This window comes from Lissotriton vulgaris, chromosome 4_1 (assembly GCF_964263255.1).
Source record: "Lissotriton vulgaris chromosome 4_1, aLisVul1.2, whole genome shotgun sequence".
NCBI classification, from domain to species: Eukaryota; Metazoa; Chordata; class Amphibia; order Caudata; family Salamandridae; genus Lissotriton; species Lissotriton vulgaris.
Genome location: NC_141691.1, coordinates 4,698,601 through 4,770,689, shown reverse-complemented (window position 1 = coordinate 4,770,689; position 72,089 = coordinate 4,698,601).

Below are 72,089 nucleotides of genomic sequence, written 5' to 3'. Positions count from 1 at the left end.
TTCTGATAAATTTGGGAATGCATCCAAATCCAAGGATGTTTCGTAGGAACAGCAATGCAACACCATTGAAATGCATCCCTGGGGCCGAGTAATGCAATGTTGTGATTTGCGCTGCGTTGCTTTTCTCCAGATTTCTGAAGCCACCCAGTTAGAAATGGGTAGCGTGGTGCAGAGCGGGGGGGCAAACTCCGGAGGAAATGTGTAAAGCATCAGCGCAGCACACACAGGCGACACACCAGGCACACTACAAAAAGAGACTCCACACCAGGTTTCATGAAAAATACCTTGTGTATGAAACCAAACATAGTAGGATGTAATCACAGTTGAGAACACGATGCCGACTGGCACCCGGTATACAGGGGACAATTGATAAGGCAAGGCCAATCGGGCCGCTGCTAGAATCATCAAGAGACATAGGCATGGAAAATGAAAGTCAGTAGTAATATAGGTGTACCATATTAGAATGGCTCATCAAACATGACCTTAGACACGGGACACCTTAGTATGAGGCATAAACTTAGACCCTCCTATACCGATATTAGGCGCAACCGAAAATATCCTATTAGGTATCTTATTAGCAAATTGCACGAGGCATTAAAGCATTATTGTTAGACATGAACCTGCGGGTCTACACCTTGTTAGTATGGATTACAGTATATAGTAACATGTGAGAATAGAGGTATTGTTTTATTAGCCTGAGGCAGAAATCAGAGTAGGCAGAACACCAACCGTAAACCTGTAATCACCAGCAGTCGCTTGTGAGGCCATGCTCTTAGCATAAATCAGGTAGGCATAGACATGCAGCATGTACCTCATTAGCATAAACCCAAAGCAGCAATGTAATAAACATAAAAGAGTTAGCATTGACACATTAGCATACATCCACTAGGATCACCACACTTCCATAAAGGCACCTAGGCATGAATACCTGGTGCACCCTCCTGTTAGAATGGGGCATAAATCATGAGCATAAAGGCTCCGTCTTGAGACGCAGAAACACAATATGCATACCATTGGCATTGCAGTGCACACAGAGTAACCCCCTAGAATAAATGCCCAACGTTGGAACTGCCCACAGTCTGGCTGGGCAGTTGTGGGAACTGTAGACAGCACTGTTCCGTTGGAGCCCCTCCTTGCCGGGGGCTCTGGAATCCAAGAGGCCCAACGTTGCCGCAGCCCGCAACTGCGGTGCCGCTGGGTAGCCCAGATGAGTCTACACGAGGGAGTCCCCCTCCGGAACTCAGAAGGTACAAATGCCCCAAAAAAAATGACTGGCCCCACAAAGTACTGGCCCATTGGATTCCCTCTTCTGGGACTCTAAAATCAACAAGACGTGACTCATGTGGCAGCTGTCCACTACGACGGTACAGTTGGGCTGACCAACACTACCCACTTGAGCCCCACTCACCGGTTCTTCTCTTGTGGCCTCCGCTATTCACCGGACTCCTTCTAGCAGGGGACAGGCACCGGTATTTATTTATTTATTGGCATTTATAAAGCGCAGCATATACCCTAGGGTGTCTTGGCGCTGTGTGCCTTGACAGTCCCCTGCTCTGCCAGGACCTCTCCGGAGGTCTTCCTCTTTTCTCATTTGATGGTTGCAGGGCTCTCTCACCACACAGAGCCCTGCATGTGTTGTGCTGCTTCTTCCCTCGGGCTTCAGGCAGCAGCTACCACACCTGCGGGGCTCTCCTCTACTCATGAGAGCCCTGCCAACACCGGTGCCCCTCCCATCTTCACCCGGGCCCCCTCCTGGGAACCAGGACTTCGGCGCGGAGCCCGCGAGGTTCGGACATCATCCAAGACCTGACTCCTCCGGGCAAAGCTGCCTACCTTCGGCGTGGGGTCGGTGCCCGCGGTGGTGATTCCTGGCAATTTGAAAGTGCGGGGTAGGCTCCCGCTTTTGAAACAAGCCTACAGGAGACTCCACTTTGGGTGGCAATGTGGGGTCGGCACACGCTTGATGAAATTTGCATGAAGCGGGGTAGGCACCCGCTGTGTTTTAAAACGTTCAGAGGCAGCACACATGCAGGGTGGGCTCCTGTTTACTGTAAATAAGCCCAGTGTGGTGCAAACGTGGGGAGGGCACCCGCTCTCCATTGCAACATGGGGCACTCCATGATACACATGGGATCCGCTTGGATTATGGATTCTCCTCCTGGGGGCACGAATGCAGGGTGGGATCCTGCTCTTTTTAAATAAGCAGCCCTTCCAGGCCTCACACTCTCCTCAACTCCTTCTTCTTCTTCTTCTTCGGGGGTTAAGATACAGTGCTCACAATGCACTGGATGGCACCACAGCTCTAGGGACAAAAATAGCTCTCTCCAGGCGCTAGGTCCCACCAGGGGCTTCAGGGACACAAGGGCTATTGGAAAGGGCCATATAGAGCTTCTCTTCTGGTAATCAAGCAAATAGTCCCCCTAGGCACTAGAGTGCAGGCAGAGTAGCGCAGGTACTTCAACTATGGTGCTCATGAGCCTCATGAGCACCATAGTTGAAGTGCCTGCGCTACTCTGCCTGCACTATGGTGGGAGAGTAGGCAGGCAATACTGGGCAAGTTCTGCAGGCAGGGGGCACTCATCAAGACAGGACAGCAGCTCCTGGGCATGGTCATCCTCCATCCCGTGGCACTCCTCCTGGCAACGCAGTCTTCAGTCCAGTAAAGGGCTCTCACTAGCCCTGTGGACAGCAGAGGGGTACAGTTGGGCACAGGGGCCAGCACACAGGCCCATGTGGCTGTACTTCCTGGCAGAATGTCCCCTCTCATTCAGGTCCACACTCAGCCTGCGCACATGGCATACAAGCTACGCTACGCTATTTACGCTATTTATACATCCCTCACTCCACCTACCAAAAAGGAATGGAATTTTCTGGAAGGGTCCCTGCGGAACCAGTCCCAACTTTTTTAGCGGGAGGTATAGAGCACCCTAGGTGCCAGGCTTCCCTTCAAAATCTGGGGGTGCTGGGAGACAAATGACTAGACTGGTAACCCTCCTCAGACAGGCAGGCACCAGCACACAGCATTGGCGTCCATTTTAAAATGTACATTTTACACAATGGCCAACATAAACATGCGTACACCATTGTGCAGTATTTATTATTTCCCATCTTACACATCAAACAAACATATTTATCATGTTTCCTTGAAACCACCAATTCCAAGTTAGCAAAAAAAGTAGGGGGAAAGGCCAACAATTTCAGGATGACCCTGCTAGCAGGGCCATGTCCAACACACCCACATTACATTTAGTGGTGCAAGAGTGACATAACATCATGTATAAATGTTCCCCTAGATCTTCAGTGAGGTCCTTTTTGTATTGTGTGCCAGGATGTGGCATACACTTGATTTCATGTGGTCATGTGTGGCCGGGCCTAACATGAAGCCTTTTTAGGAGCTCACGTCTAAGGTCGTATCACATGAGATGAGCATAGTTTTTGGGCTGATTATTGTCCTAAAATTTGTTGTGGCAGCACTATTTTAGCACCCAAAGCACTACAGGTGAATGTTGGGTTGCCCAAAGTCAAGGCTGCCTCCTATTTTTTTCTCTTTTTTCTCTTTAGCCCTCTTACATTCATCTTGCTCTTCTTGCCACTCTTTCATGACCCAGTAAGTTCCTGCTCATCACTGCTACCTTGCTTTGCCACTGTGTCTCAGACTTTTACACTAGTGCCTTTTTCCTGTGTTGGGTCAAACTCATTAAAAATAACCTTCAGCCCATAAAAGACACAGTTGTTGGGCCCCACCTGTAAGCACCCGCCCAGATTAAGCACAGTACAAGGAATTGCTCCCTTTACATAGCAATGTAACAGAATGTGTTCAGCAACAGAACATTCAGAACAGAATGCTGCACATCAACTAAGGTAGAGTAACTAGGGATAGATAGCTACCTTCAAATCCCAGGCGGAGTTCGCTGAGTTTGACCCCATCAGTTTGGAAAGGGTTACAGGCGCCCATCGCAAATAAAAAGATGTTGCACATCATCATGCTCTGTCAACAGCGGAGTTCAGGTGGACTCCCCATTGCAGAGTATACTAGATGTTTATTAGGTGAACACATGTACCCATAATGCTGTGGTATGGTTTAACCCTTGTGATAGACTGAGCACACCAATGATAGCATAGGCTTGACTCTTCTGTAAGCCAGACTTAGTTTGCAGTGGTAGTGTGGCGTTGTGTGCAGCCGAAAGCCACCCTGCCTGCATTGCATCACACGTTGCTTAGGGCTGAAGTCCCCCTACCAAGCTTTAGTCTGTGGCAGCTTTCAGATATGTGGTACGCTTTGCATAGTTACCTAGCAGGAGCATCTCTCCATGGGTTTAGGACCTAACTAGCCATTCATGTTCCCATTTGCAGCCCAGAGCATCTTTTCTGTGACCGTGCCGACTGCCAGTGGAGTTGTGGCAGTTAAGCAGCACTGGTGATGTCCTAAATCACACCTGGCTTATTCCACAGCATTGTCCAGAATTCTGGGATGTGTGCTTCCAAATGTTTCATGAGATCTATACTCATCAAAGCCCTGGACTTGTTAGAGACCTGCTTCCCATTGCTAAGTACACAGTTAAGAAGAAGAACAATTTTACCATTATCATGTGATTCATCCCCTGCGGCTGGTGTCACCAAATTAAAGTCAAGCAGTTTGCAGATGGCTCTGGGCCTACCCCTTGTGATTCCCAAGCCCCTCTAGTTGTCAGCAAAATACTCAACTCATTTTTGAATGCTCAGATACAAGGGCTGATCAATTCATAATGTGTTTCTTTACAGTGCACTTGCCTTTTTCTGCTGAAGGATGTGGTCATAGGGAGACGACACCCGAAGCCACACAGAAGGGAGGAGCCGCCACTGCCGCCGGCTGGTGTGGGGTGCAGCCGGGACGTGGTGGACGCAGGCGGCTGGAGTTGACCCGCTGACCTGAAGGCAGCACTACCGGTTGCAGGAAAAGAGCAGAGAGGGAGTAATATGCAGCCGCTGCTGGACTGCTGCTGAAGGCGCTGTTCTCAGGAGTTGTCAGAACTCTTTTTCACTTAGGCTTACCGGTTCTCGCACAGGAACAGAGATGCTAGTACCCAAATCCCTCTCAGCAATGTCAGCAGGTCTTTTATCAGAACCTGCCTACATTACCTCGGGGGAAGGGGGAATTGGATAAAATAACAAAAGAGAAGAGTAGAGACCTGTCCTGTAAGGGTCCTTCGTTCTGCTACCTTCTGTCCCGGTCTTGCGCTAAGAAACCTGGAAACAAATACACATTATCACAATTCTGGCCCCTTCTAATCTATTTCTGTTCTACGCTGTTATCTTTCTTACCCACCTTTATGCTTCAGGACTTAGCTCCTCTTCTGTTATCAGATTGTGATTCTATTCTCCTCTAGTTAGTCGTCACTAAGTATATAAAGATAAAAGAATAACCATTTTAGTTTATTTCCTTAACTTGACCTTGGCTATGCTTATTGTCTTGCTAAAGAGTAAGTGCACTTACTTCACTAATTAGTGGAGTTCTTCTATATCGGGGGTCTGTTATCCTTGTAACCTGCTTGCACCTTTTCAACTTATTAAACCCAGTTAATTATGTCTTTGCAGGTCGACTGGATAACCTCTTTCCTCAACTTCTGCTGAGTAATCCCAGTATTTACATTTCATAAATTCCTTCACTCAGTTTTAACATTCTGTTCCAGTTATAATCTATCTGCTTTCAGTGTCTTTCAGGTTCGTGGGAACTCAGCGAACATTTCAGATCTGGTAAGTGATTAATTACATTTCCAGCTCATTAACAGTCTTTTTCCACGTCTTGGCAACTCTGTAACTGTCTATTTACACGTTTATTTTTTCACTTAGCTTATGCTTCTCAGCTGTACCCTCCCTGGTGAAATTCTCTCAGCATACAAACGACGCTGCTTAATTCAAGTAGATTACTCGTACGACTTGGCTCTGGGTCTGCCCAATTCTCCTTTCCTCTGTTTACTTCACAGAGGCGTCTGGAACTCTTCATGAAATAACATTTAACCTTGAGCTCGGCAACTCGCGCTTGACTGGATGCGCCGAGTGCCTTTGAATTCCTTGTCCTGAAATAGATTAATTTTATCCTATGGGTTCGGAAACAGGAATTTCCTCCCTGACCCTAAACCAAGAGCTTCCTCGGGCTGAATCTGTGGTGAAGTGCGCATTCCGTTATGCGCTTGTGCTGCTCCTTGGGTTCACTGCAGCTGTGACCAGAGGGACTAGAACGTCTACCCGTCCTCTGCTGTGGCCCCTGCAGCGGCCATCTTGTTCCTCCAAATCTGCACCTTCTTTGTCCAGGCGTATCTGGCAGAGACTCCTTGTCCAGCTCGCCTCATATTTGGTTCACTAAGGATGGAACCCAGGGTTTGGGCCCTGACAGGAGTGGAGCTCCGGGAGTGGCGTGAGATCACTATGGAGGTGAGATCGGCGCTGATTGCGAGGGAGTGAGCTAGAGCTGTGGTGCTGCCTGCGGGGCTGCAGAACGAAAAAGACGACCCTGCAGCCAAGCAGCACACCGTCAGGAGTGGCCCTTGTGATCAGAGCTCCCAAATAGTAAGCAGGGACTAGAGGCAGCTGGCCATGACTATGTTCCCTAAACATATAAAAAAGGGACATGCTGTGCGCAAGAGGTTTGGAAAACTGGAGACACAGATAGAGAGCAGAGACAGGTAGCGAGGGAGCACACCCAACCACTACCGCAGGCGGCATGGTGAAGACACTGCCCCACCTACAAAGTAGCCTACACCCTAATTCCATGACCATCAGTACGCACACACCCATAGCGGCAAACCCCGCTTGGGGCCGAGTTGGGGCCTGCATCTGATGGATGAGCCCCCCTCATACATGGAGAGGTGGGGTAAAAATCTTGTGGGGCAAGAGGACCATAGAGCACCTTGGGGGGGCCATTGCTGAGAATAGAATACACAAATACTGGTGATACTGACACTCAAACTTTGGTAGCTGTACCAGCATTACCGGCACCTTGGGGGCACCAGCAGGAGGCACCTGCATTTCACTGGCGGCGGCTTGGGGACTCCAACTGTTGGAGGAAGGATTTTTAGCTGCATAGCTATCCAAGGACACACCTATCACCTGCACAACATGACCCCTGTGTAGGCCCTGCTGTTTAGAAGTTACAGGCCTCAGTTACGTTGCCCTGAGCACTGCCATTTTCTCTTAGCTTAAGCAGAAGCAGAAAGCAGGTCTGACCCAAGCTTCACCCAGCTGCTCTTGTCTGCAAGGACCCGCACACCTACCAGGCCCCACCTCATTGTATATTTCTCACAAACTGTAGAAGTCAAGTTCCTCTATAAATCTTGCAACATGCCCCACGTCCCCCACATAAGCCATGAATAGAATAAGGGAAGTTCCCACCACAGCTACGTCAAGCAAGATATCCGATAAACTGAGGATAAGTGTGGCGAAATATTATCGCAGACTGCCTGATTGACACATGAATAGAACCCCTCGAAGCAATACTAACACATTTCTGTCGTCCATTGATAGTTTATTATTAAACTTCCAGTCAAGTGGCAGGTCTCAGTCTAGACTGGAGTATGTACCACAATTACAGGAAAGAGGCCATACCTAACCTTACGGGTGGGAAAGGTACAGGGCAGGCCAGTAAATGACAACGGAGGGGTATGTGATACGTGGTGGCGTGAGATGACGTAATTATCGTCTCATGTGTTTTGGACAGTATAAGAAGGAGCCCCACAAGAACATCAGCGGGCAACTCCTCGTCTGTTTGTAGGTATTCAGACCGAGAGTTGTCTCCAGGGGCCCTTGATCAAATGTTCATATCTTGTGCATGTAAATATTTTTCTTGTATTATGTTTTAACTGCTTTTTAGATAAGTCATTTTATATCTGTATATGTACTTTTTAACTTGTTCTCTGCATTCAAGCATTCATATTGTGGTCTTAGGACATCTCACTGATAGAGCATTGTGAGCGTACCTAATGATAATAACATGTACTCTGCATTCTAATGTATCTTGCAGGATTACACTTATAAGCAAATGTGAGTATTCATCTATGTAAACAAGCACAACCGTTTTTATTCAATCTGCCTCAGAGCTCACAAGTGTACTTAAAGCAAAATCTCTCTCTCTTAGCAAATGTAAAACTGTACTCAGTATATTCAAACTGTTATTAGTGACTATTCCTAGAAGCTGCGTCTTCAAATAAATTGTACAACTCTCAAGCTTCAGTCTCCAAAGCTCAAATGTATGTTTTTTCCTGTTTTTAGAGCAAGAGGTCCAGGACTACCACGGTGCAAATTAAGCTGTCCTATTTCCCTTAGTTCTCTCTCACGGTCTCCCCAGCGCGGCTTCTGAAAGCTGCTGCACTGAATCCCCTGGCCCCTCCTGCCCCTAATTAATCTTCCCCTCCGTCACAACAACTATTGTCCCTTGCGTTGTGAAAGCACCAACACGTGCAGCCAGCACCAAGCAACGCATAAAAGCTGCTGCAGGCTCCCGCACCATGGGACAAGCATGGGTGAAGCCCGGGCCAAGGGCGGGCCTGTCTGCACCCGTCAGAGACCAAAGGAGGCCGGACCACACCATTTGGCTTGTGCACTGGGCAGGATTAATCCATTACGTGACATTGGCCCTTGCTGTGGAAACCAACACTCTGACTGAGATGTGCCATGTAAGGTATTGGACAATCATAGATTTGTTTTGTGTGTAAAATTAGAAAAGTAATGTCACCTACATTATTAGGACACAAAAAGCATTAACCAAGAAGAAATTGCTAATAGGCCAAGGGGTGGTAGGCACACTTGATGCTTTTTTTCAGGGAGCTCAATCAGTCCTCATTCATGAGATCGCCCTCACAGAGAGCAGACACTCTCTTGAGCCACAATAACCCCAACCGCAACCACCACATTTACAACCAGATATTTCTGGATGTACAACCATGGGTGTGCATCTCAATCCTGGAACCCCTGCCAAGCCCCCATCACCCCCTTCAACCCTTATTCCGCACCTTGAGGTTCCTGCGCCTAGTGCTGCCCCATTCACAAGCGAAATGGTTGTTAGATCTAAAGTTCATACCAGAAGCCAAATAACTAACTCTATACAAGGAGGCAGCTGTCTACCTCAGTCCAAAAAAACGAAAGGGCCAGGCCCTAGCAAACAACCATACCTAATATCTAAAAGAGGGCGCAAAGGTGCAGCAAGGGAAGTTGTTGATTAGTTGGAGGATACAGCTGGTTCGATCACACCCTTTTCTCCATCACTTTCACCCTCGCTGTTAACTATTGACAGTGAAGGGTTTTGGACTAAAATTGTTTGATGTTATATCAGTCGTATTGAATGCTCTGATATAGAAACTGTCCAAATTAGAAAAGGAAATTGACAAATTAACTAGTGTTGTTTCCTTCGACACACAGAAACAGTCACACCCTAAGAAGACTCATTCTTTACAGTTAAGGGATAGTTCTATCTGCCCAAAGCCTGTTTAGCACATTGGGCACACCCATAGTTCCAAAAGTGACTTGCCTACTGTTGGGTCAGGACCCAGGGACCGCTCCTAAAAGCAAAGATACCATTAGCGCAGGGGAACCACAATCGAGGGTGATAGACTTAACCAAGAGCCTAAGCACACAAGAACAGTGCCAAAATACCCCCAAAAAAACTCTCCCTAACACCCTCAAACATGCCCATACTGAGGAAATACAGTCTCTAAGGTACTTAGGTACTCTTAAAAAACCAGGAAGAGAACACATAGCATATGATGTACTTGATCTGCCCCCGGAAGCTACTCCGTATACAATAATATTAACTAACGTTCCTAAACTGTCCCTGGGAACCTCAGAACACTAGTTTAATTTGAAAAATAAATCCTTATTTGAGCTAAACAGGAGGACAGGGTTAGGTAATCCTTTTATTCTAACTTTGAAATGGTGAGACGGGTTGGCTGGGTGGGGAACTCCAACAGTCTAGAGAAGGCGACTGCGTCGTAGTCTCCTTTGGTTCTCCCGACCTAGTCCATGCAATTTTAGAAAGAGCAGGTAATTGGTCATTGGCACATTCAGGGATTTGTGTCTTACCCCTTGAATATTTCAAGAAGCATCATTGTGTGATAGGGGCACATTTTAGGGTGTCTTTAATTGGGTGGGCCGAGGCAATTTAGATACAGAATCCCAGTCAATAATCAGTTTGAGATTTTCAACCCTTTAGACGAGAACGATTGACTGATTCCTTTAATTCCATCAGATAGTGGTAGATTGTAAAATTTGGCCATGGTAAGCGATAAATTGCCCATAGTCAACACAATTTCAGTGTGTGAAGAACCGGAGCCTTAAGGGCCCGGCGGCTCAGGGTACACCTAAATCTTTGAGTTCCCCTGCCTGGTCGAACAGAGACACCGGACACTCCGTTGGCGTAGTAGATTGTATTTTATTCCACCGAGTCCGCCCTCTTGGGAGTCACCGAGAAGATCAGGGGACTTTTGGACGAGGGGCAAACGGTTGCTCTTGTCTTACTTGATCTAAGTGCGGCCTTCGACACCATCTCACACAACAGACTACTTGCTAGGCTGAGTGATGATGGTGTCGGAGGGAAAGCGCTTGACTGGATCGCGTCCTACTTGAGCAACCGGACGTTTCAGATCTCGTCCTCGCAAGCTCAGTCAGACACCTTTCTTTCTCCACATGGCGTGCCTCAGGGCTCAATTCTGAGCCCGTTATTTTTTAATCTGTATCTCCGCCCTCTCGCCGATTTAGCAGAGCGAGCAGGCCTAGAACTTATGACATATGCGGATGATTCGCAGATTATTTTTTCTCTCACCAACTCAAAGCCTTCATCCCCCTCTGCGTTGAAAATAGGCCTCCAGGAAGTCTTCAGCTGGATGTCAACAAATCAGCTGAAGCTAAACGGGGAGAAGACGGAGATTCTTCTCCTAGGTAAAAAGAGAGATCTATGGCAGGATACCCACTGGCCGCCTTCCCTGGGTGTTTTTCCCAGCCCGGCCACTCAAGTCTGAAACTTAGGGGTATGCATCGATGACTCTTTATCGATGAAACAGCAGGTAAACAAAGTAGCTGGTACGTGCTTCACCATCCTCAAATGGTTGCGGAAGATCATTTGGATGCTGCCTATGGATACCCAGAAGACCGTAGTCAATGCACTGATTACATCTAGGCTTGACTACGGTAACATCTTATATCTGGGCTCCAACTTAGCTGTGATTAGGCGGCTCCAACTGGTCCAGAACTCCGCTGCCAGGCTGCTATGTAAGATCCCTAGGACAGCTAGGATCTCGAAGCACCTAAAGGACCTGCACTGGCTTAGAGTTGAGAACCGGGTCCGGTTTAAAGCATTGACCTATATGTTTAAGATCAAGGCAGGGACCGCACCAAAGTACCTGCAGAATCTGGTTAGGCCCTACGTTCCTGAACGAAACCTCCGCTCTTCAAATGGAGCAAACTTTGTGGTTCCTAGATTTAAACTGGCCCGTATGGGGGGAAAGTCTTTTTCCCATCTGGGACCAGTTCTTTGGAACTCTCTGCCCTTAGCCCTGCGTAGGGAGGTAAATCTCGCCAGCTTTAAGAAAGGCGTAAAAACCTGGCTCTTTGATAAATAGTTGCGGTCTTTATATGGGTTGTTTTTCTGCGCTTTCTGTGTTCTCAGCTTTCCTATCTTTGCGCCGGGAAACCCTTTGTGGGTATCTGCGCGCATTATAAGTGCAAAAAATAAATAAATAAATAAATAAATAAATAAATATTAGCTGCAGTCAGCACAGTTGTCCCTGAAGTACAGAAGGTATGTTCAAAGGAGACTGCTCTCGAACTCTGTGGCACACAGGCTTATATACATTTGAGATACACAATGAACAATCCCAAGACATACAAATCAGACAAATGTGAGGGGCTCGGAAAGCAAAGTATTACGTAACTTCAAACAAGCTTGGTTGTTGGCTGTATTTGTTACCCAACCCCAGTTGTGGAATCAGAAAGTTCATGGAGGGAATGGCGAAGGACAGCAGATAAGATAGCCTCAGGAAAGATTGGTGCAAACCTACAGATAGTCTGGACGGGGATTAGTTAATGAGACATGGATTGTTGTACTCGGTAAGACCCTGACACTAAACTAGTAAATAGAGGCAAAAAGGTTACTTAGTATGTGAATGCAGGAAAACAACCAAAAAATACCTGGCTGGCTGTGCTGCCTGAGTGAGGGCACCACAAAATGGAGGCAAGTCGCAAAATGGCAGCCGAACACGAACAAAGTCGCGAAATACAGAACCTCATGTGGAAGGTTCATTGACTCTGTGAAATTAACAATGGCCTCAAATGTAAAATCTATAATTGGTAGCCCACACCTGGAGTTTGTATATATCACTGATCTACACTCTGCAGTGTCACCCGCAGTCTCCCTGAGTATTGACATTATTGTACCTCATGAGTCACAAGATGGTAACTTTCTATAGTGGACAGGGAGCTGGAAACCTGCCAATTATGACCGTTGAGAACGGAATTGTACACACAGCTGATGGTGCAGCAGATGTTGTTGACGGTGTTCCTGTTGGTGGAAAAAGAACAGCTAATAATCTTATTATCATGGAACCTAGCAGGGATAGACTCAAAGCTCTTTGACCCCAAATGGTTTGTCGGCCTAGGAAATGCTGATATTAGTATTTTCCAAGAAACCTAGGCAGTTGACAAGGTGCATATCAATGGCTACACCTCATACTGGGTGGACGGCCTACCGCTGAACATGTCTGGTAGAAATACTTTAGCTTGCAGACAAAAGCAACTTTCGATAAACTCACTTGACATTATGGATATCTATCTTACATTTCCGTCTGGCTTATTCCTGACTGTGCTAAATGTCTATACTAGGACAGAACCTTCTAATAGCAAATCCATAGTAGTCTCCTTACTAGATGATCTAGTTGAGGGTTTTCAAGTAAATTTAAAAATTATAGTTGCTGGGAATTTCAACGCTGTGTTTGAGCCTTCCGCTCTATTAAGCGCTTCTCTTGAACAGAAGGACGAGATGTGGGGTATTCCAAATGTGGTAGCTGGTAAACATTGTAATTGCTACTCAAATGTTGCGTTACAGATTGCTTCATTAACAGCTGGTAGGAACCTGAGTGCTTGCAATGGAGGAACCCAATGTGACATCGGACGGAAGGCTACCTTTAAGAGGAGGTCCTATGCAAGCACAATAGATTATATTTTTATTGATGTTAGAATCTGACCACTGATAGAGGACATGATTATTGAATCAAGGTCTTTGCTTTGCTTGGAAGACTGAGGTTCTGTGAATTCTGAACCCATTTCATAAAGGTCATGGTTTTGTTACGAATTTGATAGTAGCGAACCGTAACTAGTGAAGTGCAGCAAGTACAAGTGTTTTCGCCATGTTAGACCAATGGATTCAATACGTATTTAGGGATTTCGTTCTGAACCCTTGGGTTCCATTTTGTGCATGGCAGCCATTTTGTGTTTGCCCTCACATAGGCCGATGACTACGGCCGAACGAGTCTTTAGTACACGTACACGTTAGTTGACTTCTGAATGACCTGAGTGAACTGACCTCGTTGCCTGAAGCTGACCTTGTTAAGCCAGTTCCTTGTCCAGTAGTTGATCGTGATTAAGGATCAGAGCACAGGAGATTGTAAAGTTTGGTATGCACACACACACCCTTTATCCTACTTCTCATCTGTTTCTGATCCTTCTTTTATGGCCAATTTATGGTATGGGTATGGGTTGTGGTCCTTTATTATGGGTTTGTCTGGCTTGTTCGAGAAAGAATGTTGGGCTTTCCCATGTAATTGATGGTGGGCTGGACAACTGAAAAGTGAGTTTATCGTCATGCGATACCTTTTGTAATAATGCTTATGATTTTACAAACTTGTAACTAGTGGGTGTTTGTTCGGAATGTGATTTTCGGCATAAAAGACAATGTCTCGCCTTATGAAAATTGAGCAGTCTCTGACGAACCTATTTGTATCGTACTTCGTAGATTTCTGTTCCTGGTTGCAGCCAATATATTTGATCTTTGACGTCACCGAGAAGTATCCCATGTCTCTGTATTCTAAGACAGGTGAACCCATAGACTTTGGGCGTGCCCCTGGCGCCGCTGCGTTCTAAAACCTGGTTCTTCAAGACGCCGAGAGCGGTGAGCCTGGCAGGACCAAGTGTGGGCATAGCGGCGTTCCTCCTGGGCCCAGCAGAAGACAGATGACATTGCGGTGATATGGAATTCCTGACATTTGGGCCAGCATCTTATTGAGCAGCCATCCCTCCGGCAACCCCAGAAGTTCACGGGGGGCTGACGCTGCTGCACGGCCAAGCCTGGGAGCAGCGACTCCCGGAGTCGCCAGGCCTGAGGAAGTGTGGCAGCCCCGCCTAAACAACCAGCATGACCATAAAAACATCCAGGGACTGCAGGGCTGATCCAGAATACGCCAAAGTGCGCCGGATATGCACCGGTGCTCCTGCTGACCGACTGAATGAGACCGCCAAGTCTGAGAGTCCCAACGGAGATTAACGTGCGGCCCTTTGGGCCTTGGGATCCCCGACCTTTAGTATCGGTCCGCCCGAGGTGGAGGCGGGGCTTCAAGGGTAGCAGGCCCTGGTTGCGTCGGAAGACCGAGGTTCTTCAAGTGAGACAGCCGTAGCCCACAGAGGAGCAGTGGAGACAGCTGGAGCCTTGCGAGCCGAGGGAAGCACTACTGGGCCAGCTGCTTTTGGCTCCCAACTGGGCCAACCCTGAGGCCTGCGCGACATTGGTGGTCATGGAGGGGTGGAGAGCATTGATGTGAGCTCCGAGAGGGAGAGGCCACAGGGACTGCACACCCGCCCAGAAGCCCTGGTTTGACGGTGAGTGAGAACAAGCCGGGGGAGGCTGCACATTGAGTCTATGACGTTACCACCTAGAGCAAGGACCCCAGAGCGCTCCCTTGGTTGCCTGCGGGGGAGACCCACCCTCCGGGTGGCACGGGAGCTGACCCACAACTACCCTATAGGCCCAGACACGGGCAAAGCCTGCACAATTAATGGGGTCCCACCACCTGAGGCTCCCTGCCCCCAATCCTCAATACAGCGGCAGAGACCCAGGCAAAGGCCCCAACTCTTTCCTGACGGTTGATGAGGAGCTTGACTAGAATGGGAAGCTGACCCCTGGGGCGGCGTGGACGCCTATCGCCTGCCAAACACACCATTGAGCCTGCCTGGCGCACTGCCTCAGGGAATTTAGCTGGTGGTCAGGAAGTGGGCAGCCCCCCAGCCTGCACTGGAGCAATTCTTCCAACCAGCATAAACTCAGTACACACTAGGTGAGGAGATTTGTGTGGGTCGAAGGCTGTTGGAGGGGTCCTACCTGTTCGGCCTGCGCTAGTTCGGCCACCTATTTTGACCCAACTTGCCTACCGCGGTTGTCAGGTAGGTGTCAGGGAGAGTCCCTGGGTATAGCGTTTTCTCCCCCCATTCCAGAGCAGAGGTCCCACAATGGCAGCAGGGGCTGGTGATAGCCAGAGAGACAATTACAATTTGCTCAAGTCGCTCAACAATTGGGCCCTCTACTGACCAACAGACGGACCACGTTGGGGCTCCCCTAGTTTCCACCTATCCAAGCCCTGGGCCACGGGGCATCAAAGGTGCAGGTCCACTTCACAAACAAGAAAGGGGAAACCTCTAAAAGAAATCTTTGGCCGCTTGTTGTCTAACTCTAACATGGTGATCGCCGACTCTGGGAAGGAAACATCTAAACCTTCTGTGTCACCTGGGGATGAACCAATTACTAAGGTCTTCCTGGAGTCACTGTTTCTTACCCTCCGAGAGGACATACAATCAGTCAAAACAGAATTTGCGGTTGAGGTCAAGGAGCTGCGGAGGGACGTGGATGCAGTGGGAGAGCGAGTAGCCACCCTGCAGGAAAAGAGTGATGCGGTGGCGACAGTGATGACGACCCTTCAGCGGGAGATCATTATGTTGCAAGATCAACACGTGGACCGTAGACACAACATTAGAATCTGGGGGTTGAAAACAATGGAGGAAACTAAAGATCTGCTTGCTTTTTCCAATAGTCTCTTCTGACATATATGGGCGATTCCCATGACACTGATATTGCCCTGGACAGGACACATAGATTGGGGCCACCCCAGGCACCCAATGCTCCCCAGGCAGACATCTTGGTTTGCCTGCAGGACTTTAAGGTAAAAGAAAACATTCTGTCAAAGGCGAGATTTCAGCACCCTATCTCCTTCAAGGCCACTCACCAGTGCTGTACCAGGACTTAGCTTTGATCAACCCCCAACGACGCTGACAGTTCCGCCCGATGACAGAACATCTGAGACAGCAGGGGATCCAGTACTCATGGGGACACTCCTTTTGCTTAATCTTCAGGCTTCAGCAACTTCGCTCATTAATAGATGTGTGCTGGCTGCTGGGCCTCACCCTACCGAGCGAGGGTGAAGATGATCGCAGTGATGAGACTGGACCTGAGGTATCTCTGTCGGGATGGCAGCGACAATGCAGACAAAGACGCTTTCAGAAACTGCACAAATCCGAAATTGCCAAGAATAAGCAGGCAGCTCACTCAGCTGTATAAGAAGCCCTTGCAGGAGAGGGCCCCAGCACTAAATGACACTTGGGGACTCTGAATGCCTTTTTAGTCTCCTGTTGCTTATTCCCTCTCTGGGCCTAAGCGGGCAGCGGGTAGAGTGGCACTCTTCCCCCTGGTCAAACGACACAGATCCCCCTCACTTTTCTGACCAGTCATCCCGAGATGATGGACACTGTTCAATGACTATAACTACTCGAGCTGTCCCCTCAGGGGGTGTTGTTTTGGGGCTTTTGTTCAGGGGCGTTTTTTTTTTTTTTGGGTGGGGTCTCCTCCTCCACATTTCCTCACCATGCTATGCGGATCAGCTGTCAAATAGTATAGGCTCTTCTATGCTTCAGCTTGCTTTTCCTATTAACCCCGATGCCACACACACACCCACTATAATTCTCACTCTGAACGTATGCGGCTTGAATACCACATTAAACGCAGGGCAGTCCTCTACTTCTTGGAGCAATACAAAGCTAACATTTGCCTCCTGCAGAAGGCACACCTTATCCCTTAAGATCACCACAGGATGAAATCCCATGCCTTCCCCACACAGCTATTTTCTTCCAACCTTACCAAATCTGCTGGGGTCACCATTCTCGTCTCCCGCTCCTTCCAAGGTAAGGTGCTTGATAAGGAGGTGGAGATCAGAGGTCATTTATTCATATAAAAGTTCCAAGTTGCTGTAATTTTCCTTCATAGAGGGACCTTCTTTGCTCCCAATGAAGGCCAGGACACATTATTTCAAAATGCATTTACTGAGGCAACTGCTAACTTGGATAGACACCTACTGCTTGGGGGGACCTGAATATGGTATTCAACATCACTCGCGACCGCACATGCCAGCAAACAAGCCAGCTTGGTGCTCTTTCTCTGGCTGGGTTGGAGCATCTCCGAGAGTTGGGTATAGTTGTTCTATGGCGCCACTTTCACACCCATAGCCGAGCCTACACTTTCTTCTCTGGAGCACACAAAACGTATGCTAGACTGGACGATCTCCTCAGCTCCACCTCACTCCAGGAACTAGCTATTGACTCTGAGATTCTGATGGCGTCTCTTTAAGCCCACTCCCCAATCCTTGCCTCCTTCCAATTCCCCCCTGCACAACAACCACTGAGACACTGGCGACTTTGCAACACACTGCTGCACCGGACGATCACATTAAGTCTGCTATCACAAATTACCTTTCTCATAATAGCACCCCAGACACCTCATTCGCGACACAATGGACAGCCCTTAAGGCAGTGCTGCAAGGAGAATTTATAGCCATATCCACAGCTGAAGATGCAGAGCGCAGCTGCAATCGAGCTGAGCTTACTCAGCAAGTGGCTGAACTTGAGCATATGCAGCAGCGCACTGGGGCAGCCAGGGCCTGGCGCCAACTTTCCACAGAGTGGAAACAGCTTATAGCACTTGACCAGGACCTGGCCGGACCTGGCCGAGTATGCAGCTCTCCTTCTCCGACACTCTTACTCCACAGGGGGCAATCGCTGTGGCCACCTTTTGGCTCATAAGCAGAGCCAGGGAGTGCAAACTATCCACACTGCCGGGGGGGGAATCTCACCACAGACGATGTGAAAATTGCAGAAACTTTTAGGGACTTTTATGCGAAGCTATATGCCAGCGACTCCTTAGACCCACTACACTGCAGTGACTTTTTAGAGAAGGTGGCCATGCCAGCTCTCAGCAAGGCGCAGGCCAAATACCTAGATGGAGACATTGGCACAGAGGAGGTTATAGCTGTGATTTCTTGCCTTAAGCTGGGCAAATCACCTGGGCCGGATGGCTACACAGCGGCCTTTTATAAAATCTTGTGCACCCAAGTAGTTCTCATACTACGCAACCTCTTCAACACCTTTGCACAAGAGGGGGCCCTTCCAGAGGAGATGCTAGAAGCATCGCTAGTGGTTATCCCAAAACCCGGGAAGGATAAAACGCAATTCAGCGCTTATAGGCCGAGATCCCTTTTGAATGTGGATATTAAGCTATACACCAGCATTCTCGCCACTCGTCTAGCGCCGTACATGACCCACTTAATAGAGCCCGACCAGGCCAGCTTTATCCTGCAGCAGCAGACGAGTGACAACACCAAGTGGATACTCCACCTAAAATAAAATGTGTCCAGCACATCAGGAGAGTACATGTTGCTGGCGATCGATGCAGAAAAAACCTTTGATTGGGTTCATTGGCCCTACCTGGAGCATATCTTGCTTCGGTTTGACTTTGGTGATAAACTGTGTACCCGGATCTTCAACTGTTACCACTTACCCAAAGCAACGGTACGGGTGAATGGCCAGAAGTCCTTGTGTTTCCCCAGAGGTAGGGGCACTAGGCAGGTGAGTCCGCTTTCACCCCTCCTATTCGCGCTCTACTTGGAGCTGCTAGCTCTACGGATTTGCAACCACCCCCTTATAACAGTCATCAAATTTGAAGGGGACATTCACACCATCAGCAATACGCGGATGATGTCCTGCTCTCTTTTTCAAGCCCGATCCCCACGATGCGAGCTCTTTTCACTGAATTGTATTGCTTTGTGCAGGCATCCGGCTTTAATGTCAACATCGAGAAATCCATCGCCCTAGACATCTTTCTCTCTCCTGACACATTAGCTCATTTGCAAGAGGAACATCCTCTCCAATGGTCGACCTCTTCGATCCCTTTCTGGGATCCACCTTACCGGCCACCATACCAGCTACCACCGCCATTAACAACTCCAACCTCCGCCCACACATCCGCAAGGAGCTGGGGCAATGGAAGCACCACACACTATCATGGCTGGGGAGAATTGCAGCCACAAAAATAACTATTCTCCCCCAGATCCTGTATCTCTTGCAGACCCGCCCCCTCCATCCCCCCTCGGTTTAAGCATGAGGTCATGAACCTCCCACCCAAAAAAGGGGGAGTCGGAGTCCTGGACCTACAACTCTACTTTCATGCTTCACAACTTCATTACCTGGTAGAATGGCATCGCCTCAAATTGAAGAAACACTGACTCTTCCAAGACCAGGCGGTGACTGCCACACCCCTACAGGGCATCCCCTTTCTTCATAAAACCTATATGCAACCCAACCTATATGCGTCATATGTCACGGGCACGCTTAAGGAGGTTTGGGATCAAACTAATTTGGCGCATGATTTAACGTCCTTTCCTTCCCTCCCAACTCCCTGATTTAACAATCCAGAATTTCACCCTGGTATTGACTCTAAGGCCTTTGCAGTATTGCACCCCACTGAGTGTAGGTCCCTTAGCCATCTCTTTGATTTAGACAGGATTATTCCATTTCCTCAAATGAAGACACACTATGGCAAACTTGAGTCGGAACGCCTTCGCTACCTCAAACTCAGGCACTGGGCGCTGCACCCATCTATCAAACCAGGTGCCCAATGCCCACTCACCACCTACAAAAAATGGCTTATCACCCGCACCTCAGACAAAAAGCTTTTTTCCGACCTCTACAACTAGTTATTATCGACTTCTACCCTCACATACAATGCCGGCCGCACACACTAGGAGCTGGAGTTGGGTCGCACCCTCAGCCATAAAAAGTGGGACGGCATCTACCACAGGGCACAACACTCAGCGTACCATATGAGGCTCACAGAGACACTGACAAATGTAGCCACTTACTGGTATTACACACAGAATGCCTCCACTGCTTCGATGCATGACAGAGCGCCCTGTGTCGGAGCTGAATTCCGTGAACTGACTTGTCCCCACTATCTCAGACTTCTATGTCTTGCAGGCACACAAATCCCGCAAGCAAGCTCGGCACGCAAGCCCAAACAGACGAGACCTATTGCATTGAAAATGCTTGTCATGACTTCCTCTGCTTTCTTTTTCACCATGTATTAAGGATTGGCATCTTCATGCACAATCTCCTCAACTAATATACCTTCATAACTTATGGGATGTCCTAAGTACGTTAATGTGAAGGATAATTCTCTTGATCAACATCCTTCTATTCATTTCATCCCATCCCATTCTTTCCACACTGCTGGATGTAGCAGAGTGCTCCTGGGCTCATGTCTCTTGTATTGACTTAAAAAAGAAAATGCTCCTTATCAGACTGACTCTGAACTACCAGGTAACCTTAGATTGTCCCTTAACTGGTGGATGACCTTTAACATTTCAGGTTCCTGAATGAAGCATCCCCAAACCTTAACATCTCTCAATGCAATTGTCTGGAGCAGCTACCACATGTTTAGTGCACTTGGAAGGAGGAGTGATGTCCCTGGACAAAAATGCAGCCTCTACTAACTTTTCAGCTAAATGTTGGATCATGTCTAGAATGACCCCATCATCTGGAGATCCGGGGGTCCATTTATCACCCCATCCACATGATTGGAATCCGCACACTGCATGGTATCTCTTCTGGGAAGCCGGATTGTTCTCTATTATGTCACAATGTTTTGCTTTTCTGCAACATTTGCAGCTTTAAAGCCTTGCCAGGTTCCAAGTAACTCACACAAGACCATTGACAAGATCCCTGGATCAACAGTGGTTGATGTGTTAGTAAAGAAATAAGAACCACGAACTAGTATAACAGACCTCACCCCAATCAACTTCCTAATAAACCATTACCACTAGCTCCCAGAAAAAGCCTACTTCCATATTATAATGGGCCCTGACCCCAATCCAAAAAGCCCCTCCCCCTCCGAAGTGAAATCTGCAAACCCCTTAAACACACCCAGAAACAAAACTCAGTTTAATCTTTCCTATGATAACATCTTCATCCATTCCTTTTAGATGGGTATTGTTTAATTTCTCCAATTTACTGTAAAGTGATGTGAGTGCGGGGCAGCCTATAACAGGAACAATCTAGTCTGCAGCCGGATGAGTCACAAGAGTGCTCACTCGTTCCTGTTTAGCACTGAGGCATCAAATTACTGATACATCCATGTATTCAGTCATCCATTGAGGCACTCACGTCAATCCATTCACCCACTTGCCTATTCATGTATTCATTTGCTCATGGATTTTTTAATTCCTCCATACACTCATTCATTTATCATAATATGTATTCCCCCGTTCATTTATCAATCCATGCACTTAATAACTCAATCATGCATGCACTCACAAGTTTTCCTTCCGATTCATTTACATTCCCCATTTTGGCTTGAATCAAAATGACTTCAGCCCACGGAAATAGGGCCATATTGTTTAGATCTTAGGATAAATACTCCATTTATATGTAATAAACCTTGGTGGTTTATGCGAATCTGGTAATCTGCATTCAACCTCAATCTCACAGTCTCAGGCTGACATATCTTTGGATGTCCTAGTGTAGTGTAGTTCCTATATTCCCAATAGGCTCTGTGTATTGGAATAACATAAAGGATGGTTTAGACATAGGACTTAGGTCGACTAGGTCTCTATTGAATATGTTAGACTTAATTATGAATGCCAGCTAGCTCAGAGGTCACTAGAAACTTTCTCGAATACACAAGAAGGGATTAGTTTTTGAAAACCATATAACATGAAAACTTTGTTCCCCAAGAATAAGAAATATATCTTCAGAGTCGCGGAAACAATAGATGGCTATTTCACTTAGTCAATCGTGCATGCTTAGTTTCACCAGAAGTGCAGAGAAACATAGAGACGGGCGTTTACAATAAAAAGATTATTTATTTAGCCATCTTCTTTCTCATGCAAGAGAAGTGAATTTCTACAATTGCAATACTTGTCATAAAGTAAAGTGCGTACAGTAAAAAGAGTATTATGAAATGATACTGTAAAAGCATGATACGGTTTCCAAGCCATAAAAATACATAAAATAGATAAAATACATACAATGATAAATAATGACTAAAAGTACTCAACTGGTGCATCTAAAATACACCTACCCCTGTGTACCTAACCTAAGTCTAGTACAGGGGAAGAAGTAAGTGAGGTGTAGCTTGAGTTAAATAGTTTCTGCCAAGAATCTATCCAAGAATTCTCTAAAGGTCTAATCAGCTCCGTACCTTGGTTATAGAATAAAGGAGGTCTTGAATCTCTCTCTCAGGACTCGATCTCCCAGTAACCCGCAAGGGTATCAGGGAAACATTGGAGCTGGATTTCTCGGCAGGAGAAAAGACAGCGTCTCACTCAGTGCGTCAGCTGGGGGGGTCGGCTTCCTTCAGCACTCGCTACAGCAGGGCGTCGGGCAAGTAGTTAGTCGATCTGCTCCAAAACCACTGTGTGTTTTGCTAGGGCAGATGTGGGTATATTTATACCCGGAAGGTACCGAGTTTGACGTAAGGGTGGAAATAATAATGTCACTAAGATCTTGAAGTTCTTTACACGCTCCAGGAGTTCTGGGACAAATCAATACTGAAGCAGGGGGAAGTCCCGTACTGCTGAAGGCTGGTTGTCTTCAAAAACTCATTGTACTCTAGGAGCTTAGTGGAAGTAGCCATGCCGTATTTGGGCTGCATTGGCTGTGTCTAAATATGGTTATGATTCTTATGCCTATATAAGGATATGATAAGTTTTACCTATTTAAGGGCATGAATCAGGAAAATTTCACTAGAGCCCTAGATATATTTACAACACTAGGTTCAAGGTGCAAAGTTGTCTCCAAGCTGTCAGAAACCCCATTTCCAGTCCTGAACTTTATCAACCTAAAGCCCTCAGAGAGTTCTTTTCACCCTATTCAATGTGAATCGCCAATGGAAAGGCAAAGACTGACATATGGTCAGATTTGACTCGACTGCATGCTCACTGGCCCCTTCCCGCTATTACCTTGTCGAGACTTGAGCCATTGGGGCTACTCTGTGTTAGAAAGACCTTTCCTGAATAGTTTCCCCCCTGGCCTCAGCCCCCCTTCTGGCCACACTGCCTTTCTCAGCTATCAACCCCCTCCCCACCAAAGGGTTTTTATACTTTAAACTGACAGTAAGCTATCTTAATACTCGCTCACTGGTAAAGCACCAGCTGGAAATCTTCAATCTTCTAGATTCCGGAAAACCTGATATATTGCTGTTGACAGAAACTTGGCTTAACGAGGAGTCTTCTCCAGATATCCTTGCTGCAACCCCCCCTGGCTACTATATTCTTCAAGTGAATAGAGCCTCCAGTAGGCCAGGAGGCGGGGTAGCAGCTATTGTTAAACATCCTATTAGATTTTCCTCCCTGACTACCGTTAGTATCCTCTTGGTCGACTTCCTTGTGCTGAGATTGGAATCCCCTGCGATACCTCTCATTTGTGTCCTAGCCTACCGCCCCCCTCAGTCCATGCCCAATTTCCCGACGATGTTCGGTGACATGCTCTCTCAATTAGTTATTAATAATTCAAAAATCTTAGTCCTAGGAGATTTCCATTACTGGCCCTCTGATGAGAAGGAGAGTGCCTGTTACAATTTAAGATCTTTTATCCGGCATGAATTGCCTTCAACATATAAATTCAGCGACTCACATTAAAGGTCAAGTCCTGGACCAGCTCTGGACTTCCAACCTGGATATTTCTGTTCCCCTCATTTCACCCTGCCTATGGTCAGATCATTCCATAATCTCCTTTTCTTTCACGGTTACCTCCTGCCCTAGTAGGGCTTTAGAGGGTAACATCTCGGCCCGGAACTGGAACAGGGCCGACCTTAGCAAATTTGTCTCCCTACTCAGAACCTTCACCCCCCCTAATTCCGATTCTATTGACACCCAAGCCTCTGCCCTAACGTGCTGGCTTGAATCAGCCAGTGACGTTGTTGCCCCTCTTAGACATATCAAACTTATGCGCCACCATGACACACAAAGGTGGTTCACTGAGGACCTTAAAGTCCTAAAGCTTGGACTTAGGCAGGCTGAGCGCCATTGGCGACTAGGCTATGCTCCTGACACGAAGCTGCGGTTTATGACCCTGCTTAAAGAGTATAAATCAGCGGTCTTACAAGCAAAGACCTCCTATTTCTCCAAAAAGATTGTCGATTCAGCCACCAAAACCAAAGATATATTCTCCATTGAGGAAGAACTGTCACACCCAGACAGGGTTACCATTAAACCTCTCCCCTCCTGTGCACTTTGCGACTCCCTCAACCAGTTTTTTGTGGATAAAATTGCTAATATTAAAAATAGCATTTAATCCTTGGCCCCGCCCAACTCCCATAGGTTTGATTCCTCCTTGGCTTCTCCTAACCATCAGCGGCTGACTCAGGTCCCTCCAATCTCGGAGGAGGAGTTCCTAGCTCTCTTAAATAAGGTTGCCTCTGGATCCCACACTGATTGCTGCCCCCCCCTGATCCTCCGCAAGGCTTTCACAGCTGTCCTACCCCCCTTTGGCACTCTTGAATAATTCTCTCTCCTCTGGCCTGGTTCCCATCTAATTTAAAGTTGCCTAGGTTGTGCCCATTCTTAAAAAACCCACGGCAGACCCTACGGTCATGAGTAATTTTTGTCCCATTTCCCTTCTCCCCTACCTCAGCAAAGTTCTTGAGTCTCATGTCACTAACACCTTGAGCTCATTTATTGAACACTCACAATTCCTCGACTCCAAACAGGCCGGTTTTAGACCCGCCCGCCCACTCTATGGAATCAGTTATACTTTCAGTCATGGAGGAACTGCGGAGAGGGGCGGACTCTAACATCAGTCAGGCTTTGGTGCTCCTGGACTTGTTGGCCGCCTTTGACACGGTCGACCATGATATTCTGGTCGACCGTGTCAGGGAGGCTGGCATTCGGGGCACCGCCCTTGACTGGGTTCGCTCCTTTCTGAGCAACCGCCACCGGGCGGTCCGGTTTCTCAGTTTTCTGCTGATAGGTTGGGCTGACATGTGGCATCCCGCTGGGTTCCTCCATATCCCCTCTCCTTTTTAATTTATACCTGACCCCCCTTATTCGATCCTTATGTGGTAGTAATATCACCGCATTTAATTATGCGGATGACATCAACTCCTCGGACCAGTCCATTGACTATTTCCAGTCTACCCTCTGTCACATCAGTGACTGGATGGGGGTGAACCACCTCAAACTTAACCCTGTCAAGACAGAGTTGGTTCTTGTCGGGGACTGCCAACCCATGGAAATCCATCTTTTGGCCCGCGAGGTTGGGCCTTCCCCCAATCCAGTCGACTCAGCAAAAAGTCTGGGGGTTATCATCAGTAACAGCCTCACGATGAAACCCCAGATCAATGCTGTAGTCTCCTCCAGTTTTTTTTAGTTACGGAAAATTCGAAAGATTGCTCGTTTCCTAAACACTGAGGCTCTTACCTTGGTCTTGCTGGCTTTAGTCAACTCTAGGATAGACTACGCCAACACCCCCTATGTTGGCATCCTGGCCTACCAACTGAAGAGGCTGCAACTTGTCCAGAATCAGGCCGCATGCCTTATCTACCATCAACCCAAGCACCAACACGTCCGTCCTTTGCTAAAATCCCTCCACTGGCTTCCTGTCTCTGAGCCCTGTAAATTAAAATTAGGCTGCACTATTTTTAAGTCCCTGGCCGGTATGGGCCCGTTTTTTATCTCTTCACTACTGCACCCATATGTCCCTTCCCGCAACCTCCGTTCTTCCCACCTGGCCCTACTTAAGTCCCGTTTTTTAAACATAAGAAACAGGGAGGACTGAGATTCTTATTCCTTGCTCCTTCCCTCTGGAATACACTCCCTTTAGGCATAAGACTTGCTTCCCCCTACACCCGTTTCAGGTCCCTCCTTAAAACTCATTTGTTTTGTAATGCTTCAATTAACGCTCTTCGCCCTGCGGACTGTCTGTCTCCCCATGCTCGAGCGCCAAGAAACCGCTAGGTGTTAGTTGCGCTTTACAAATATTTTTTACATTATATTACATATGGTACCTTTACTCTTATGACTTCATATGACCAAGGGTGCAATCAATTCTGGAAGTTGTACTTCCTGTTTCCGTCATCAAAGTCAGTTGGACAAATGGCCTGGAAACTATTACTTGGGAAAAGCACTCAGAACTGGAACAGGTGTCACTGATTACATGGGATTTTATTTAACCCCTTCGGGGCGTTGATTTTCACCTCCTGTGCGGGGGAAGGGGGGCCGCACGCAGAGCCCTCATGCTGGTGTCAAGCTCAGCTCGTCACGGCCGCACCTGTTTTTGGAAGGTTCAGCACAGCGGGGAAATTAGCCCCGCGTGCGAACGTTCCAACGGCCGTGACGAGCTCAGCTCGTCATGAGTGCAGCTCCACTGTACTCCATGACGAGCTGAGCTAGTCAGCAGCATGGATGGAGTTAAATCTTATTTAAACTACAAAGGTGAAAGTTCCAATGTTGTGACAGTTAAAAAATGTTTTGTTTTTTTTAAATACATTTTTATTTGCCAACCTGATGATATTATAGTTATTCACAGATTTAAAGCATATAAAAAAATAAAATGAAATAAGAAAGGATGTCCGTAGGTAGCAGAGGGCTTCACAATAACAGTATTAGAGGTTAAAATATCACTGTCTTAAAAAATACAAGATTACAGATATAAAGAAGAAGAGAGCAATCATCTATTTTTAGCCTCATTGAAATCACAGAATGTAACTTTGTCATAGAATGAGAACCCCTCATTTCCCAATGCAGCTTCCATTTCATACGTTTCAATGACTAGCGTCCACCAATCACTTACTGAAGGAGGACAGGGACGAATCCATAGACGGACAATTGCCAGTCTGGCTGCAACTATTGGAATCAAAAATAGACGAGGAAGTCTGTGACTCATATTCTCTGGGCCAATCACATTTTCACTAGTCAAGAAAGATAGACCTATCCCCGGCCTCTAAGAGCAATCTTGGCCCACCTGCTGCCAGAATGTACCCAGTTTTGGGCATGTTATGAACATGTGTGTTATGTTTGCAGCATGTATATCGCATTTGTCCGAGCACTAACTGAGCCTGACGAAGCCCATTTGGATATTTTCTCTGGCGTGTAGTACAGCAGGCAAACAGTGCAAAACTGTTGTAACCATAAATGAATCGAATGAACTGAATCACCAATGCCACTTAAAGCTGGTTCAAAGCGCTTGCCGCAACTGCTGAACCCAGTGTCTTCCTCCATCTTTCCGGCAATCTTTCCCCACCGCCTTGTTTATAGCCGATAAAGCATTTATATGTGTAGCTTAATATAGATTTTGCCTTTTCCTTATGCAAACAATCCCAGACCTCTGAGTTAGATGTTTTTGTCAGATTTAGGTGTTTCACCACATAGTCCCTGATTTGAAGATATTTTAAAAACATATATTCTGGTAGATTAAACTGTAGCTGTAAATTCTTGAAAGATGCTAAACCGCTATTATCATAAAGATCCCAAGAGTGATAAACTCAAAGGCCGCCCACCGTTTACTAAGAGCATCTTGAAATACTTCTGGAAAGATCGGATTACCCCATAAGGGGAGTCTATCATAATAGAATGAGAGATTACAAATGGAAGAGATGGCGTGCCATACGGATATAGTGTCTCTTCTAGTCTTAAACGTAACTCTTTTGTATTGTTGATTCGGTATAGATGCATGCCGCTGTCCTCTGCCAGCATACATTTGTGATAGAAGGTGGATTCAAGGCGTTCAAAAGACCACCGAAACAATCAGCAAAGGCTGACCAGAAATACATTTTGAAATCGGGGAAGTAAATGTAAATGTGTTTCGATTTATATTTGAATTTGAATTTGAATTTGAATTTGAATTTAAAAATGTTTATATAGCGCTCTACTACCAAGCGGTTTCTTGGCGCTTTTAGACTGCGAGGGATAACAGGAGCGGGGGGGATCAGACCTTGTAGGCTTGGGCAAAGAGCAACGTTTTAAGGCCCTTGCGGAACTCAGTGTAGGAGGATGTCATCCGGAGTTCCGTCGGGAGGGAGTTCCAGAAAGCAGGGGCGAGAACTGCAAATTTCGTTCCTCCGGCCTTTTTCTTTCGGAAACGGGGGGTAGTTAACAGGGCCAGGTTGGTAGATCGAAGCTCTCTGCCGGGTGTGTAAGGTTTGACGGCGGAGCAAATAAACTCCGGAGCGGTGCCCATTTTGGCCTGGAAGGTGGTACAGCCAAGTTTAAACAAGGCTCGCTCTTTCACCGGCAGCCAGTGCAATGCCTGCATCAGGGGGGTGACCCGATGGAATTTGGGCAGGCTGTGGATCAGGCGGGCTGCCTGATTCTGCACTAGCTGCAAACGGTGAATAGCGTATGCTGGAGCGCCATTGTAAATGATGTTACCATAGTCAAGGCGCGAGAGCACCATGGCCATCACTATGATTTTTAATGCAGGCAGAGAGAAGAAACGAGAAATCTTCCTGATGGTTCTTAGGGAAAAGAAACAGGACGAGACAACCGAAGAAATCTGTGAATGAACAGAAAGTGAAGAATGAAGAAAAATACCAAGGGTTTTGACCTTGGGGACTGGAAGCGGGGGAGCACCAAGTGAAGAGGGCCAGTGAGAAGGGGACCAGGGGCTGCAACCACCTCCAGTCAAGACTAACTCAGTCTTGTCTGGATTGAGTTTGAGGTGGTTGCAGTTCATCCAGTCCTGGATGAATAACATGACGGACTGGACGTTCTGGGAGGAAGAAGAGGAATGGGAAAGGTTGAAAATTAGCTGGAGGTCATCGGCGTAATTAAACACCGTGACCTCGAGCTGCTGTAACATAAAAATGAGCGGATAGATGTATAAATTAAAAAGAAGTGGGGAAAGTGAGGAACCTTGGGGGACTCCACATGCAACCTTACGAGGGGTGGCGGAGAATCCAGCTAGATGGACCGCCTGAGTCCTGTCACTCAGAAAGGACTCGAGCCAGGCGAGGGCCAGGCCCTCGATGCCCGCCGCCTTGACACGGGTGAGGAGGATAGCGCACTTTAACCCAGGGGTCCCAAGGCGCTTGCTTAGGGAACCCGTCCTGGTATTCCCCTGTGAGATATCCCGGCCGGGTATCCACAAGGCGAAAGCCAGGCATCCCGCCGCGAGGGGCCGTAGTGGAGATTAAGCAAGCTATTGCCCAGAGTCGCAGAGTGTGACCCCGTGAGTTGAGCAGGCACCGGAGCGAGAATTGTCGACTCCATGGAATTTTTGAGCCCAAGACCCGCCGATGTGGGGAATCGAACCCTGGTCCACGGCCGATCTCATCTTCCGGGTCTGCCGCCTCTAACCACTGAGCCACGCTTCTCCACAGTCAACCGCTCCCTGCTTATATGGCAATTTTAACAAATCAATAACTCTCTGAGATTTTTGTATCCCCAAATGAAACTACTGAAAGACCCCTCTAATCTTTGTTTTAAAGTAAACATGTCTTTCTTATAGCTACTCTGAGATCAATTAAAGAAAAAAATAATTGCTCTTGATTCTGGGTGCGCATCTAGATTGCCTCAGCATGTTGTTCTTCTGCCCTTCACATAGCTTGAAGGACCTCCTTGGTTGCATTTTTTTCAACTTTATTCTGCTGCCATACATATTGTTAAGTTTTGCCTCTAATAACTACCTTCCAAGTATCCCAGACCACCAATGGAGAAGCAGACCCCCACATTTTCTTTAAAGAATATTTCTAATTGTTTCCTAGTCTTGGAAAAGAAAAGGGTGTAAGTGGCTTATCTCCTACTAGATTTTCAAATCATGGCATTATAGGGTTATGGTCAGAATCAAGCCGTGTAAATACTCCAAGGTCTGATGTCAGTATTCTGATCAGAAACCCATGCCGTATCAATTCTCAAATACAGTTGATGCGGAGGGGAATAGAACGTATAGCCTGGTATAGATGTATATAAGTGTCTCTACACATCCCTGATTTGCTGCAGACAACATAATTCTACAATAGCGGCACATGTCTTAGGCATTCTATGGGTAGCCCCACATCCGGTGATATCAATGTTGTAATCTTTAATACAATTAAAATCAATCATACCCACCCTTTCTCCCTCCCAGCATTTCCATGTGTAATAAGTCAATGACTGAAGGGTCGTCCAAATTAGATCCATTTAAAACAGAGAAAACATATTTCTTCCCACTTATTTCCAGCTGTACCATTGCCCACCTGCCCGCATGATTGGCCAGTATATTATGCGTGGCACATACAAAACATTTAGAATTACTTTCTCCCTTATTGAGCAAGTCTGTGATGTACATACAATAATTTCTTACCCCAAAGAAAGATTTTTTTTGTTAGCAGAACTAATTTTGGGTTATACTTTTTATGCGCTTCATACACAAGTTGTCTCTTAAGTTTACTCTTAAGACCACACATATTCCAGGTTAAACATTTAATTTGCGCCATTGTGAAAATTGTTCCTTACAAAAAAGTATTTTACATGCTCTTGTTCCCGTACATATTCCCTTCTTCTTATCTCCATCTGTGGATTTAAATCTGGATTCTTTACATACCCCTGTATAGACCTTTTTTGCCTATATACACCCCTCTGCACCACAAAACACCCACCCCCAACCCCTTTGCTCTTGGCGAACCTACCACCCTCCCTGCAGCTTGAAGGAGGAAGCATCCCCTTTCATCAACTACCGCTGGATTGGCAGCTTCTTGGAGACACTACACCACAGTGGCACCCGAGCCAAACCACATTCAATATAAATAAAGCCTTTATAAATAGTTGTTTATAACCAAGACAGAAAAAGAAGAAAGCTCCAAAAAAAGAAGACAAAGAAATTCAGTCTTTATCCTTCAGTTCCTGTTCTGTGTGGAAGAAATACGATTGGCCTGCGAGAAGAATCTTAAGTTGAGCAGGCTCCTCTAAATATAAGTGCGCCCCAGTAGCTTTCAAAGGGTTGATCAGTTGTCGTAATTTCTAGCATCTATCCATGGTCAATTTGAAAAATCTGGTTTAAAAAAAGATAGAAGAAGATTCAACATTGACGGGAGAGCTAGCACGAGCCTTCAGGAAGATAGCTTGTCAAAGAAGAAAGTTTCCAAAGTGGATTAAAAATGGCATGGAATACCGAGATCTCTGTTTTTGCTGTACTAGTGGGAGTCTGTGGGCCCTTTGCCGCTGACAGTTCCAGTCCCAGTACCCCAAATCAGGAAAAGCCCATTGGAGCAGCTGAACTACGAAGGCCTCTTGGCCCTCAGGGATTCCAAACAATTTTAAATTATGGCGTCTTGAGCAATTTTCCAAATCTTCCAGCTTAGATTGCATAGCTGTAATTTGATCATCATGTTGCTGGACTAAGCTACATGTTTTGGACGTAACCTCCTCAGTATGCTGAAGTTCCAGAACATCTGTTGCCAATGACCCAACCCTGAGTGACATTTCTTTCAGCGACATCTGAATGCTATGATTGTCAGCCCAAGCTTGGGCATAATTGTCTTGTGCCTCCGTTCTCTGATCTTTTAGGGATTTTAAAATCATAGTGAGAGTTGGCACATTTTGGTCCTCTGCCTTCTCTCCTTTGCGCTCCACTGAAGCCTGTTGCGGCTCTTGAGGGGCCATTGATAAGCAAGAGGGATACAAGATAGGTCGTTAACAAGATGAAGGTCTGATTCTGGGCTATCATGCAATATCATGGTTTTAACTCCTCCTTTTGACTCGCTCTCAGCTCTCGAGCTGAGTGGTCGCTCCCCAGCGTTTGGTATCGTTGATTGCATTCTGCCTTCTGCATTCACTTGCCGCTTTGTGCTCTGTGTTAGTTTATCAAGCAGCTTTAGCTCTGTTTTGCTTTGGACTCTATCTGCCATTGTTTGTATTCTGTTTGCGCGTCTGTTTACCCCCCAGCGCTACGCTGCCATTTTGATTGTTGTTGTGCTCACAGTGAACCCGCCCCGCCTCCCAGCTGAGCCGCCCTCCCACAAACTACTTTCAGCGCTCGTTCCCCTCCAAGCGCTGTGACTCGCTCTCAGCTCTCGAGCCGAGTGGTCGCTCCCCAGCGTTTGGTATCGTTGATTGCATTCTGCCTTCTGCATTCACTTGCCGCTTTGTGCTCTGTGTTAGTTTATCAAGCAGCTTTAGCTCTGTTTTGCTTTGGACTCTATCTGCCATTGTTTATATTCTGTTTGCGCGTCTGTTTACCCCCCAGCGCTCCGCTGCCATTTTGATTGTTGTTGTGCTCACAGTGAACCCGCCCCGCCTTTCAGCTGAGCCGCCCTCGCCCCTCCCCTTCCACCATCCATATATGACAGTAGCTCCCGCGCGCAGCGTTCACGCGCAGCGACCGCGCCCAATCCGCGCCGAAGGTGCGCCAAAGGTAAGCCCGTCTACGCCCGTCCGCGCCTGGACCGCGCCCAGCGCCAGACCCCCTGCCCCTCGCGCTGCCCAGCCCTCCCGCATTACCAATGATGCCGCCACCCTCCTAGCCCTTAACCCCGGTCGCGCCCCCAACTGCGTCCAAGCCGCTCCTGGAAACACCCATGGACCTTTCTCCTGCTTCTCCTGCAAATTCAGCGGCACCGACAACATCTCCGCTACGACCACACCACAGATTCCCGACCCCAACCACCTACAATGCATCCTTCTCAACACCCGATCAGTCCACAGACACGCCATTGACCTATGGAATCTACTAGACACCATTTCTCCGGACATCGCCTTCCTTACGGAAACATGGATGAATGCTTCCTCCGCACCAGACATCACCATTGCCATCCCTGAAAACTATAAGATCACTCGCAAAGACCGAACCAGCCACACAGGAGGAGGAATCGCTATTGTCCATAAGAAATCAATCCGCATCTCAACCAGCTCTGACGCCAACCTCGCTAACTCCGAACACCTTCACTTCCAGATCCACATCGACCCCAAAACCACTCTCAGAGGCACCCTTCTCTACAGACCACCAGGACCCCGCGCAAAATTCAGTGAAGACATCACGGACTTCATCACCCCACACGCGCTCCCCTCCAAAGACTACATCCTTCTGGGAGACCTCAACTTTCACCTTGAAAAGAGCAACGACCGCAACATCACCACCCTCGTGGACAACCTCGCCAACCTCGGACTTAAACAACTAGTCACTTCCCCCACCCACATCGCAGGTCACACACTCGACCCCATCTTCACATCCAGCAATCATGTCTCCTTCAGCCACACCACGGACCTCCTCTGGACTGACCACAGCTGCGTTCACTTCAACTACAACAAACCAAAACCCAGCATCCACCTCCAACCTACCCTGCAAAGAAACTGGAACAAAATCACCACGGACCAAATCTCCGCATCGCTCCTTCGAAACACCCCAGCCCTCTCTTCTAACGCTAACGAAGCCGCCGCCAACCTCACCCTTTGGTTATCCAGCACCGCCGACACCTTAGCACCACTGAAAAAACGTCAAAGCAAACCTGGCAGCAAGAAGGCCTCATGGTTCAACGATGATCTCAAGAAGTCCAAGAAACTCTGCCGCTCCCTTGAAAAGGCCTGGAAAAAAGACCCAACCACTAGCACCAAGGACGCCTTCAAAAACGCCACCCACACTCACCACCAACTAATCCGAAAAGCCAAGAAAACAGCTTTCAAGGATCGACTTGACAACAACGCCCACAACAGCAAGGAACTTTTCAACATCGTCAAGGAATTTTCCAATCCCTCAGCCAACTCCAACGACATCACCCCCTCTCAAACCCTCTGCGACTCCCTAGCCTCATTTTTCCACAACAAGATTGCAGACATCCACAATAGCTTTGACAACCAACCCGGAAACCAACCCACCCTACCATTTGCTGATCATCTTTCCCCCGTGAACATCCTTAACGACTGGAACCCAATCTCCACTGAAGACACCATCCGCCTGATGAATTCCATCCACTCAGGATCCCCCACAGACCCATGTCCTCACCACATCTTCAACAAAGCAGACTCCGTCATAGCACCGCACCTCCGAGACGTCATCAACTGCTCCTTGAACTCCGCCACCTTCCCGGAAGACTGGAAACACGCTGAACTCACCGCCCTTCTGAATTAGCCCACAGCGGACCCCACCGAACCCAAAAATTACCGCCCCATCTCGCTTCTTCCATTCCCGGCCAAAGTCATCGAGAAAGCTGTCAACAACCAGCTCGCCGCCTTCCTTGAAGCCAACAAATCCCTCGACCCCTCACAATCTGGCTTCCGAGCAAAACACAGCACTGAGACCGCCCTCATCGCAGCAACAGACGACATCCGAACTCTACTTGACAATGGAGACACAGTCGCCCTCATCCTCCTTGACCTCTCTGCAGCATTCGACACAGTCTGCCACAGCACCCTTTTACAACGCCTCAATAACACCCCCTATGTTGGCATCCTGGCCTACCAACTGAAGAGGCTGCAACTTGTCCAGAATCAGGCCGCATGCCTTATCTACCATCAACCCAAGCACCAACACGTCCGTCCTTTGCTAAAATCCCTCCACTGGCTTCCTGTCTCTGAGCCCTGTAAATTAAAATTAGGCTGCACTATTTTTAAGTCCCTGGCCGGTATGGGCCCGTTTTTTATCTCTTCACTACTGCACCCATATGTCCCTTCCCGCAACCTCCGTTCTTCCCACCTGGCCCTACTTAAGTCCCGTTTTTTAAACATAAGAAACAGGGAGGACTGAGATTCTTATTCCTTGCTCCTTCCCTCTGGAATACACTCCCTTTAGGCATAAGACTTGCTTCCCCCTACACCCGTTTCAGGTCCCTCCTTAAAACTCATTTGTTTTGTAATGCTTCAATTAACGCTCTTCGCCCTGCGGACTGTCTGTCTCCCCATGCTCGAGCGCCAAGAAACCGCTAGGTGTTAGTTGCGCTTTACAAATATTTTTTACATTATATTACATATGGTACCTTTACTCTTATGACTTCATATGACCAAGGGTGCAATCAATTCTGGAAGTTGTACTTCCTGTTTCCGTCATCAAAGTCAGTTGGACAAATGGCCTGGAAACTATTACTTGGGAAAAGCACTCAGAACTGGAACAGGTGTCACTGATTACATGGGATTTTATTTAACCCCTTCGGGGCGTTGATTTTCACCTCCTGTGCGGGGGAAGGGGGGCCGCACGCAGAGCCCTCATGCTGGTGTCAAGCTCAGCTCGTCACGGCCGCACCTGTTTTTGGAAGGTTCAGCACAGCGGGGAAATTAGCCCCGCGTGCGAACGTTCCAACGGCCGTGACGAGCTCAGCTCGTCATGAGTGCAGCTCCACTGTACTCCATGACGAGCTGAGCTAGTCAGCAGCATGGATGGAGTTAAATCTTATTTAAACTACAAAGGTGAAAGTTCCAATGTTGTGACAGTTAAAAAATGTTTTGTTTTTTTTAAATACATTTTTATTTGCCAACCTGATGATATTATAGTTATTCACAGATTTAAAGCATATAAAAAAATAAAATGAAATAAGAAAGGATGTCCGTAGGTAGCAGAGGGCTTCACAATAACAGTATTAGAGGTTAAAATATCACTGTCTTAAAAAATACAAGATTACAGATATAAAGAAGAAGAGAGCAATCATCTATTTTTAGCCTCATTGAAATCACAGAATGTAACTTTGTCATAGAATGAGAACCCCTCATTTCCCAATGCAGCTTCCATTTCATACGTTTCAATGACTAGCGTCCACCAATCACTTACTGAAGGAGGACAGGGACGAATCCATAGACGGACAATTGCCAGTCTGGCTGCAACTATTGGAATCAAAAATAGACGAGGAAGTCTGTGACTCATATTCTCTGGGCCAATCACATTTTCACTAGTCAAGAAAGATAGACCTATCCCCGGCCTCTAAGAGCAATCTTGGCCCACCTGCTGCCAGAATGTACCCAGTTTTGGGCATGTTATGAACATGTGTGTTATGTTTGCAGCATGTATATCGCATTTGTCCGAGCACTAACTGAGCCTGACGAAGCCCATTTGGATATTTTCTCTGGCGTGTAGTACAGCAGGCAAACAGTGCAAAACTGTTGTAACCATAAATGAATCGAATGAACTGAATCACCAATGCCACTTAAAGCTGGTTCAAAGCGCTTGCCGCAACTGCTGAACCCAGTGTCTTCCTCCATCTTTCCGGCAATCTTTCCCCACCGCCTTGTTTATAGCCGATAAAGCATTTATATGTGTAGCTTAATATAGATTTTGCCTTTTCCTTATGCAAACAATCCCAGACCTCTGAGTTAGATGTTTTTGTCAGATTTAGGTGTTTCACCACATAGTCCCTGATTTGAAGATATTTTAAAAACATATATTCTGGTAGATTAAACTGTAGCTGTAAATTCTTGAAAGATGCTAAACCGCTATTATCATAAAGATCCCAAGAGTGATAAACTCAAAGGCCGCCCACCGTTTACTAAGAGCATCTTGAAATACTTCTGGAAAGATCGGATTACCCCATAAGGGGAGTCTATCATAATAGAATGAGAGATTACAAATGGAAGAGATGGCGTGCCATACGGATATAGTGTCTCTTCTAGTCTTAAACGTAACTCTTTTGTATTGTTGATTCGGTATAGATGCATGCCGCTGTCCTCTGCCAGCATACATTTGTGATAGAAGGTGGATTCAAGGCGTTCAAAAGACCACCGAAACAATCAGCAAAGGCTGACCAGAAATACATTTTGAAATCGGGGAAGTAAATGTAAATGTGTTTCGATTTATATTTGAATTTGAATTTGAATTTGAATTTGAATTTGAATTTAAAAATGTTTATATAGCGCTCTACTACCAAGCGGTTTCTTGGCGCTTTTAGACTGCGAGGGATAACAGGAGCGGGGGGGATCAGACCTTGTAGGCTTGGGCAAAGAGCAACGTTTTAAGGCCCTTGCGGAACTCAGTGTAGGAGGATGTCATCCGGAGTTCCGTCGGGAGGGAGTTCCAGAAAGCAGGGGCGAGAACTGCAAATTTCGTTCCTCCGGCCTTTTTCTTTCGGAAACGGGGGGTAGTTAACAGGGCCAGGTTGGTAGATCGAAGCTCTCTGCCGGGTGTGTAAGGTTTGACGGCGGAGCAAATAAACTCCGGAGCGGTGCCCATTTTGGCCTGGAAGGTGGTACAGCCAAGTTTAAACAAGGCTCGCTCTTTCACCGGCAGCCAGTGCAATGCCTGCATCAGGGGGGTGACCCGATGGAATTTGGGCAGGCTGTGGATCAGGCGGGCTGCCTGATTCTGCACTAGCTGCAAACGGTGAATAGCGTATGCTGGAGCGCCATTGTAAATGATGTTACCATAGTCAAGGCGCGAGAGCACCATGGCCATCACTATGATTTTTAATGCAGGCAGAGAGAAGAAACGAGAAATCTTCCTGATGGTTCTTAGGGAAAAGAAACAGGACGAGACAACCGAAGAAATCTGTGAATGAACAGAAAGTGAAGAATGAAGAAAAATACCAAGGGTTTTGACCTTGGGGACTGGAAGCGGGGGAGCACCAAGTGAAGAGGGCCAGTGAGAAGGGGACCAGGGGCTGCAACCACCTCCAGTCAAGACTAACTCAGTCTTGTCTGGATTGAGTTTGAGGTGGTTGCAGTTCATCCAGTCCTGGATGAATAACATGACGGACTGGACGTTCTGGGAGGAAGAAGAGGAATGGGAAAGGTTGAAAATTAGCTGGAGGTCATCGGCGTAATTAAACACCGTGACCTCGAGCTGCTGTAACATAAAAATGAGCGGATAGATGTATAAATTAAAAAGAAGTGGGGAAAGTGAGGAACCTTGGGGGACTCCACATGCAACCTTACGAGGGGTGGCGGAGAATCCAGCTAGATGGACCGCCTGAGTCCTGTCACTCAGAAAGGACTCGAGCCAGGCGAGGGCCAGGCCCTCGATGCCCGCCGCCTTGACACGGGTGAGGAGGATAGCGCACTTTAACCCAGGGGTCCCAAGGCGCTTGCTTAGGGAACCCGTCCTGGTATTCCCCTGTGAGATATCCCGGCCGGGTATCCACAAGGCGAAAGCCAGGCATCCCGCCGCGAGGGGCCGTAGTGGAGATTAAGCAAGCTATTGCCCAGAGTCGCAGAGTGTGACCCCGTGAGTTGAGCAGGCACCGGAGCGAGAATTGTCGACTCCATGGAATTTTTGAGCCCAAGACCCGCCGATGTGGGGAATCGAACCCTGGTCCACGGCCGATCTCATCTTCCGGGTCTGCCGCCTCTAACCACTGAGCCACGCTTCTCCACAGTCAACCGCTCCCTGCTTATATGGCAATTTTAACAAATCAATAACTCTCTGAGATTTTTGTATCCCCAAATGAAACTACTGAAAGCCCCCTCTAATCTTTGTTTTAAAGTAAACATGTCTTTCTTATAGCTACTCTGAGATCAATTAAAGAAAAAAATAATTGCTCTTGATTCTGGGTGCGCATCTAGATTGCCTCAGCATGTTGTTCTTCTGCCCTTCACATAGCTTGAAGGACCTCCTTGGTTGCATTTTTTTCAACTTTATTCTGCTGCCATACATATTGTTAAGTTTTGCCTCTAATAACTACCTTCCAAGTATCCCAGACCACCAATGGAGAAGCAGACCCCCACATTTTCTTTAAAGAATATTTCTAATTGTTTCCTAGTCTTGGAAAAGAAAAGGGTGTAAGTGGCTTATCTCCTACTAGATTTTCAAATCATGGCATTATAGGGTTATGGTCAGAATCAAGCCGTGTAAATACTCCAAGGTCTGATGTCAGTATTCTGATCAGAAACCCATGCCATATCAATTCTCAAATACAGTTGATGCGGAGGGGAATAGAACGTATAGCCTGGTATAGATGTATATAAGTGTCTCTACACATCCCTGATTTGCTGCAGACAACATAATTCTACAATAGCGGCACATGTCTTAGGCATTCTATGGGTAGCCCCACATCCGGTGATATCAATGTTGTAATCTTTAATACAATTAAAATCAATCATACCCACCCTTTCTCCCTCCCAGCATTTCCATGTGTAATAAGTCAATGACTGAAGGGTCGTCCAAATTAGATCCATTTAAAACAGAGAAAACATATTTCTTCCCACTTATTTCCAGCTGTACCATTGCCCACCTGCCCGCATGATTGGCCAGTATATTATGCGTGGCACATACAAAACATTTAGAATTACTTTCTCCCTTATTGAGCAAGTCTGTGATGTACATACAATAATTTCTTACCCCAAAGAAAGATTTTTTTTGTTAGCAGAACTAATTTTGGGTTATACTTTTTATGCGCTTCATACACAAGTTGTCTCTTAAGTTTACTCTTAAGACCACACATATTCCAGGTTAAACATTTAATCTGCGCCATTGTGAAAATTGTTCCTTACAAAAAAGTATTTTACATGCTCTTGTTCCCGTACATATTCCCTTCTTCTTATCTCCATCTGTGGATTTAAATCTGGATTCTTTACATACCCCTGTATAGACCTTTTTTGCCTATATACACCCCTCTGCACCACAAAACACCCACCCCCAACCCCTTTGCTCTTGGCGAACCTACCACCCTCCCTGCAGCTTGAAGGAGGAAGCATCCCCTTTCATCAACTACCGCTGGATTGGCAGCTTCTTGGAGACACTACACCACAGTGGCACCCGAGCCAAACCACATTCAATATAAATAAAGCCTTTATAAATAGTTGTTTATAACCAAGACAGAAAAAGAAGAAAGCTCCAAAAAAAGAAGACAAAGAAATTCAGTCTTTATCCTTCAGTTCCTGTTCTGTGTGGAAGAAATACGATTGGCCTGCGAGAAGAATCTTAAGTTGAGCAGGCTCCTCTAAATATAAGTGCGCCCCAGTAGCTTTCAAAGGGTTGATCAGTTGTCGTAATTTCTAGCATCTATCCATGGTCAATTTGAAAAATCTGGTTTAAAAAAAGATAGAAGAAGATTCAACATTGACGGGAGAGCTAGCACGAGCCTTCAGGAAGACAGCTTGTCAAAGAAGAAAGTTTCCAAAGTGGATTAAAAATGGCATGGAATACCGAGATCTCTGTTTTTGCTGTACTAGTGGGAGTCTGTGGGCCCTTTGCCGCTGACAGTTCCAGTCCCAGTACCCCAAATCAGGAAAAGCCCATTGGAGCAGCTGAACTACGAAGGCCTCTTGGCCCTCAGGGATTCCAAACAATTTTAAATTATGGCGTCTTGAGCAATTTTCCAAATCTTCCAGCTTAGATTGCATAGCTGTAATTTGATCATCATGTTGCTGGACTAAGCTACATGTTTTGGACGTAACCTCCTCAGTATGCTGAAGTTCCAGAACATCTGTTGCCAATGACCCAACCCTGAGTGACATTTCTTTCAGCGACATCTGAATGCTATGATTGTCAGCCCAAGCTTGGGCATAATTGTCTTGTGCCTCCGTTCTCTGATCTTTTAGGGATTTTAAAATCATAGTGAGAGTTGGCACATTTTGGTCCTCTGCCTTCTCTCCTTTGCGCTCCACTGAAGCCTGTTGCGGCTCTTGAGGGGCCATTGATAAGCAAGAGGGATACAAGATAGGTCGTTAACAAGATGAAGGTCTGATTCTGGGCTATCATGCAATATCATGGTTTTAACTCCTCCTTTTGACTCGCTCTCAGCTCTCGAGCTGAGTGGTCGCTCCCCAGCGTTTGGTATCGTTGATTGCATTCTGCCTTCTGCATTCACTTGCCGCTTTGTGCTCTGTGTTAGTTTATCAAGCAGCTTTAGCTCTGTTTTGCTTTGGACTCTATCTGCCATTGTTTGTATTCTGTTTGCGCGTCTGTTTACCCCCCAGCGCTACGCTGCCATTTTGATTGTTGTTGTGCTCACAGTGAACCCGCCCCGCCTCCCAGCTGAGCCGCCCTCCCACAAACTACTTTCAGCGCTCGTTCCCCTCCAAGCGCTGTGACTCGCTCTCAGCTCTCGAGCCGAGTGGTCGCTCCCCAGCGTTTGGTATCGTTGATTGCATTCTGCCTTCTGCATTCACTTGCCGCTTTGTGCTCTGTGTTAGTTTATCAAGCAGCTTTAGCTCTGTTTTGCTTTGGACTCTATCTGCCATTGTTTATATTCTGTTTGCGCGTCTGTTTACCCCCCAGCGCTCCGCTGCCATTTTGATTGTTGTTGTGCTCACAGTGAACCCGCCCCGCCTTTCAGCTGAGCCGCCCTCGCCCCTCCCCTTCCACCATCCATATATGACAGTAGCTCCCGCGCGCAGCGTTCACGCGCAGCGACCGCGCCCAATCCGCGCCGAAGGTGCGCCAAAGGTAAGCCCGTCTACGCCCGTCCGCGCCTGTACCGCGCCCAGCGCCAGACCCCCTGCCCCTCGCGCTGCCCAGCCCTCCCGCATTACCAATGATGCCGCCACCCTCCTAGCCCTTAACCCCGGTCGCGCCCCCAACTGCGTCCAAGCCGCTCCTGGAAACACCCATGGACCTTTCTCCTGCTTCTCCTGCAAATTCAGCGGCACCGACAACATCTCCGCTACGACCACACCACAGATTCCCGACCCCAACCACCTACAATGCATCCTTCTCAACACCCGATCAGTCCACAGACACGCCATTGACCTATGGAATCTACTAGACACCATTTCTCCGGACATCGCCTTCCTTACGGAAACATGGATGAATGCTTCCTCCGCACCAGACATCACCATTGCCATCCCTGAAAACTATAAGATCACTCGCAAAGACCGAACCAGCCACACAGGAGGAGGAATCGCTATTGTCCATAAGAAATCAATCCGCATCTCAACCAGCTCTGACGCCAACCTCGCTAACTCCGAACACCTTCACTTCCAGATCCACATCGACCCCAAAACCACTCTCAGAGGCACCCTTCTCTACAGACCACCAGGAACCCGCGCAAAATTCAGTGAAGACATCACGGACTTCATCACCCCACACGCGCTCCCCTCCAAAGACTACATCCTTCTGGGAGACCTCAACTTTCACCTTGAAAAGAGCAACGACCGCAACATCACCACCCTCGTGGACAACCTCGCCAACCTCGGACTTAAACAACTAGTCACTTCCCCCACCCACATCGCAGGTCACACACTCGACCCCATCTTCACATCCAGCAATCATGTCTCCTTCAGCCACACCACGGACCTCCTCTGGACTGACCACAGCTGCGTTCACTTCAACTACAACAAACCAAAACCCAGCATCCACCTCCAACCTACCCTGCAAAGAAACTGGAACAAAATCACCACGGACCAAATCTCCGCATCGCTCCTTCGAAACACCCCAGCCCTCTCTTCTAACGCTAACGAAGCCGCCGCCAACCTCACCCTTTGGTTATCCAGCACCGCCGACACCTTAGCACCACTGAAAAAACGTCAAAGCAAACCTGGCAGCAAGAAGGCCTCATGGTTCAACGATGATCTCAAGAAGTCCAAGAAACTCTGCCGCTCCCTTGAAAAGGCCTGGAAAAAAGACCCAACCACTAGCACCAAGGACGCCTTCAAAAACGCCACCCACACTCACCACCAACTAATCCGAAAAGCCAAGAAAACAGCTTTCAAGGATCGACTTGACAACAACGCCCACAACAGCAAGGAACTTTTCAACATCGTCAAGGAATTTTCCAATCCCTCAGCCAACTCCAACGACATCACCCCCTCTCAAACCCTCTGCGACTCCCTAGCCTCATTTTTCCACAACAAGATTGCAGACATCCACAATAGCTTTGACAACCAACCCGGAAACCAACCCACCCTACCATTTGCTGATCATCTTCCCCCCGTGAACATCCTTAACGACTGGAACCCAATCTCCACTGAAGACACCATCCGCCTGATGAATTCCATCCACTCAGGATCCCCCACAGACCCATGTCCTCACCACATCTTCAACAAAGCAGACTCCGTCATAGCACCGCACCTCCGAGACGTCATCAACTGCTCCTTGAACTCCGCCACCTTCCCGGAAGACTGGAAACACGCTGAACTCACCGCCCTTCTGAATTAGCCCACAGCGGACCCCACCGAACCCAAAAATTACCGCCCCATCTCGCTTCTTCCATTCCCGGCCAAAGTCATCGAGAAAGCTGTCAACAACCAGCTCGCCGCCTTCCTTGAAGCCAACAAATCCCTCGACCCCTCACAATCTGGCTTCCGAGCAAAACACAGCACTGAGACCGCCCTCATCGCAGCAACAGACGACATCCGAACTCTACTTGACAATGGAGACACAGTCGCCCTCATCCTCCTTGACCTCTCTGCAGCATTCGACACAGTCTGCCACAGCACCCTTTTACAACGCCTCAATAACATCGGAATCCAAGGAAAAGCACTTGAATGGATCACCTCGTTCCTCACCGGAAGAACCCAGAGAGTCCGCCTTCCACCTTTCAAGTCCGAGGCCTCTGAAGTCATATGCGGCGTACCACAAGGATCCTCACTCAGTCCCACCCTCTTCAACGTATACATGAGCCCCCTCGCGGCCATCGCACGCCAACACAACCTCAACATCATCTCTTACGCGGATGACACTCAACTGATCCTTTCCCTCACCAATGACCCCAGCACCGCCAAGACTAACCTACACGAAGGAATGAAAGAAGTTGCCGAATGGATGAAACAAAGCCGTCTGAAACTGAACTCAGACAAAACAGAAGTCCTCATCTTAGGTACATCCCCCTCTGCATGGGACGACTCCTGGTGGCCGGAAGCCCTCGGAAAAGCACCCATCCCGACAGACCACGCACGGAACCTAGGCGTCATCCTGGATTCTTCACTCTCAATGAACAGACAAGTCAGCGCCGTATCCTCTTCCTGCTTCAACATTCTTCGCATGCTCAGAAAAACATTTCGCTGGATCCCCTCCGAAACAAGGAAAACAGTCAACCACGCTCTGGTCACGAGCCGACTGGACTACGGAAACACCCTCTACGCAGGTACTACCGCAAAACTCCAGAAGAAACTCCAACGAATCCAAAACGCCTCAGCCAGGCTCATATTAGACATCCCACGCAACGAACACATCTCTGGTCACCTTAAAGACCTCCACTGGCTACCCGTCAATAAGAGGATCACTTTCCGACTGCTTACCCACGCACACAAATCACTCTACGACATCGGACCAGAATGCCTCAACTCACGACTGTCCTTTTACACCCCCTCCCGCCAACTACGTTCTTCCAGCCAAGCCCTCGCCACTGTACCTCGCATCAACAAGACCACCATGGGAGGCAGATTCTTTTCATACCTGGCCGCTAAAACATGGAACTCACTCCCCGCTTACCTTCGCCTTACCCAGAACCACCTAGCATTCAGAAAGCAACTTAAAACGTGGATATTTGACAAGTAATCCTCCTCCCCTTCCTAAGCGCCTTGAAACCCTCTGGGTATGTAGTGCGCTATATAAATTCTATGACTTGACTTGACTTGACTTTGCTTGAACCCAGCAACGCAGGGGATTATCCAATAGAGCGTCTTTAGCCTGTATAATTGTTGTCAGACATTGCTGTAGTTACGTCACAGTATGACATTTCTTTCCCTCTTTCACTATCTTTGATTTAGTGGTTTTCTTTTCAGCAGAAGGGTTGAATACTGGAGAGGCCCTTTTTCTGGAGGTTTGCAAGATTGTCAATTGGCTTTCATGACATCTTTTGATTCAGATACTATTTACGCCTTTTGTGGCTCCCTCCCCTCTGCTGTTGTGGTGGATGTTGACTGTGAATCCTCAACATTGAGGAACGTTGAAACTAGCACTGGAGAGGAAATTGTAGTAGAGAGACTGTTCGTACCTCCCTGATCTTGTATTGAGCCAAAAAAAGATCATCCATGGCTGAATTTTCTCTACTGCTTCCAGCCGTGCTGATAGCACTAATAGCACTAACAGGCACAATAAAAAGATTTTGTGGTGGCTTCATTGCCCCATCATCCTCCAAGTTGTGCTTATTCAGTGCACCCGTTAGTGTTGCAATATTCACAGCCTCTACTGGTTGAACACTTGGCTAAAGTATGCATATTACAACACTTGCAACATTATCCACATTATCCTCCTGACAATATTGTGCCCGTTGTTAGAATTAGACAGTGCCTCATGGAATTAGATGTATTCTCATGATTACTGTGTTGCACAGATAGCGCTTGTAACATAATATCAGCTGCTAGTTTGCTAGTAAGTTGCTTTCCTGCTGCACCTGCAGTTGATAGCTCTGCAGCTTTTACTGACTGCAGAAGGCCCAAAAGCGGCTTACCGAGTCTTGGTATAGTGTTACTGTTGTCCCTTTCTTGCGTCGCTTACGCTGCCTCCTCATTTTTGTTATTCTGCCAGCACCGGTTGTACTTAGGGTACTCACCGGCAGCCGACCTGCTGCCCGAGTGCCTCTAGACGTAATCTTCGGAGGAGCCATATCTCGGATACAGTTCAGACTGTTAAGAGAAGCCGCAAGAGCACCTGAGATTGATCCGTAAAAACAAGCCATCAGAGGACGCATGCCCAGTAGGAGAAGACGGAAAAAAAAGTCGCCTCCCAATGCCACCAAGTACTGCTGCCTGCACTCGCTGCCCCTCAAATCCCAATCAGGTAAGTCTGTGGAACGTAATATGGGACAGTATTGCCTTCTTTCTTCTTTTTTATCCTATTTATTGCATTGCCATGTTTAGCAATATTTCAGAGTATCCAAAAAAGCCAAACACTAAGCTCCATCTACTCCACCCCCATCCTCCAGCCACTCCACTCCCAACCCCGTTTAATTAACCTCATTGTATGTTTCCTTTGTGGGTGGGCAGAGCAGGGCAGTGGAGAAGGGGTTTGCCCAACCCTAAGTGTGCACCCAAACCAATCGCGTGCACTTTCCCCTTCTCCGTGCAGGCTGCATTACACCCTGCGTGGAGAACATGCCCACACCTACAGCCCCTGCATGATCGCAATATCACAGCACAAAGACTAATCACAAAGTTGCATTGCAGTGTTGTTAATGCCTTAGGGGAGGGAGCATGCCTGCCTGCTTCCTGTTCATTAACCTCACATGCTCGCGACGGCAAGCAGACGTCACGCGTCACGGTAGGCGTGTGCGCAGGACGGCCCCCGGCCGTAAAAATCCCGCCCACTCAAGAGAGCAGGAGCAAGACCAGAGACGCGGAATAAGTTTTTGAAAAAAGTTTTTTATGTGAAGTTCCCTGGAATTGCAACTCCGCCTGCGTGACACCCCACAAAACCTGCACCTTCCCCCCACCCGCGAGCCATTCCGGCCGCCCCTTGGAGAAAGTTCAGAGAAAGGAAAGGAATGGAATGGATATGGTGAAATATAGGAGAAGTCAGAAACATCAGACAAAGTAAAGGAATGGGCAGGTTAAGGTAGAATATAGAAGAAGGGTGAAAGATCAGAGGGAGGACAGGAATGGAGGGCTAAGGTGGAACATAGGAGATTGAAGAAAGATCATTGGAAGGAAAGGAAAGGAAGGGCTCAGGAGGGATATAGATGAAAGGAGAAAGATCCGAGAAAGGAAAGGAATGGAAGGTCTCAGGTAAAATGTAGAAAAAGGGAGAAAGATCAGAGGAAAAAAGGAATTGAAGAGCTAAGGTGGAATATCCGAGAATGGAGAGAGATCAGAAGAAGGAAAAGTATTGACAGGCTATGATGGAATATAGCATGAACGAGAAAGATCAGAGAAGTGAAAGGAATGTATAGACTAAGGTAGAATATTTATGGAGGGAGAAAGATGAGAAGGAAAGGAATTGAAGGGCTCAAGTGGAATTATGAGAAGGGCGATAGATCTGAGGAATGAAAGGAATGGAAGGGCTAAGGTGGGATATAGGAGAATGGAGAAAGATCAGAGGAAGGAAAGGAAAAGAGAGCTATGGTGGAATATACGAAAAGAGGGAAAGAGGGAAAGATCAGAGGAAGTAAAGAAATGGAAGGGCTCAGCTGGAATATTGGATAATGGAGAAAGATCAGTGGAAGGAAAGCAATGGAAAGTCTCAGGTGGTATATTGGAGTATGAAGAAAGATCAGAAGAAGGAAAGGAATGGCAGGCTAAGTTGGAATATAGCAGAAGGGAGAAAGATCAGAGGAAGTAAAGGAAAGGAATAGAAAGGCTAAACCCTCATATTTTCATTTATTTATTTATTTTATTTATTTATGAAATGTATTAAGCGCAAGCAAATGCCCAAGGGCGTCTCGGTGCTGGGTGTCAATGGCCTGTTTCAGAATCTCATACACTCTACATTACCCCTTTAGCTGTATCTTACTCTCCATTGCACACCCCATCAATGACTGAATAAATATGCCCACGGCACCACCCCAACCAATGACATTCCACTGGCTCCAATTGCCAGCTCGCATCATCTTTCAAATCAATTGCATTATCTACAAAGCCATCACAACCTCCCCCTCTTCCTACCTCATTGTACAACTCAACACCTGCTGTGGTCCAGTGTCAAGTGGCCCATAATGGTATTGTCGTCTTCCCTATGTTAGCATGAGCACGTTGCAGACTGTCTTCTACTTTGCACACGTTACTACACAAACCGATGTTGCTTTGTACCGAGCTGCAACTTTCACATACAACATATTGTTTATGTGCTCCTTTGTTTCCTGTGATTTAGTCTGAACATCGCAGACAAAGTCAAACTCCAACGCCCCTTGTTGTTCTCTTCTGGTCATGCACTGGCACCTAGACAAATTATGTAGATGCAGCTGTTCTTGGTAGACACGCTGTTTGGTCATATGGGGTAGACAAATAGGTAACGCGGACACTTGGAGAAACATCTTTCCAGAGAAGAGAGTGTGAAGCGCACCTGTGATATAGATCTTCCTTATTTAAGACTAGCAGCCCGTCCCGACGTTGTCCTAGTATGAATTGCTGCCGGCCAGTAGTATATTGTTTTGTAGGATTTCGTTTTGATAGCATTTCTTATCTGTGACAGGCCTGTGAAACGCTCGGATTCACAGTGCACTGCTGATGCACTTAAGAGTGCGCGTTCAGTAGCGTGTGAACTCGAGTTTCCCTACTTTATTTTTCCTTGCAATATTATATAGCGCAAACTCGACAACATGGCGTGACCACAATTTACATTACAAAAGAACACATTCATTTGTGGTAGGCACGGAGAGACAAAGCGATTTGCCTGGAATCACAGGATGTTGAGCTGATGCCGAGATTCGAACGTAGCTCCCCAACTCCAAAGTTTGCAATTCTAGAACTTGTGGTGGGAGGTGTGTCTAAAAGTGTATGTCGGTGCTGGCCATCAATGAGAGAGACCTGTGCATTTTTCAAATCGGTGGTGAAAAAATACGAGTATGTTGCTGGAGATGTGGGCCGCCGTGCCACCAATGTACTTACCGGGGGAGGGTAAACACCCATTATTCCGCAACTTTCTTTCCGCATACCATCACTCCGCATACCTTCATTACGAAAGTACCATGACTCCGCAATGCCATTATAACGCATGGCATTACATTTTATATTCTTTTACCACGCATACATTTACAACGAAATTCGTTGTAAATGTATGAATGGTAAAAGCATGTTTTTTTTAATGTTTGGATAAGGTAAGTATGGGTATAGGGGTATATGTTTTGGGGTACTGAGGTATATGTTTGGGGTGTTTGGGTATTTTAAGGGTTCAGATACAGTTTTGGGTTATGGGGTACAGGGTTAGTTTTAGGGTTTAGGGGTAGCTATGGGTTTTGGGGTACAGGGGTATTTTTAGGGTTCAGGGCTAGGTTTGGGTTTTGGGGTATAGGAGTATTTTTAGGGTTCAGCGGTAGGTTTGGGTTTTCGGGTACAGGGGTATTTTAAGGGTTCAGGGCTAGGTTTGGGTTTTGGGGTACAGGGGTATTTTTAGGGTTCAGGGCTAGGTTTGGGTTTTGAGGTACAGGGGTATTTTAGGGTTCAGGGGCAGGTTTGGGTTTTGGGGTACAGGGTTATTTTTATGGTTCAGGACTAGGTTTGGGTTTTGGGGTACAGGGGTATTTTTAGGGTTCAGAGGTAGGTTTGGATTTTGGGGTACAGGGGTATTTTAAGGGTTCAGGGCTAGGTTTGGGTTTTGGGGTACAGGGGTATTTTTAGGGTTCAGAGGTAGGTTTGGGTTTTGGGGTACAGGGGTATTTGAAGGGTTCAGGGTTAGGTTTGGGTTTTGGGGTACAGGGGTATTTTAGGGTTCAGGGGTAGGTTTGGGTTCTGGGGTACAGTGGTATTTTTAGGGTTCAGGGCTAGGTTTGGGTTTTGGGGTACAGGGGTATTTTTAGGGTTCAGGTGTAGGTTTGGGTTTTGGGGTACAGGGTTATTTTTAGGGTTCAGGGCTGGGTTTGGGTTTTGGGGTACAGGGGTATTTTTAGGGTTCAGAGGTAGGTTTGGGTTTTGGGGTACAGGGGTATTTTAGGGGATCAGGACTAGGTTTGGGTTTTGGGGTACAGGGGTATTTTTAGGGTTCAGAGGTTGGTTTGGGTTTTGGGGTACAGGGGTATTTTAAGGGTTCAGGGCTAGGTTTGGGTTTTGGGGTAGAGGGGTATTTTTAGGGTTTAGGGATAGGTTTGGGTTTTGGGTACAGGGTATATTTATAGGGTTGAGATGGGTTAGGGTTTAAGGGTGTTGGGGTATTTTAAGGAGTAAGGGTGGGTTATGATTATGGGGTGCAGGTGTATTTAAAGGGAGCAGGGTGGGATTAGCACACAATAAAAGACATGGCATGAAGGGCGGAACGTACCACACGCCCCCAGCATTTGTCACGCCCCCAGCACACGCCCACAGCACAACGCAGACACACCCACAAGGGACTACTTTGCTGGCACGGTTCTTTTACCTTTTAAATGTATATGGTGGGCGTCTGCATAGCCTATGTCCTTCTGCTGCAACTGCCCTTTCTAACGCTGTATTGGGTGTTGTGATTGGTGCTGTACTTTTTGAGTTTACCCGCCTCAAAGGTTTAGGCTGTCTCTTTATATTATTAGTATGGACTGAGGTATGGGGCCTACTGCTAACACCCACAGATCTTCTAATATATAATCATCTTTCTTCTATACAAGGGAAGGGAGGGTAGTCTTCTCTGTCATATATAATGACAGCTCCATTTTGTGATTCACGGACTATCTGCTATGTATTTGTGTTTGGCATTTTTGTACTTGTTATGGCACGTATACTGCATACTAGAACACGTTAGTTAAAACAATCATTTTCAACTTTTCTCATGTCTCTGCACCTAGTATTGGGAAAGACTTCCATATAGGACATCCAGTTCTTACATCCATAAGAACTGACCCACATCTGCTCCACTTTAGGAAAGAACAGAGTCTTTGATCGGGCATTGCTGGATTGAACTGAAGAACTAGCCAAAAAGCAAGAAAGACTGGCCAACAGCACTGGAACATGCCCTAACCACTCTAAATATACATGAAGCCTGGGAAACCAACTATAGCTTCTCCGATTTAAAAAAAAATAATTGGATTACTAATTAACCCTTATGCTGTTGAAATGTTGTGTCTTCTTGTAAACACTACGCAATATGCTAACAAAGACTGAAAGAATTTAAATTATTTGGTGTGCTGTAATCAGAAACTCACTTCATCAAAGCATTAAAAAAATTACTAACAGGGTAGCAAAACAATAAGCCTGGTTAATGGAAAAAGCTGAACTAACGGCTGGATGGTTTTATTCTCATATGACATAGGTACCCCACAGCCATATCTCGTCCAACACATAACTCCATCCTCTCAGCACTGTCTACTTCAGACGCGGCTGGGAGCCTTTTGCTCAAAAGATCTGGTTCCAGCATGGAAACAAACATGGCCGACCACCCAGTGCAGACTTTGCAAACAGGCGGAAGAGACACTCATACACTATTTGTGCATTTTCTCAGCTGTGAGAAATTTGAGATGGCAATTTTTACTCCATGCTCTTTGTTCACTTTAAGTCAAACTTTGCAGTTATCAGGGAGGGCAGCTACATTTCTGCAACTAGTCAGCACACTATTACAAAAACTATAATTTAATGCTCATTTTAGTATGAATTATTATATGGCCACCGCAATATCAATACATTTTGCACAAATCTTTATTTTGGTAGTCACCATAGAGGGCTCAGCGTAGAAGAATAACTTTTTATTTGGTATCAACAAGCTTGCAGTGCATTTCTCTCTATGTCAAAATTTCGTTAGTGTTAAGCTGACTTTGGCCAGTCCGATGTTTACAGCGGCACGCATATTTGCAACATTTGCACTTGAACTCAAAATATGAAATGGTGAAGGTCTAGTATCTGGCATCAATTAGTATGATAGCTTCTATTTCTTGATGTTTATGTCTTTTCTTTTTCTCATATTGTAAATGTGAATAAGAATGTTTTGTTAGATTGATGATTTTAAGGTAAAATTGTAAATGTTTTAACTAACTGTACACAATAAAATCTATATTCTCATTAAAGAACACTATATGGCTCTGATATAACAGTCCATCTGCACTCTCACAGCCCAGTGTCCCTGCAATTCACTCACTGACCATTTCTTTGTATTTGACTCTGCTCAGTGCTCTGCGGATTTATGGCTAGTCTTCTAAGTAAATACAACATGAATACATACTTACATACATGTCATTTCTGAATTGTGCCATTGAAGGTGGGAGTTAGAATAAATATGATGTATGTGTAAATGTATAGGCATTTATATAGCGCACTACTTACCCGTAGGGTCCCAAGGCGCTTCGACCACTGCGAAACCCTTCCTGGCTTCCCTGAGAGATGGTCCCTTAATGGGTATCTCCAGGGTGAGACCAGGCATCCCCCGCGGTCTGGTGGGGCCGTTAGTGAAGATGAGGCAAGCTAATGCCCAGAGTTGCCGAGTGTGATCGCTGATCAGAGTGGGCACCGAGGCGAGAGAATTATCGAGTCCGCTGACCCTGGTCCAGAAACCTGCCGCGCCAGGAATCGAACCCTGGTCCCGGGCCGACTTCTGCTCTCGGGTCTGCCACCTCTAACCAGTAAGCCACACTACTTCACTAGAAATTGTGCCACTTTCAGATAGTTAGCATGTTCTTGCCCTAGCCATTTGATACTTGCAACCTGACTCTGATTACATGACTTTGTTTAGTTGGCAGCTGGGCGTTATGCATTCTACCCAGACAGCCACACGAAATGGGAGCTTAGGTGTGACTGAGTTGGCCATCTGGATAGGATGGGAGGCAGGAGCTGGACCTAACTTCACTTACACCGGAATAGGCTGCATCCCATTCACATATACAGGTCTGACTAACCACTGTAGTTACTCTGTAGCCAGTGCTGACAGGACAGGGCATCTTTGCACTCCATAGGGTTGTCTTTGTAGTCTCCTTTACTTCAAAGGTGATGGAGTGAGATACAGAATATTTTTGTGTGTACCTCATTCAGATTAATCACCTCCATAATAAAGTAATATATTAATTTTTATTGCTGTGTATTAACGAAAAAACACCAACATTACATGTGGGAAATGCTTTGCACTAACAGGTTTGATTAACATATTAATTGGTGATGGAAAACGCATGTTTAATCTATTTCGTGCATTTAAGTGGTGTAATAATGCATGTCTGTGTCATAACGTGCATTGTGCATTTGCATGTTGACTTCTGCTTTAATTTTAATGGCTTGCAGTGTGATGCTTTTCTGCTAGGTAACAGTTTTAAAGGGTAAATATTAGCGCTGGTGGTTGGGGAACAGAAAAACACATATATTTTATGTATTCACATTTTCTTTTTCTGCTTATCGTAGTTTTGGTGGGTTGCCAATTCCAAAATGGCTTCCCTTTTCCCGGTTCTGCGCAGTTGAACAACTTTAAAATCATTTTGCTGAAAGAAATTCGTCCATGCTCTGTGCCACACTGACAACTTTGCAACCTCAGCAAACTATGATTCGAGGCCACTTGATAATGAAAGCTGGTGAAGAGGCTGCAGGCCAAAGTGATAAACACGAGAACAGTTGAGTGTCTGCCAAAGGACAAAAGCAGAGTGTCTTTCAAAAATGACCACGAGGAAAACAGCTGAATCACTGAAAATGAACATTTAAACAAAAAGGCCTAATGACGAACAGGAACTGTTGAACGTGGAAGTTGAGAAATGCATGGACAAGTCGAATTTGCATCTGTCAACTTTTAATCAGAAGGTTTTCATGAACATCCTGAAAGTTAAGCAAAAGATTGTTGATTAATGAACATCCTGAGAGCTAATAATTGCAATGTCATAACCAATCAGAGAATGGAAACCGGAAAGTGTTAAAACATTTGAGGGTAGTGAGTCAGAAAATACAGTATAAATATTAGAGCAAAATTTGGGTTTATTGTCATTGGAGCTGATTGCAGAGGGCGATGCTTTTTGCACTGCAGCTGTTTGCAGAGATGCTGGGAGCCTGAAACTATGCCAGACTGCTTGCTGATAACCCCTGTAGGTTGGAGATTTGTTGCGGGTCACTGAGAGAATGGGTGAGAGATTGCGTCCAAGGAGACTTTGGGTTAGTAAGTATAGCTTTAGGGTTTAGTGCTGGGTAGGCAGGTTTTTAGTGTAGAAATCTTTAGAATTAAATGCATGTTTTGCTTTTGGTTTCTCTGATCTTTTCATGCAGAATTTCACTTTCAGTTGCATTGACCAAGGTTTGATGTTTATTTTAGAGAATAATGTAATTAATGTGAACCTGAATTTTCTCTTTATGATTAAACAGTTTTACTTGATTTATTGCCTGAATAAATAGCAAGGCTCAGTGAGAATTAACAATGATAGAATACATGCTAATTTTCTTTTATGCAAATTAATTACATAAAATCTTTTGAATAAAAAAAAGATAAATGAAGAAGTAAAAGCTGTTCTTTGATTCTTCCTACACCTAATTTTTATTCTAGCAGATCCATTGCCATTATGGTGGTGTGTCTGAATAAAAAGGTGTTTAAAGAAACCATGGTTAAATGTTTTAAACTGCAGGTGTAAATATTAAATAGTTTAATGGGTTTAGACACTCCGCCAATGTTATAGTAGGACTCTTAGGCTGCTGGACAAATCTTTGAAGCTGAATTAAATGAACAGAGTAAGTATGCAGTGTAATGGGCCCCACTGTTAAATGGATTTGTGTTTCTGAAGTTTTGGAAAAATGGCCATGTTGATTTAAATATATTTTTGGAGTCGCGCTGTAGCAAAGGCACTACTGGGTATACGTACTGGACCTCAGATACCACCACTTCAGTACACTTTTGGACCTATGGATACTCTTCCAGAAAAAAGAACCGTAGTGCTGCTGAAAGGACTGCCAAGCTTCTGGTCTGCTACTCTGATCAACTCCTTCTTTGCTGTGTTGACTTGCAGCATACTGCCCTCTTACCTGGTAGGGAAGGACTGGATATGCATCTCCCAAACATAGAACCAAGAGTGACTCCAAGGGCTTGTTGGCTGTCTCTTGATCCAAGTTACTTACCAGCAGAATCACCACATCGTATCTTCTGGGAGGTGCATCCCCAAACCTAACAACGTGTTGCTTCTGCTGCATACATTAAGAACTTCACAGGAGGGATTCATAACACAGGCAGATTCAGAAACAAAGCATTGCCAACATCCTGGCAGATCAACAATGACATCAGACTCTGCACGCAGCTTTGTAGCCAACGTAACTGATGCATCGCCTCAGCTGTGTGCTACATGCTTGATGCCCAGACTTCTCAATAAAGATGCACCGGACCTCGCAACGCAGCATCGCCACATCTCTGAACTGACACTTCATTTGATTGAGTAATGCTTCCTGCCTCAGTCCCACTCAACTCTCCACAACTGTGATTTAAAGGTACTTTGTTCAGCAGGCCTAACCTATCCCAACTGGCAGCTTCATTGAGGATGATCTGAACTTGTGATATCCCTTATTAATGTTGCCTCAACATTTCAAATACTATATTTGCATTTCTACTTATTGGATTTTTGTCATTTTGGTCTTGTTTTCATTATTAAAATCAAATCTACTCTATTCTTCTATACCCAGTGAGTGATCTCTCTGTGAGGAGCCTTCGCTGTTTTTACGGTTTGAAATGTTGGACAAATGCTTTACACATTGCCTTCAGGTTAAACCTGACTGCTCTCTGTCAAGAGCGAGAGGGGAGCACTGGTTGTTTTGGGGGTTGCTTGTGCCTCACCCTGACTAGGACTGTGGTTGCTGCTTGACCAGGACTCACTCACCAGTTAACTAACAATTTTTAACAAATGCATTCACCCAATAAAATTGTGTTCAACCTCATGTTTACAAATGATGGCTTCACTCAGGACTTTCATCATTCGAAAGTTGTTAAAATCAGTTGGGTGACAATAATAATCTGATATTCAAGGCCAAGATTCCCTTCAATTCACATGCTATGTTCTGTGCTGTGTGAACAATATTTGATTTCAGAGCTATCTGAAGAAATATGAGGTCATTTCTAATTGAAGAAAGGACACTGTTAAGTAATGAAAGGACTTTGTATAAGATAATGAGAACATTTAAATTTGCACCTTATTTACATGAGAGATGTATAGAGTGTCCAAAATGTACAGGTTTATGTAGATTATTAAAGATTGATTAAACAAAAAAAAAAGTACCGGAAATTAAAAATAAATATAAAAATAGCCATGAGAGCCAATTCACAGTGCCTTAACTATGGTTTATTTCTATTTTTAGTACCTTCCCTTTGTGCAAACAACATGTGCTAATCAATTAATTAAAAGGAACATTCAAATTATCAAGTGCACATTTCTTTTAATATAGTGCTTTTCTACAGCTGTAATAATCAAGCTTGTGTAACATTTAGGTTTAAAATCAATATTATGAAAGAACAAATGCTGATGGTTGTGATTTTCATATTGTTTTCCTTTCAAAATTACTTTGTAAATAACAATAAATAAATAGCTGAATTGGTCTTTTAACATTCTCTGTTGTTTGTTTATATAACATTTTTGGACACATTTTCTGAATTATCTGATACAAACTGTGCACAAAGAGCTAAGGATTAGTGTAGACGTTCACAGCCAGGGGAACGAGGCAGACACAAACACAGCATCCATTCTAGCTGAAGGGTGCTGGGAGGCCATAAGTCTTTGCTGGTAGTCAGTCAGTCTGGATAGTTGTGTAGAAATCAATGAAGTCTGGTTGACAGGTAAGTCAGGGTGAGGCACCAGCAATCCCCAAAACAACCAGTGCTCCCCTCTCGCTCTTGACAGAGAGCAGTCAGGTTTAACCTGAAGGCAATGTGTAAAGCACTTGTCCAACATTTCAAAGAGTAAAAACATCGAAGGCTCCACACAGAGAGATCACTCACTGGGTATAGAAGAATACAGTAGATTTGATTTTAATAATGAAAACAAGACCAAATGACAAAAATCCAATAAGTAGAAATGCAAAGATAGTATTTGAAATGTTGAGGCAACATTAACAAGGGACATCACAAGTTCAGATCATCCTCAATGAAGCTGCCAGTTGGGATTAGGTTAGGCCTGCTGAACAAAGTACCTTTAAATCATAGTTGTGGAGAGTTGAGTGGGACTGAGGCAGGAAGCATTACTCAATCAAATGATGTGTCAGTTCAGAGATGTGGCGATGCTGCGTTGCGAGGTCCGGTGCATCTTTATTGAGAAGTCTGGGCATCAAGCATGTAGCACACAGCTGAGGCGATGCATCAGTTACGTTGGCTACAAAGCTGCGTGCAGAGTCTGATGTCATTGTTGATCTGCCAGGATGTTGGCAATGCTTTGTTTCTGAATCTACCTGTGTTATGAGGCCCTCCTGTGAAGTTCTTAATGTATGCAGCAGAAGCAACACGTTGTTAGGTTTGGGGATGCACCTCCCAGAAGATACGATGTGGTGATTCTGCTGGTAAGTAACTTGGATCAAGAGACAGCCAACAAGCCCTTGGAGTCACTCTTGGTTCTATGTTTGGGAGATGCATATCCAGTCCTTCCCTACCAGGTAAGAGGGCAGTATGCTGCAAGTCAACACAGCAAAGAAGGAGTTGATCAGAGTAGCAGACCAGAAGCTTGGCAGTCCTTTCAGCAGCACTACGGTTCTTTTTTCTGGAAGAGTATCCATAGGTCCAAAAGTGTACTGAAGTGGTGGTATCTGAGGTCCAGTACGTATACCCAGTAGTGCCTTTGCTACAGCGCGACTCCAAAAATATATTTAAATCAACATGGCCATTTTTCCAAAACTTCAGAAACACAAATCCATTTAACAGTGGGGCCCATTACACTGCATACTTACTCTGTTCATTTAATTCAGCTTCAAAGATTTGTCCAGCAGCCTAAGAGTACTACTATAACATTGGCGGAGTGTCTAAACCCATTAAACTATTTAATATTTACACCTGAAGTTTAAAACATTTAACCATGGTTTCTTTAAACACCTTTTTATTCAGACACACCACCATAATGGCAATGGATCTGCTAGAATAAAAATTAGGTGTAGGAAGAATCAAAGAACAGCTTTTACTTCTTCATTTATCTTTTTTTTATTCAAAAGATTTTATGTAATTAATTTGCATAAAAGAAAATTAGCATGTATTCTATCATTGTTAATTCTCACTGAGCATTGCTATTTATTCAGGCAATAAATCAAGTAAAACTGTTTAATCATAAAGAGAAAATTCAGGTTCACATTAATTACATTATTCTCTAAAATAAACATCAAACCTTGGTCAATGCAACTGAAAGTGAAATTCTGCATGAAAAGATCAGAGAAACCAAAAGCAAAATATGCATTTAATTCTAAAGATTTCTACACTAAAAACCTGCCTACCCAGGACTAAACCCTAAAGCTATACTTACTAACCCAAAGTCTCCTTGGACGCAGTCTCTCACCCATTCTCTCAGTGACCCGCAACAAATCTCCAACCTTCAGGGGTTATCAGCAAGCAGTCTGGCATAGTTTCAGGCTCCCAGCATCTCTGCAAACAGCTGCAGTGCAAAAAGCATCGCCCTCTGCAATCAGCTCCAATGACAATAAACCCAAATTTTGCTCTAATATTTATACTGTATTTTCTGGCTCACTACCCTCAAATGTTTCAACACTTTCCGGTTTCCATTCTCTGATTGGTTATGACATTGCAATTATTAGCTCTCAGGATGTTCATTAATCAGCAATCTATTGCTTAACTTTCAGGATGTTCATGAAAACCTTCTGATTAAAAGTTGACAGATACAAATTCGACTTGTCCATGCATTTCTCAACTTCCACGTTCAACAGTTCCTGTTCGTCATTAGGCCTTTTTGTTTAAATGTTCATTTTCAGTGATTCAGCTGTTTTCCTCGTGGTCATTTTTGAAAGACACTCTGCTTTTGTCCTTTGGCAGACACTCAACTGTTCTCGTGTTTATCACTTTGGCCTGCAGCCTCTTCACCAGCTTTCATTATCAAGTGGCCTCGAATCATAGTTTGCTGAGGTTGCAAAGTTGTCAGTGTGGCACAGAGCATGGACGAATTTCTTTCAGCAAAATGATTTTAAAGTTGTTCAACTGCGCAGAACCGGGAAAAGGGAAGCCATTTTGGAATTGGCAACCCACCAAAACTACGATAAGCAGAAAAAGAAAATGTGAATACATAAAATATATGTGTTTTTCTGTTCCCCAACCACCAGCGCTAATATTTACCCTTTAAAACTGTTACCTAGCAGAAAAGCATCACACTGCAAGCCATTAAAATTAAAGCAGAAGTCAACATGCAAATGCACAATGCACGTTATGACACAGACATGCATTATTACACCACTTAAATGCACGAAATAGATTAAACATGCGTTTTCCATCACCAATTAATATGTTAATCAAACTTGTTAGTGCAAAGCATTTCCCACATGTAATGTGTGTGTTTTGGTTAATACACAGCAATAAAAATTAATATATTACTTTATTATGGAGGTGATTAATCTGAATGAGGTACACACAAAAATCTTCTGTATCTCACTCCATCACCTTTGAAGTAAAGGAGACTACAAAGACAACCCTATGGAGTGCAAAGATGCCCTGTCCTGTCAGCACTGGCTACAGACTAACTACAGTGGTTAGTCAGACCTGTATATGTGAATGGGATGCAGCCTATTCCGGTGTAAGTGAAGTTAGGTCCAGCTCCTGCCTCCCATCCTATTGAGATGGCCAACTCAGTCACACCTAAGCTCCCATTTCGTGTGGCTGTCTGGGTAGAATGCATAACGCCCCGCTGCCAACTAAACACAGTCATGTAATCAGAGTCAGGTTGCAAGTATCAAATGGCTAGGGCAAGAACATGCTAACTATCTGAAAGTGGCACAACTTCACCATAAGTTAGGATTCCAGATAACAAACACGAGCCAGGTATATCCCCACTTGGAAATTATACTTATAACATGTAGTAAGCTATATCAATGTTTTTCACTACCAGGATATGTAAAACCTCAAAGTACATGTACAGATTTCTAAATACATTGAACCCTGCCCTCTGGGCTTTCCAGGACCTTCAAGAGGGGTGACTTATATGTATCAAAAAGAAAGATTTGGCCTTGCAAGAGGTTTATCTTAGTAAATACTTGCTTACTTTGCCATTGGAATCAAGCTAGCCTAGCTGTTGAGTGGTGTTACCCCGTAAACTGTCCGATGATGCTTGTTTCCAATCCAGGGAAGGCTTGGCAGTTTGGTCTTTACAGTTTCCATGATGCACAGGGAAAGACTGATTTGCATATAGATAGGTCTGAACTGGGGTAGCGAAATGATGGATTCATCCCAGATCTGATGATTTGGGGTGAGTGCCTGAAACATTTTAGTTCACCGCCCAGTGCATCTTATTGTGTTTGTTAAGATATTTAACTTGTCAGGTCTACATGGCAGTTTAAAACTGCACACAAAGGCTTTGCAGTGGCGGGCTGAGACATGCTTAAAAGGCTATGTAAGTGGGGGGCAAAAGCAGTGCTGCAGGCCTACTAGTAACATGTCATTTAAATGCCCTGTGCACAGGCAGTGCATATTACTAGGGACTTATAGGTAGAATAAATATGCCATATGTGGATAAGCCAATGTTACTAAGTAAGGAGAGAGCACAAGCAATGTAGCACTGTTTAGAAGAGGAGTAAAGCGCACAGGGTCCTACAGCCAACAATTATGAATTCAGCAAACAGGGCAAGAAGTAGGCAGACAGTTTGGGGGTGACCCTGCAGAAAGGCCCACTCTTAACAGCATTAGTCCACTGAGCCACCAGACCGATTTGCCTTGTTGGTCCCACCCGCTGCATACATGACAAGAAGAGAGGTTGTACACATAGAATATTTCATACATTGGTTGCAGACTTTTTTGTCATTTGGAAACAGGCCTTTGCATTAAGTACTGTTTTGTATTCATATCCGTCCTCCAAAGGATGATGTAACATTTAGGAATGAAGATACAACCCAGTAGTCCTGCACTTGAAGACAAGATGGCAAAGATCTCCACGGCCACCAAATACTTTCCATTTGTGCTGAGATACGCTGGTATAAAAGAGACCCAGACTGCCAGAAACACAAGCATGCTGAAGGTGAGGAACTTGGCTTCGTTAAAACTCTGAGGTAGATTACGAGCATAAAATGCAACCACAAAGCTGACAGTGGCCAACAAGCCCAGATATCCCAACATCAGATAGAAGAAGAGAACAGAGCCCTCGTCACACTGGAGGATGGTGATGTCCCCCATCTGTATCTTCACTGGAAACGGAGGATCAAGAAGCAGCCAGACGGTGCAAATCAGGACTGGAGCAAATGAACACAGAAGGACAACCCCAACAGGCATTCTGATCCCAAGCCACCTCGAAGAACGGCTGGTGGGATCGCGAGCATTGAACGCTATAATCACAGTGATGGTCTTGGCCAGAATGGTGGAAATGCTGATGGAAAAGATAATTCCAAATGAGTTTTGGCGGATCATGCAGGTGGCCCTCATGGGTTGGCCAATGAAGGTGAAGGGAGAGAGAAAGCAGAGCATGAGGGAGATGAGAAGCACGTAGCTGAGCTCTCGATTGTTTGCTTTGACAATTGGTGTGTCCTGGTACTTCTTGAAGATGCAAAGAACAAGAAGAGTGAGTAGGAAGAGGAGGCTGGTGAGGCATGAGAGTGTGATTCCCAAAGGCTCCTCAAGAGAAAGGAATTGGAGAGTTGTGAGATCACAGCGGGTTCGCTCGTCATTGGGCCAGCGGTCTTCAGGACAAGGCCAGCAGTCAGAGGAATCTGAAGTAAAGAAGGGAGTTGGTTACTGATTAAGATCTCTGTACTTGAGAAGTCTCCCATGGATCTTAGGGAGAAACTGCAGCTATTGTGACCCAAAGAATCACCCCTAATTGCCTTTGCTGAGTCAACTTGGATGACAAGGAAGGAGGTCTCCTCAGCCTTCCTAATGAAAGCTACTTTATAGAAGGAGTTACAGCCTGGAGACTCACAGACCTACAAGAGACGCTATTAGGGTGATTTTATGTGAAGCGGTTCCTGCCAAACTGAGAGTCATTGACTACAACAAGATATATCTACAAATCAATATCATATGTTATCTCAGGCTATAAAAAAAATCAAAAAGTAATTAACACAATAAAAATTAACATGTTAGTACAGACATGCATTGGAAAGGTGAATGTGAAAAATATTCCTAATAAATACAAATTTATCACACCTAACTAAATTCTCCCAAGATGCTCTGCTGTGATGAATGGATGTGCCCAAGTTTCCCTCATTCCTTTCCCTGCACATCTTCTCTAGGCTAAACAAAGTGTCTTACTTTGAAGACAGTCCAGAATTTAGGGTGTTGCTTTTTGCATTCAGAATGCTTTTTGACACAGTGACTCAAACCTCCTGTTTGCTTTCAGTAAGCCATTTTCTTACTCCTAGGTTGAGACTATCAGACAATGCAAGCTGTCCAGTTATGAAACATATATTGTGAACTTAACAAGAACAGACTGGGGGTTGCAGCTCAACCATTGCTTCCATTAATTGGCTTTGCTATCAAACTCTTTTGTCTGCTTCTTTTTTGTGTTCCTATTTGTCAAACTTGTATTTGTTCCTCTCATGGTGAATAGCCTCTTTACCATCTATTTGATTGGGGCACTTTCACTCCTTCTTTTTAGGAGGCTACTGTTTTCCTTTTGGTTTTAGTACTACTTGAAAGTGCATGTGTTTTCCACCGTCCACTCCTGTAAGCTTTTCTCCTGCCCCTCCATGGTACTCTCACTCGCCAATAAGCTTCTCTCCCCCCTCAAGAACTAGGGATGTGTCCCTTGACAGTAGTTATGCCCTCTGTGGGCCATGTTAATTGTCTTTCTTTTGTGTTGATTCTCCTCCCTCCCAGCATGTTACTTGTCTCCCCTTTCACTCCCATCCGACTCCCACAACCGGGCAATCATTTTTGATTGCTTGAGCACTTTTTTCTGTGTATAAAACAGTGTTTTTGTGCTTTTCCCATGTAATAATCCATCTTGGCCTGGTAAATAAAAACATAAGAAACACCTACACAATATTAAAGATGCATGCATCTTTTAAAACACATGTGTGAATCAAAATCATTATATGTCAGGCCCATAATCAAACTTTTTCTTTATAGCCATGCTGCAGAGCAGCCTTGATGCGACACCGCATAGCTAAATATGATTGGCAAAGCAAGTACTACTAGGTGAGACCTATTAGCTTTGGCATTGCTTGTTCATTTTGGCCCATGACGACTTTGCCTGAGGGTTTATTGTTTTGAGTGGAAAAAGAAAGTATGTATTAAGACCTGTTTCTTACTGAACAAGTGTAAGGCACAGCTTCCAGTGCTCGATTTGTCAAGGACAAGAATTCAGGTGAAGACTTGAAAGTCGTCTATGAGTAGACGTAGGGCCTGTTGATCCTAGCAGCAACTCTAAACTCAGGTTAACTCCATGAGCATAACAATGTTTTGGAAGGAATGGAAGGTCAGAACGGTATTTTGAAAAAGCACTATATTTGTCAGGCGATGTTTAGGCTCCTGGTCCACGCTGCAAGGTCCTAGAGCCCTTTGGTGATTGGCGCTCTACAAATATAATCTAACATAACATAGCAGAGGCCATAATATTCTAAAATGTTGGTTAGGTAAAAGGGTCTGGGTCAAGCACACAGACAATAGAGGGGGGAAGGAGGAGTTGGCAGCAAGCAGATAGAAAAAAGAGGGTGATTGGGAGTGGCTGGGTCCAGCTCACTTACAACAGAGAGGAGACTATGGGGGCGGGTCAAGCACAAAGGCAACAGGGGTTGGAAGGTAGAAGAGGCAAGCACACAGACAAGGGAGGTTTAGGCAGGTAGTTGGGCAAGCACATAAGGAGCAGGAACGAGGTAAACAGAGAGGATGAAGCATGCATGGGAGATAGCTGAAAAACACACACACTTTTGTAAAGTGGGATAACAAAAGATACAAGTAGCGCCTGAAAAATGAATAGCTGAACAACACAAGTAATGCGTCCATGTTCCAAGGAAGGGAAAACATATGAAGAGGAAGGAAGCCTACAGAAGCTGACAAATGAGAAGCAAGCACATGAAAGGGACATTGGAGCCAACCAATGGAATTAAAGGGTTTCCTCCATGCCCCCCGGTGTGGTAATAAGAGGTCTAGTAAGAGGTATGCTCTGTTTAGGCAGTGCCTAAAAAAGAACAGATTAGAACAACCGTTCATATGGCTCTAATAACTGAATTCCACGGAGGCAACGTAGCACCAGCCAGCTTACTGGTCAACACGTCATACAATGCAATCATCATCTGTGATAAATAACAATTATTGGAACTTGCAATAGGTTTGAATTTAACTTGTTAGCGCAAGAAAATACAGGTAGCACAAACACAATATTATTTGAATAAGAACATGTCAAATGACTATGTCTTATATATAGGAGAACAATCAGAATATTTTTGAAATGCAGGGATCAAAAAGATTTTGAAGGAATACATACTAATACTGACAACCAACCAAACATAAGTATTTTCATGGGCAATGTAAACGAAATGTTGACAGATACTTAGACCCTGATTGCCTTTTTTGGGTGGCCAGGGAGTAACACGTACACTCTTGTGCCTCCTTCTCATCATTGTCTTTTTTATGGAAAGATGATAGTAGAAACATTTTTTATAGAACTATTGTCACCTAAGTATATGTTGGACTTGGCCCTTTTTGAAGAGTCATCCCTGAACTGTTTGCCTCCCTCCTAGTCTTTTTTCTGACCTGGTGTTGGGGATTGTTGGACTCTGGGCACTTTATCACTGCTGTCCAGTGTAAAGTGCATGTGCCCTCCGTGGCAAACATGATAATATTGGTCTATACCTGTTTGTTGTATTTCATTTACCTATCTGTTCCCAGTAATGTGGTATCTCATATACCCGGGCCAGTATATTAAATGCTTGCACCACCCACCAAAGTAGCCTTTCCAACCTGTCTCAGGCCTTTGCCATTGTAAGGCCTGTGCATGCAGTGTTACTGCCACTGTGACGTGACACCTAAAGTGTGTGCCACATCTGTGATCCCCTTTTTACCCCTAGGATAGGCCCTAGCTAGCCCTATGGGCAGGGCGCATTGTGGATAAAAGGTAGGACATTTGCCTTACCTGTATGGCATGTCCTTATAGTGACAAACAGCCATTTTGGTTTCTCACTACGGTGGGGCTGCCCTCTCATAGGAATGCATTGGATATTCCCTGATAAATGTTTCAGTGGTAATTCCTGATATGAGAGGAGCAGCGTGGTTAAGTTTGGTATGTTTGGAATAGTAATAATAAATTCTGCGTAATGGTGTTCACATATTTATTATCTCTATTTTAGAAATGCCACTTTTATAAATTGGCATTTCTGTGTGTTATGTGTCTTTGTCTGATATGAATTGCATGTCTGGCTCTGAAGTGACAAGGGCTGGGGAGGTGCTGTGGTTCCAGAGGGGCTGGGTGAGACAGCGCACGGCTGAATAGGCAGACCTGCATTTGGAGTAGTGGAATGAGTAGCATCTGGACCTGAATAGGTCTGTGCCTGGCTGGTACATCCCCTGTGGTTTGTCTGGGGCCAGAGCCTAACCTAACAATGAGAGTGTTTGAGCCCTGTATAGAAATGCTTGAGTATCCCCCAGAACTGGTTTGGACTAGATCCAGTGCCCTGTGCCATGAGAAAGAACAAAGATAAATGAGGTATAAATATTGGGGCCATGACCCCATGTAAAGTGTGCTTACTGGTTCTTGTTTTGGAGCTAAAAGACTTCTGGGCATCAGGAGGAACTGACGTGGGACCCAGCTGCTATCTCCAGGGACTCTCTATGTGCTGGCCAGCCTGTGCCCAGCTCTGCCCTATGGAAGCTCTGACCCAGTGTGAGGTGATTGCTGGATTCATCTCCCTGCATTGGGAGGGCTAAGCACCATTCCCCTGAGAGGAGCGTTGCCCGGTCTTTGTGTGGCCAACCGGCTGGATGCAGCTGGGGCTGCCATTAGCGTGAGGAGCATTCTGCCCTTGCTGTGTCCCTTAGCGCTGCGCCCAAGCATCAAAAGCACATTGTGGGCACTTTCCCCCCTTTTTCGCCTGGAGAGCGCGAGCAGTGGACCCGTGCGCGAAGAAGCTGACAACACGAACAGGAAGTCAGGCAGCTGTTGCCTGACCAGGGGCGATGCTGCCTAAAGAGGAGAAGCCAACCATCAGGCAGATGGCTGGAAGTCAGACAAGGTCCACGTCTGGTTGGAAGCGAGGTTCCCACAGCATCTAGGAGAGCCCTGCGTTTTGTAAAGGTGATCTTGGCAGTGAAATTGGGATTGGAGCCTCGCAGGCTCACAGATAACGCAGAAGGAAGACCGGATCCTCACAGGCCCTTTCTGCTCCCTGCTGACTGTCTCCCATGATGAAGTGATACAAGGAAAGAAGCCCAAGTGAGTGGGGCCGGGAAGGCACCCGAATGGTGCTTATTTTTGCCTAGGAGGCATTCTTGGGCATTCTTGGTGGAAGACAAGGGTGAGTTGCAACCCCACCCCTTCATGGTATCACAAGCATTCCTTTTACATAAGAGGACCAATCTGCCAGTGTTTGTTCACAAGTTTTGCGACTTGGTCAGATGCTACGCTGAATGTTGTTATGCATATTGGTCTTTTATCTTTCTCTGTCTCACTCTTTTCATAGGTTTTTAGAAGGGCAAAGGTTGAGAACGAACTGCACAGAAATGGCGCATTATGACATACAAGCAAAAGAGCTTGCTGACAAGCTAACAGTGCGGAAACACCCTACTAAGACAATTGCGAGGGCAAAGAAAAGAGCAAGAAATAATCACAGTGATGCCCTTCTAGAAACCTATGAAAAGAGGTTGCAGATTGTTAATAGTCGCACATTAAACATACCAACACCAATGTTCTCACACAGGCGGGCAACAAACCTGAAAGACATACTAGTACACTCCTGTCTCAAGCCACAAAACAAGAATAACCAACAGGTTATTAGTACACTACTTACTGGCCACCACCCATGTGGCAACTGTAGTGTTTGCCGTCTCACGACTAATGCAAAAAAATTGTTTTCAACACAGGGAACTGCGCAAGTTCACCAACTGTAACACTGTAGGCGTGATTTACCTCATCATGTGTGTTTGTGACTTACATTATGTAGAAATGACCACTAGAAAAATAAGCACCGACCTCCAGAACCGATGCCTGCTGATGCCGTACTTTTCAAACTGACAGAGGGCAGCCGAGCAAATTAAGATCGTTTCCTTTTATCTAAACAGGAACCGCGTTTCAAAATAGGAACCTGGATCTGCATTTAAACACATTTTCTGTCCGTATTTTGAAACACTTGATCACGAGTGCAGCCACAGCGCTCCATTACACCATTCCAATTTTTACAACTACGGGGTTCTACAGGCCCCTCCACCCAGGCGGACCATGGGGCATATTACTGCTACTTAAAAAAAAATCCATGAACTGGTGTAATTTTATATGTTACATGTTATGTGTGTCAATTAGTGTGTCCAGTGAAACAAGTTTATTTATAATATGTTTTTAACAACATTCTATGAACAGAAACAGCAAAACCAGACACAGTTGGAACAATAACCACTGCCTATTGTTGATTATTTTAAGAGCACCAGAGCACTTACCATTGTTTTAATCTTCATAGGCACCAACTACATTGATAAGCCACTGCCTAAGACCGTGACCTGCCCATTCAGGCAGGCAATTTGTACCAATATGTAGTCTACATTTTCTCCCACAAGACATATACTGCGGGTACATTGTTAACCGTATGTATATATGAATTGCACATACAATAGATGTGCTTTCTATATTTTTTCTATTTTTTACCTTGAATTTAGGTTTGTTCACCGGAGTGGTTCACATGGGGCTGGCCCCCATGTTGTACTGAAGAAGAGGTGTAGGGGACACCTTAAAACATGTTGACGGAATATTAGGGATTATAACCACATAACAGTTATTTTTACTTTTATCTACCCCTTTTTATCCTTCCAACTAGGAGCAAGAATACAACTTTGGCCTACTAGTTAGGTATATTTAACTAGCACAAAACACCACTCCCCCATACACTGCACTACACATAGATTCACAAACCAGTGCTCCTACGTCTCTTCCGCAAGTCACAGCACACTCCAAGCAGTAGATGCTTAGGATGGCCTCAATGATGAAGCATGTCACCTAAGGGCAACCCTGGGTGAGAGAGGGGACTCAAGAAAAGAAATGTTCTTTTCTGTTAAGGCACACCCTAATTGGGTAGACCTACAATCCCTCCCCCCGGCTAGGTTCCCATAATTCATTATTTCACTTGTATATTATTTTCCATATAAATAGGTGACCTCGAACTGGGGGGCGCCGTTTTTCAGTGAACTCAGCGACCCTGTGGAATGCTCTTCCACCCAGGATCCAGATGGAGCCGAGCTATCCGAAGTTCCGAAAGCTCCTCAAAACCTTTCTGTTCCGCCAGGACTCCTAGACGCTGTACTGTCCTTGGTATTCCTTGCTCTATAGCACTGGGACGCTCTCGGGCAGCCATGGGCTCTACAAATCCTTTTTCATTTCATTCATTTCTTGAGAATTTGGAAAGTTATTACTTAGCAGTAGCTAAAACTAATTTAGCGGTAGTTAAAACTGATTTGTTTTTTCTTATTTTTATAGCCCGAGCAAATACCTCGTGGGGCACTTATCAATGCACGATCCCTGCCCAAACTTGAATTGGACATTGCTGAGTTAATAGATGCTCAGGGCCTCGACATGCTCTTCATAACAGACACTTGGGCCGATCAGACATCAGGCCCTGATTTCTGCATTCCTGTACACTTCTTGAAACCTGTGCCCTGGAGAACAATGTTGTCATATTGAGCGCTATCACTGACCCAGATACCTTTCCCCTACTTGACACTATGACATTGGCAGGTCTAAGCTGAAGGGTCATGGGCCCCACATATCAGGCCAGTCATATCTTGGATGGAATTTTCACGAACTACGACTCACTCGAGAGAAAGGAGATTCTATCACTGACCGGCACTGTTTATTATGCCATTATCTTTGAGCTTGACTACTTATTCAAGGACCAACCTAGTCTGTAAAATTTGTCAGCTAGACCATACCGCAATTGGAAAGAGCTGGATAACAACCGTCTCAATCTCCAGCTCTTTGCTCACATTCAAAAGTACCTCAAAAGTCAGAACACATCTCTATTCATTGAAATCAATGACTCACATCGACTGCCAATAATATAGTTCCCCTTGCAAAAATCTTGAGCAATAGGATAATCCTGTAACCCCCCCCCTACTTTTTGGAATCCCTTAGATCTCAAAAACAGGAGTGAGGAAGACAGGAGAGATGTTGGAGAACAAACTATAATGACCATGAACTTGCCAAGTACAAGATCCTATTAGCTGATTATAAAAAACTGATCTTGTCAGAAAAAAAATATTATTTCTCAAAACGTAATCAAGGAGGCTGGAAATTCCTCTAAAGAGCTCTTCGGGTGGTGACCACACTGTCCACACTCCCTGAAAGAAAAGGGAATGATTACTCTCAGGACTTGTGCAATTCATTAGCACTGCATTTTCAAAGCAAAGTGGAGCAAATCTATGCCACTTTTGATAATAGTGTAAAATCTGATACTTATGATACTATAAGGCCACAATGCCCGAATGCTCCCATCTTTTCTGAATTCAGAGCAGTAACTGCTGATGAGATAACTACTCATATTTTAAAAACAAATTTGAGCTCTCCCTAAGATCCTTTTCCTCCTGTGATATTCAAACAAGCTCCTTAGATCCTTGGCCTAACTTTAACCTCAATGTTCACAGACGGTGTTTTTCGCTCCATTTGGAAAAGGGCCTCGATTTTATTGCTTCTGAAAAAAATTAAAACTTGCGTTAGACTTGGCATCTTCTGGTGTGTATCCCCTGAGTATTTCCTTTCTACCCTCCTGGTTTTGACTCTGTTTTTGCTGACTTAGTGTCCCTGCGCACTTTCTAACTGCTGAGCAGTGTTAAAGTGCAAGTGCTCCTGTTGGAAACTGTATTATGGATTGGTGTTTTCATGATTGGCATATTTGATTTACTTGCCAGTCCCTAGTAAAGTGCACTGAGTGTGCCAGGGCCTATAAATCAAATGCGGCATATGAGCTGCAGCACTGATTTTGCCACCCACACAAGCTGCTTTGCAGCAAGGTCTCAGGCCTACCATTGTGGTGCCAGTGTGCAGTCCAATCCTACCATGTCGACCTGGCAAATGCACCCACTTGCCAGGCCCTAACCTTCTCTTTTATTACATAACAGTCACCCCTAAGGTAGGCCCAAGGTGCCCCTGTGGCCAGGGTGCAGTGTATGTGAAAGGTAGGACATGTACTGATATGTGTGACATGTTCTGATAGTAAAGTATCAGAAGCTCAACGAGAGGTCACTGATGCCTGCATTTCTTTGTCGTGTCTGCCAACACTGTAACTGGCCTGCAACGCCGCGGTCATCCAGAATTAGTTTGATTTGCTTGTTCACTACACCGTGATAGCCCCAGAGGGAGTCATTAACTTCAAGGAACTGCTTTTCAAGGTGAATTTTGATAACTGAAAATTTCTAAGTACTGTATTGTGGATTTTTAGCATTTTTGGTCTAGTCTTGAGTATATAAATATATTGAATATTTTCTAAACTGGTGTGGTGTTCTTTTGTAGTTCACCATCAGCGTGCAGAGTAAGCTGTTAGAAAAGAAAAAAAAAAAGACAGCAGGTATTTTCCTTCTATGCACCCAGAATCTGGAACAACGTCCCAGGGCCCCCCAACAGTTCTCCAATTTAGGAAAGACTTGAACGCACACCTCTTTGATGAGTGATCCATCGCAATGCATTAACCTTATACCACCCAGCTTCCTCTCGTATTACTTGTAGGTTTTATGCTTGTTTTCAACCATGTACAGCACTCTACTGCCTTTTGGCTAGGTTTGAGCTCTAGGAGCACCAAATACATAAATATACACATTTATAACGCATGAACCTAGCGAAAAGGCCACAAGCCATTGTATTGTGTCTAAAGCAAACATACAGCTGGTTATTAAGAGCAAAAGTAGATCTTTACTGCATCATAAAGAGTGTTCTATCAAGTGGTGCATCTTCAGCTCTTTCCTAAACTGGAGCAGGGAGCAAAGGTGCAAAAGACCTGCTACCTTATTTTCTTTCCAGTTTTGCACATTTGTGGCTCTTGTATGCTGGTATATTGAAGGAAGGCATACTGAGTAGTAGTCGTGGTTCTGTAGAAGATGCCATTGGTTTTGAAGATGTTGCATGCTGGCACGTAGAGTCAATGGAGTTTCATCAAAAATGCAAATAAATAACGTTTTAAAAAATGAAGTTGGCAGGGTGCAAAAGGAATTTAAGCTTTAGTTTGTTGATGGATATGTTTTCAAATGATCGGAATATTAGATGTTCTGTATGGGTTTAACAGCTGAGCTATGTGTTGGCTTCGACAAAGCGGTCGGCCGATTCTTGGGATATGACAGGCTTGTTTTGGATAGTTGGTGATGTTGCTTGATTGTGTTCTGTGATTTGTCCTTCAGAGTGTATTCTACAAGGAGTGTGCTGATGAGGTTCTCAATTGTGTATCCTAGGGGCTCATTATGATGGCGGGAGGACCGCCACCTCCGGGCCAGCCGTGGCGGTCCTTCCGCCATCATACAGAAAATTCCCAGCGCCATATTAGGATGGCGGTGGGAATCCCAATGGTAACGAGGCAGACAGAAAGTCAGTCCGTCATGGTTCCGCGAGGAAGTCCTTTTCTGCCTGCCTTGCGGAACCCGGAAACAGGGCAACATTGCGACAGGGATTCCGGTATCCCTCTCTGCCTGTTTTTTTGCAGCGGATATCCCGCCACAAAAAGACAGACAAAGTCAGGCTTTGAGGGCCCGTTGCGGACCCCCTCTGTATGTAGGGGGTGCACTGGGGGGGTACCATCCCCTGCAGTTCCATGCACCAAGTGGCAGGCACTGAGTGCAGGGAAATGCCGTGCATGCGCTTTTGACATTGCAGACAGTGCCGCAACCAGCAGCACCGTCCGCAATGTTAAAAGGCCAGGATGTGCCCGCCTGTATGGCAGGCGCATCCTAATTACACTGGTGGGACCGCCACACGTCTGGCGGGTGGTCCCAGCACTGGTATGATGGTCTATTTTTCAGATGTAAGCTCTGAAACCTGAAACCCGTAGATTGAAAGAACACATCTCTGTCAAAGTTAAACCTTGGGCTACCGTTGGGGCTGTTTAAGATTACCCAACAGAGCATTGACATTGGAACTGCTTGAGTGAACATCGAGCTGGAATGCATTGCTGAAAGAGTCCAGGGTGAATGAGTGCCGGGGTCTTCTCGGCGTATTCTCCAACCGTCTGTTTTTCAATAAGTTGGAGTTTTGTGAGGATAGAATTTGGAAAGTT